The sequence below is a fragment of the Chelonia mydas genome, chromosome 1 (genome assembly GCF_015237465.2).
Source record: "Chelonia mydas isolate rCheMyd1 chromosome 1, rCheMyd1.pri.v2, whole genome shotgun sequence".
Lineage (NCBI taxonomy): Eukaryota > Metazoa > Chordata > Testudines > Cheloniidae > Chelonia > Chelonia mydas.
Window position 1 is genome coordinate 273,624,313 of NC_057849.1, and position 72,089 is coordinate 273,696,401.

Here is a 72,089-nt window from a genome sequence, read left to right on the forward strand (position 1 = left end):
TCACATTGGTGGCTCATAGTCATCCTGTGATCAACCAATACACCTAGGACTTTCTCCTCCACTGTCACTTCAACTGATAAATCCCCAGTTTCTAGCAAAAATCCTTGTTGTTAGCCCTTAAATGCATGATCTTGAACTTTGCACTATGAAATTTAATTCCATTTCTATTACTCTAGTTTTCAAGGTCTTCCAGATCTTCTTGCATGATATTACAGTCCTCCTGCACATTGGTAATACCTCCCAACATTCTGTCATTCGCAAATTTTATTAGCACATTCCCACTTTTTGTGCCAACATCATTAATAAAAATAATAAATGTTAAATAATATTGGTCCCAAGACCGACCCCTGAGGAACTCCACTCATAACCTCCCTCCAGCCTGACAGTTCTCATTTAAGCATAACCCACTGTAGTCTCCTTTTTAACCAGTTCCTTATCCACCTTTCAATTTTCATATTAATCCCCATCTTCTCCAAGTTTTACTAATAATTTTCCATGTGGAACTGTATCAAATGCCTTACTGAAATCTAGGTAGATTAGATCTACTGCATTTCCTTTGTCTAAAAAAAATCAATTTCTCAAAGGAAGAGATAGGTTGGTTTGACATGATCTATCTTCTGTAAAACCACGTTGTATTTTATGCCAATTACCGTTTACCTCTATGTCCTTAAATACTTTCCCTTTCAAAATTTGCTCCAAGACCTTGCATACAATTGGGGTCAAACTAACAGGCCTAGAGTTTCCTGCATCACTTTTTTTCCCTTCTTAAAAATAGGAACTATGTTAGCAATTCTCCAGTCATAGAGTACGACCTCCAAGTTTACACATTCATTAAAAATCTTTGCTCTTGGGCTTGTAATTTCATGTGCCAATTCCTTTAATATTCTCGGATGGAGATTATCTGGGGCCCCTGATTTAGTCCCATTAAGATGTTTTAGTTGACTTCCACCTTGTATGTGGTAATATCCACTTCCATAGCCTGATTTCCATTAGCCACTCTGCCACTACCCCTAAGCTCCTCACTACCCTTATTAAAAACTGAGGCAAAGTATTTGTTTGGGTGTTGGGCCATACCTAGATTATTTTTAATTTCCACCCTGTCCTCAGTGTTTAGCAGTCCCGCTTCTTTCTTTGTTTTCTTTTTATTTATATGGCTATAGAACCTTTTATGATTGGTTTTAATTTCCTTTGCAAGGACCATCTCTGCTTGGCTTTTAGCAGTTCTCACTTTTTCCCTATACTTTCTGAGCTTGAAGAGGTAGCTTTTCCTGCTGATCTATCCCATCTTCCATTCCTTGTAGGTTTCCTGCTTTTGCTTAATAACCTGTTTCATATGCTTGGCCTTCCCTACAATTTTTTCCTCTTGTATGGGATGCAGGCTTCATATAGTTTGTGCAACTTTGACTTGAAGTAATTTCAAGCCTCCTCCACATTCAGATCCTTGAGTTCTTCAGTACAGTCCACTTCCCTTACTAATTCTCTTAATTTTTTAAAGTTTGCCCATTTTGAAATCAAGGACCAAAGTTGCAGACCTATTTTTGTTTATCCTTCCACTTAGTTTAAAGTAGTGCTGTGGATTAATCACAGTTAACTCACACAATTAACTCGAAAAATTAATCATGATTAATCGCACTGTTAAACAATAGAATATCAATTGAAATTTATTAAATATTTTGGATGCTTTTCTACATTTTCAGATATATCAATTTCAATTACAACACAGAATACAAAGTGTACAGTGCTCACTTTATATTATTTTTATTACAAATATTTGCACTGTAAACATCATAAACAAAAGAAATAGTATTTTTCAATTCACCTCAGACAAGTATTGTAGTGCAATCTCTTTATCGTGAAAGTGCAACTTACAAATGTAGGGTTTTTTGTTACATAACTGCACTCAAAAACAAAACAATGTAAAACTTTAGAGCCTACAAGTCCAATCAGTCCTACTTCTTGTTCAGCCAATCACTAAGAGAAACAAGTTTGTTTACATTTACGGGAGTGTAGTGAGATGGAGTCACCTCCCGTGGACCAGGAGGGGGAGGAACCCTCACTGAGCCTGGGTGGGCGGAGACAGACCATGCTCACCCTTCCCGCCAGAAGTCAGTGGGCAGGACAGGAAGTATAAAAAGTGGGTCTGGAAGCTCAATTGGGCTGCAGCCGCTGGAGAAGCCAGTCACCTCCTTCTTGCTTCCAAGCTGGGAGACTGCTGCAGGCCCCGGGGAGCTGAGGACTGCCGGAGTTGTACGCTGATCCGACCACGGAGGAGTTGCCAGAACTACCATAGGCCTTCTACCCGACGATCTTGACAACCCTCTACAGACCCAGGTACACCCCGAGGGGGAGTTAGGAAGTGGCCCAGGGGCAGATGACCCTAGTCTGGCTGCAGCACTGCCTGAGTTTAGGTCAGCGTGTTGCAGTCAGGATCTCCGCTGACCCAGTGGCAAATCCCACTACCACTGTTAGGGCCCTGGGCCAGGGCACAGTGGAGTGAGGGGGCCTGCACTCCCTCCCCCTGGCCACCCTAACCCTGGGGTGGCAGTCTCTCCCTCTCTAGGCTGAGAAGCCAATGCTTGTCTGCCATCCACCGGAGCTAGGATGCCCAAACCCCTTGCTGCTCAACCCTGACCACAGGCCCGAGCGATAGACCTTTGCTGCCCTGCCCTGACTGAGGGCTGGTGCTCCTTAACTGCCTTTGTTGCTCGGCCCAGAACACAGGCCCGAGCTATAGACTCATAGCCCCACCCCGACTGAGGACGTGGGCTACCTGACTGCCTTTGTTCCTCCGCCCCTGACTGCAGGCCTGAGCTACAGACTCCCCTTAGCCCACACTGACTAAGGTTCCATGCTACTTCACTGTATTTGTTTCTCGGCCCGTGACTACAGGCTCGAGCTATAGACTCTTGCCCCGCTGCTAATTCCCCATGACAGGCAATGCCCAGAGACATAGTGAGGTGGACTGGCCTCCCACGGACCCAGAGGGGGAGGAAACCCACCTCTGAACTACTACAGGAAGATAATGCTGCCCATTTCTTAATTACAATGTCACCTGAAAGTGAGAACAGGCGTTCACATGGCACTGTTGTAGCGGGCGTCGCAAGATATTTACATGCCAGATGCGCTAAAGATTCGTATGTCTCTTCATGCTTCGGCCATCGTTCCAGAGGACATGTTTCTATGCTGATGACGCTCGTTAAAAAAAAATGTGTTAATTAAATTTGTGACTGAACTCCTTGGGGGAGAATTGTATGTCTTCTGCTCTCTTTTACCCACATTCTGCCATATATTTCATGTTATAGCAGTCTCGGATGATGACTCAGCACATGTTGTTTGCATGAGGTGTGGAGGATGTGCCTACATAGGTGTGGAGCATGCTTTCAGAAGTCTTAAAAGAGCCACACTCTGATGTGGAAACTGCAGAACTCAAACCACCAAAAAAGAAAATCACCCTTCTGCTGGTGGCATCTGACTCAGATAATGAAAATGAACATGCGTCAGTCCACACTGCTTTGGACTGTTATCGAGCAGAATCCATCATCAGCTTGGATGTCTTCTGGAATGGTGGTTGAAGCATCAGGGTAATATGAATCTTTAGAGGATCTGTCATGTCAATATCTTGTGACGGCGACTACAACAGTGTCATGCAAATGCCTGTTCTCACTTTCAGGTGACATTGTAAACGGGAAGCAGGCAGCATTATCTTATGCAAATGTAAACAAACTTGTTTGTCTGAGTGACTGGCTGAAGAAGAAGTAGGACTGATTGGATTTATAGGCTCTAAAGCAGCGGTGGGCAACCTGTGGCCTGTGGGCTGCATTCAATTGACCATCTACAGGCATGCCCCCCAACATCTTCCAGTGGACATGGTTCACCATTCCCAGCCAATGGCAGCTGTAGGAAGCGGCACTTGCAAGCGAAGGAGATGAAGGGAACTGCGGGAAGGGGGGGAGGGAGAGTGCCTGTAGATGGTCAACGTCAGCAAAATGTCTCGCGGCCCACCATCAGATTACCCTGATGGGCCGCATGCAGCCCGCGGGTTGCCCACCACCACTGTAAAGTTTCACACAGTTTTATTTTTGAATGCAGGGGTTTTGTACATAATTCTACATTTGTAAGTTCAGCTTTCATGTTAAAGAGATTGCACTACAGTATTTGTATTAGGTGAATTAAAAAATACAATTGTTTTTGTTTTTTACAGGGCAAATATTTGTAATAAAAATAAAAATAGCACTGTACACTTTATATTCTATGTTGTTATTGAAATCAGTATATTTGAAAATGTAGAAAACATCCAAAAATATTTAAATAAATGGTATTCTATTATTGTTTAACAGCGTGATTAATCGTGATTAATTTTTTTAGTCGCTTGACAGCCCTAGTTTAAAATGAATTAGTTCATGATCACTCGAACAAGGGTTGTCCCCAACAACCAGATCTTCTATGAGGTCTTCACTACTCACCAATACCAAATCTAAAATGGCATCACCTCTTGTAGGTTTGGCAACTATTTGGTGAAGAAATCTGTCACTATCACACCCAGGAAAATCTGAGCCCTACTATTATTAGTAGCACTTGACCTCCAATCTATATCTGCAAAGTTAGTCTCTCATAATCACACAATTCCCAGCCGTGTTTATCTCATTAAAAATATTAAAGAGGTCTCTATCCATATCAGATTCTGGAGGTCTGAAGCATGCCCCAAGCACTATTCCAGGGGACCCTCTGGTAGTTTTCTTCCCCAAAGTGACTTTGACCCAAACAGACTCTGCTTTATCAATTCCATCATTTCTAATTTATTTACATTCTTCCTCATTATTAATATGCAATGCTAGTCCCCCAGCTTTACAATTATTCCTGTCTTTTCTGAACAGCACATATCCTCCAGTCTTAACTACTATTCCATCATATTTCTGTTATCCCTATAATGTCTGGTTTCACTTCCTTCACCAATAGTTCTAGTTCCTCCATTTTGTCACATAGGCTCCTTTGTTTGGTGTGCACATATCTTAGTGTTTTTGCTTGACTTTGCCCAGATTCTGCACCCAATTAGGTACAGTCATTCTACTGCCAGTATCGCCTAACAACTGTTAGCTTCATTGGTATTGGCAGTATCTTTCCTCTTAATGTCCATTCTCCTACCCATAGCTGTTCCTTTCTCTATTGCTGTATTCTCTCTCTTTTGATTTTCCCCCCAGTCAATATTAAAATCAAGCATGGAGATTACATGAGCTTCTTCCAAGAATTTCCCCCGAGTTCCTAGTTTAAAGCTCTTTTAATCAGTTGTGCCAACCTCTACCCCAGCAGTCTATTTCTCTCCCTACTCAGGTGGAGTCCATCCCATGAGAACTGTCCTCTGTCCATGAATGCCTCCCAGTAGTTGAACATCCCAAATCCCTCCTTATAGCACCACTGCCTGAGCCATCTGTTGATCATTATAATCTTGTCTTGCCTTCATTCTCCTCCTCTAGGGACAGATAGAATCCCACTGAAGATCGCCTGAGCCTCCACTTCTTAAAGTGTCTTCCCCATCCTGGCATCATCTCCCTTGATCCATTCCAGAGCGAATCTAGCAGTATCATTTGTTCCCATGTGAAGGCCAATCAGTGAATTCTTTCTTGCTCCCATTTGAATCCTCTTCAGCCTCAGGTCTACATCCAATAACTTAGCTCTTACCTTTCTGTTTTCTGGTTCAGCTCTGGTGGCAGGCCTGTCTATTCTTTTTTAGTAGGAAGTCACAAATCACACTGATCTGCCTCTTCCTGGTGTTGGTGTGGTTCTGTGGACTTCCTACTGTTCATAATTGTCTTTGTTATTGGGTAAGAAAACTGAAAGATACCCAGATCTTCAACTGATGTAAATCTCAATAGTTTTATGGAAGTCACATAGCCCTATATATACTCAAATCACAAAATCAGAGTTGTAAGCTCAATGTCCCTTTTCAAGTAGCATAATCTTTAAAGGGAGAGTTAAGAAATTATCCTATACATTTTGGAAACACTTCTTACAGTAACTGCCAAAACCTAACATCAGAGGTAAGTGTTTTCTATTCTCATCTATATGAGTGTGTGCATGGATGTATATACAGTTTTAATTGTGAGATGTTAAAATTTTTAAAAATGTACAATACTAGGTGTGCTGCAGAGGACTAATTATGAATAACATACAATTATGCAAATCTATTTATCAAGACATTTATGAAATGTATTAGAGCAGGATAAATAATATGAAAAATGTCTGCCAATATTCACTCAAATTGTAAATTTATTTCAGAGGTGGCTGCACCCCTTTTATGTTCACTTTCCATGAACAGTGAAGTGATCAAATTTACTAGCTCAAACATTTGCAGACAACAAATTCCGGAGTTGTGGATGTATTTGTGATGGCAGTTTTGCATACACAAGTATTTGTGTCAGAATCACTTGTGGGCTCATTCAGTCCAGAAACAAAAGCATGATCCTGTGGCACATATTATGTGACAATGGCATAAAGGCACAAAGACAGTTGTTTTCTTCTAATTTTAAACAAAGAAGGAGAACATTGTTATCCTTAAACTATCCTCTCTCTCTTTCTGTATTTCATCATGAGCTTTTGTCTCGAACCTTCACCAGTCTTTCCTCTCTTTCTTCCAGCTCTAGATTTTGGCATCATTTCAAGAAGGTGTTTAAGCATGTGTGTAACTTTAAGCATTTAAATAGGACTGTTGAAGTAAATGACAACAATTGTATTAAGCCTAACTGAATACAAAATGACTACATTCTATTTAGTTTATATAAGAAATTAATATCGATAGGACAAATTCTGTGGTTCTTAATTATGCAAAACTCAAATTGACTTAGGGAATCAAAGTATTCAGCACAGTGCGTTATATATTGAACATGTCCCTCTGTTGTTTGGTTACTATACATAGGATGTTTCTAATGTTGCTATATATTCTTATTGAATTAAACACAAACAGCTAGCTTACAAGATGAGAGATCTTGGTAAATAAGATGGTATGCAGTTATACAACAATAATAATCATCTTGTTCAGTGTATGTAGCACTTTGACAGCGTGAGCCAATGACCAGTGAAGACAATAGAAAAAATAACATTGACTTCAACAGGTCTTGGATTGAGCCCCAAGTCTCCAATGCTCTTTACCTGCATTAACTAGTTAATTCATGCAATCCTTCTGTGAGGTAAATTATAATGCATTGTATAGTTGGAGTACAGGTCTGAGATACAGACAGACCTTAGACTAAGCCATTTACAGAGCCAGAACTAGAACTTAGGGCTGGAAGCAAGGAAGCCACATGCTCAGATCACTAGACTATGCTAAAACAAATAATTTTAATCTAGTCAATCAGAAATAACATACATATACTGGGGAGATATATTTAAATAATGCTGTTTCACAAAGTTACCTAAGGACATAACATCACAAATAAAGCTATCACTTTATCTTCTATCCCCATTGATGCCAATTCATTTTATAGACTTGCTGAACTTGCTGTCTATCTACTCTAGTTCTGTAACAAATCCCTGATGAAGGGCTGAAACATTGGTCACTGTGAAGGAATACAGTTTAGTTAATTCATGAGGACTATTGGAGTGAAGATATATTATTGTGTTTTGTCTGTTGCAGTGTGAACCAGCTCCAGAATACTAATTTATGGAATAGTTAGGTGCCAGTTTTGCTAAAATAATCACTGGCTTCGGCAGCACTGAATCCAAAAATGGTTGAGAGGTATCCAAAAATGTGGATGTGCAGATGGTACTTTAGTGGTTTTGTTCTAGTTAAAGAAGCAGATTTGGCAGTTGAGGAGTTCATGTTATGGGGGAGCAATTAAACTTTGAAAAGTTTGGTGCATTTGCAGCAGCTAATTTTCATCAGAAGCATTCAAAATAATATGATCACAACCAAATTCTGCTCAGAACTCCCACTGAAGTCAATGGGATTTCTGTGTGAACATCTGATAACAGAATTAGGCCTTAAGAATTTACTCAGCCAGCTACTAGAGAGCATGAATCACTTTTCAACATGTTTATGGGAGTTGTGGCCAGTGGTTTTTCATAGTTCATGGACTCAATAGCCATGCCCTTGCTTCTCTTTCTCACTGCACTGCTAGAAAAAAGTCCAGAGAACAGTGATTAGATACGGTAGAGTTATGTATTAGAGTGGAGTAAGGCAATAGAAAAAATTGTGAGTTTTTAGTCTTGATCAACGAAAGCGTAAGAGGGGATTTAACTATATTATATAAGATTCTGAAATTTACAACAAAAGCCAAACAGACACTCTGATATCCCATTCTGCAACGATTACAGGACAATAAACAAAATAAAATATTTCTAATTAGAGATTACATAGTCAGCCTATAGAACAATCCACAGAAGGTAAAATTTGATAACTAGCTTTTCTGCACTTGAAAATCTACTCCAGAATACTTAATAAGCATTTGTGGACTGGAATAAGAGCACCCTTTTTCTGATTTAGGGTAATCCAGTTTGGAAGTGGAAGCCTCAATATAATTGTAGTAGTTTTCGGGTGCTTACTGCTAGCCAACTATCATTCTTTAAGTGTTCATGAAAGGTGCCAGAAGCAGCCACAGCTCACAGGCTCACAATGGCATCAGCATCTCTACTTCTGAGCAGACAGCAATAGCTCCAGATGCTTTCACATGTTCACTGCTGCCATATGGTGAGATCAGGAAGAGGGAGGAGGAATCCCCCCTCCTAATATGTGAGAGGAGGGAGAGCACTGGGTCAGTATGGCCTGGGAGGGGAATCCCTCCCTCACACACATGGGAAAGGGTGCAGGATCAGGGTACTGAGCAAGTAGGAGGAGGGGAAAACCTCCCAGCCAGCAAGGGAAGAGTGCAGACCCATGTTCCCAGATGCATGGGAGGAAGGGGAGCCCTCCCAGCCTATAAGGGAGGGATGCCAGGCTGGCATGGTTCAGGGCCGTTGGGCTGCTCTCCAGGCAGATGAGGGGGTGGGGGAAACGAGGTGGGGACTCCTCTCCTCAAATGAGTAACAGAGATTGCTTCAACAGCAATTCAAGTATTACAGGGTGCTGCAGGACAAGGAGAATAGGGAGATTTTGGGTTGTAAACAGGAGCCTCCCTGCCATACTAGGTGACTTGGTCAGTATGTCATCAGGTCATGCCAGTGTCCCCTGTGATTTACCACTGGAGCACCAGAGGAGAGGGGGTCAACATCTTGCACCGTCCTGTCCATTCCCAGCCCCACGGCTCTCTGTTAGGTGCAACTCCTCTCCTCAACTCAGTATCAAAGATTGTTTCAACAGTAATTCAGATATTACAGGGTGCTACAGGACAATCAGTGCCAGAGAGGGGAAATGAGCTATATTTAGGAGGAAACTCATGAGATCAGAGACAGACACAGCCACTGCAGGTAGGGGTGAGTTGCATCAGCACCAAGGGGTGATGGCCAGGAGAATTCAGGGGAGAGATGGGTGGGGAGAGCTTAGAGTTGCACCTAATGGGGCGCTGTGGGGCTGGGAAGGGATAGGACGGTGCAAGGGTACTGGTGATGCCTCCCCTGGGGACTAGAGACCACCACACAAACACCTGCAGTCACCTTCTTGCCAGCTCAGGCATAGCAGTGTCTCACTCTCTCCTGCAGGGATGGGCAGGGCCTCCTGAAAATATTCATGGAGCACATACAATTTTTCCCTCTGCACTGTGTATGTGTGTGGAGGGGCAGGAGGTATGGCATCCTGAACCAGGGACTGGACTATTTGACTGGCCCTAACTGTCTCTAAACAATGTTCCCTTGCAGCCTTCTGGTGTTGCCACAGGAACTGCCGATTTATAAATGATCACTCTTCCTGCAGGTTTTCCAAAGCTCTCTGTGCCAGCCTATCTCCAGTCCTCTCTCTAGGAAGCAGCCTCCTTCAGTCCTAGTGATTGCACTACCTGTGGGCTCTGGCAGCAAGTGTGTGGGGGTCTCCCAGTACCTGATACTGCTTCTGAAAAACCACCTCTCATTCCCTGAGAGCCAGGCATGAATTGGGGATCATCAGCTCAAACCAGAGTGTCTTTGGGAATCATGAGTTACATGCAAACAGTTACCAGTTCAGTTTGAGTAAAGAGATGCTAAAGAAAGCAGAGTGCTACATTCACTGAACTTTATCAAGATCATTAATAAGTTAAGTACATATCTCTATAGTCTTATGTAACAAAGTAATATAAGGAAACTTATATTGCGGGTCTGTTAAGCTAGGCTTAGTAGCAAATTAAGTACCACCACAAAATCTACCTGAAATTAATTTGAAAATGTTCGTCAGTGTGCTCAGGGGGAAATCTGCTGTTGGGGCCTGGGCCTGGAGCACCTGGAGTACACAGGCTTCTTAAAGAGGTCAACAGTTTTACACAGCTGTCGCGGGCTAATTTACAGTTATTACAGAAGCTGGGAGCTTTTCTTGCTGGGGAGGCTGGCAGGTATAGTAACTATCAACCAGCACGGGCTCAGGTTTGGAATGCTGGGATAACCAGATCGTGCAGTCCTCAAGCAACGGGGATGTACATACATGGGATAGGATCCCTGTCCAGGGGATATTGTGGGAGACTCAAATCATTGCGGGTTCCGTGGCAGTAAGTCAGGAGTATGAGAATGTGCGAGCGTCAGATCCCATGGGAGTGCACTTTCTGTTTACTTCAGCTCTCGATATCTTAACATATTGTCATTGTTGCACAGTGAAGCTCCGGCAGAAAGTAAGCTGGGACAGGACAAGCAAGACAATGAGAAATCCAAATGATTTTGGGGGCTAGAACCTGGGAAATTTGGGAAGACACTTTTTTATTTCAGTAAAGCAATGCCGATGGGATGTGTAATATTATGCCCAGCATGTGAAAAGTTCAGCACAGTGCTGCCCCGGGCAGTGGCACGGGAGTCTGGTTCACAGTGGGTGGTCCACTCCTTGGATGAGCTCTGTGAAAACTATTTAGGAATGTGTAAGGGATTGACTTGATTATCAGGGCTAAGAGGGATTGAAGGCAAATCAAGGATTTTTTTCCTGGGGGTGATTATTTGGTCTGAAATGTTGCAGACGGGCACATGGTAGGGAGTCATGAAGCCTCCGCAGATTGATAAGGCCAGGAGGTATGTGAATAGGGAGATGGCTAAATTTATATGTATCTGAGGGAGATTGGTTACATCTGGACATATCATATTGAATTATTCAGGGAGGCCTGGGTGCACCTATCTGACTGGGGAGATGATATATTTTTGTTAAATATTAAGGAAAGAATGGATAAATATCTGTGAACCTGGTCGGGAAGGGAAAAAGACAGCCAAGCTAATGATTGGCACCTCCTTGTGGCTGGTGTCCAGTGCAAGTACTCAGTATGGAAGAGATACAGTTATTAGATAAAATGGATTGGAAGGGAACTTAGAGGAAAACATCCCTTAAGTAAGCTGGAGAAGTTGGGGTTCAGGACTCCTAACATCTGGTAAAGCATGGAGCCAATCCCCCTTCCTTTCCAAATTTATTAACCCCATATGAGGGGAGAGCAGTGGGGACCCAGCAATGGAATGATTGGGGCCAGGCAGGAAAAATCAAGGGCTGACGACAGCCCCCAGATAGGTGGAAATAATAATGACCTGCACTGTACAATTTATTGCCAGGTATTTTAAGGTACGTAGAGTTGCAGGCTAATTAAACTACATCAGTTGCCTCCTGTCCTCCTTCCAGCATGGCTGGGCAATGGCTGCTCTGGAGCTCTCTTCATTCACAGATTTGGTACAGCATGAGCAGCTGCTCTAAGCATCCCTGCACTGCCCCAGCAATGCACTTCAGCACTGCACTGAACAGTCGGTCACCTGCACAGAGGGAGTCCCCCTGGCCATTCATTCTGTGACCCCTCTGATAGTATCAGTGAGGGTGGGAGATTAGTGTAAGCTGAGATGGGCTATGTGATGTGAACCTTGTCCATTAGAAATAGGGCTGAGCCTCCCCGCACAGCTGAAAGCTATTTACTTTTAATCACTTTCAACAGGGGCCATATTCAAAGCAATGACCTAGAGGAAAAGGCTGTTCATATCTGGTCCCCATTCTAACATCAACTATATTTCCAAACCCATGAATAAATATCTCATTGTGTTAAGTGCACTAGCTCCCATTTACAAAGCTCATTCACTGACTTTCTGAAAGAAAAAAGAGCATAAAGAAAATAATGGCATGTGAGGGACACATGAAATCCCCCATCACACCATACTAATCACCTGACTCTCTCCCAAGGGAGATGTATAATCACCCTTTCCGGGATGATGATCAGGCCACAACTTTTATGCAACAAAGTCAAAAAATGAACTTCCTGGAAGAAACAAGTGGTTATTTAATCTGAATCCTTCCCACACTGACATTGCTTCAGGTATGAACAAGTCTCTGCCATCCCTGTCTATCCTGGGCTGCTCTTTGCATGGCCTCTATGTTGTTCAGTCCCATAAATTTTCCCTCTCTGACTAGTGTACAATGGAGAGATTCTTCCAGTTGGTTCATTTTTCATGTTTGTCCAGTTGTCCAATGGCACATGCCTTCGTCGCAGATACCATAGCAGACACTCTGGCTTCATTCTTCGCACTTGTCCCAGATATTTCCATCTTTTCTAGATAACTTGGGAGATAAGGGGTTGCTGAACTCTGGCAAATCTCAGCATTTGTTATAAATTCATTTTATTTAATGCCTAATATTTTTCTAAGTCATTTAATGCATGTAGAAAATCCCATAGTAATGTCCCATACATGTTTATTCTACTCCCTGGTGAAAATCAAAGATTTTTAGTATGAAAAACTGTTTTCCTTGGCTGTAAACCTGTCTCTCTAAACTGGACACCAGGACAGTAATCTTTCTGAGATCCCTTGTAGACAGATTTCATTTTACATTTAATTTTCTCTCTCTTTATATTTTCCCTGTGTGCGGTGTGCACATTTCTTCTTGCTGTATATCTGTTATTTAGGGACTCAATGGCAGCCTTGTTGTTTTGAGCTTACATTTTTGTGGGATTACACTCAGTGAAATAAAACAGATCCAAACAAAGTGGAAATATAGGACTGTGTGCAAACAGATCCTTGAGATATTATATCAACAATCTAGAAAGCAGAGCATCCTTCTAAAGATCTATTACTGTAGTTTGGGGCTCACATTGTGGGAATGACTGAATGCTCTAAAAGCATTTAGTCTATTTCAGATGTTTATTTTAAAATGTAAAATGTTCTGAAGGAGTTTATTTTTTCAAATCAAATGTTTAATTTAAGTAAGCATAGGCAAGTATTCTAATAGTAACTTCAAGGAAAGTAAAATCACTGAACTTTAGTTTCAAGTGAAATAGAGGTCAATAGAGTATATCTGGTAACACTTTAAGTTCCCTTAATACAGTAACAACATTATTACACATGGTAATAATCAAGGACGATGATTTATAGTGAATGAAAAGGGTCAAAATCTATTTTCAGGTTTTGAAATTCTGGGACTGAACTTGTACCTGATAGAGTTAGCCTATTTTCTGGGATTCTGTGAGTGTTTTCTATTTGCTTATTATTACATATCCCTGTTAACAAAGAGGAAGGTAGACACAGAGTGGGAGCTGTTTAAGTCTTCAAAAATACCTACATGGATATAGAAGATGTATTCAGATTGTTAAAAATACAGTTCCCCTCCCCTTTTCCTGGCCCCTTCTTGCTGTGGCATATGGAAATCATAAGATTATTACCACGTTTGCAGTTCTAACATAATGTCTGCAGCACTGAGGACATACGGACACGTTGCCTCTGTCCCACCGTTGCCCAGTACTGAATCTATTCTATACCATATGCAGTCAGTCGGTGACAGGAAGGTAAACTTGTGTGGCAGAGACTACACAATAGTGCCGCCACTGGACTGGAGGACTAATGCCATAAATGGCAGTACTGCAAAATAAAAATAATAAAAAAACGTTATTTAAATTATCATTCCTGATACCTCAGGTGCTTCATGACAAACCAGTTGAAACCAAATTATCAAAGTGCAAAAAAGAAGTGTAATCAGTCAACAAACCACTTTGTCTGGATTGTCTATAGAAAGTATAAATCACATTATCTGTCTGCAGCAAGGGAATACAAACCCTACACTGTCTCTATGCTGGGGAAATTTCCCTTTGGGCTGCTTCTCCACTTTTATGGTCCAGAATCCAGGGTTTGGAGTGTGGGAGAGTGCAGGATGTATCCTAGAATCGAATATGGGTGGGAGATAGTGGGTCAATTTGGGAAGAGTGAGAGCTTTTGTGCCACCTCAGTCGTGAGGATTATTATAGTCAGTATAAAAAGGGACATGTACATGAAAATGAGTCTTCCCTAATGCTACTGTTGTGAAACCTGTCATAGACCACATGCTGTCCTTTATGTATTAGCTTTGGCAACACCCTTATGTCTTGTGATGCCAACGCAATAAATAGTCAAATTGAAAATGAATTGGCTAGACTTATATACCCACTATCCCTTTCTTTCCAGATCTTTCTATAGAAAAGACAGCCCATTATTCTCCAAGGCAGGTGACAGTGTCATCTTGCTGTAAGATAACTCCTGGTCCCACTGAGAAGAAAAAGGGGAGTCCTAATTTCCAGGAAAAGATGACAGGACAGGCCATAAGCCGAGCCTGCTATGTGGAACCCCCCCCATCTGGGTTAGCATGAAGACAGAAGGCTAGATTCTGATCTCAGGTACAGTGTTGCACATCTGTCAAGGCTGATTCCCCACTCTGGCACTTCGAGTGCAGAAGGTGGGGGCCCGCAAGGACTTTAGAAATTAATACTGGCCACTCCAGGCTTGTATTAAACTCCCAAGGTTATAGCTTCTCTCTGACCTTGGATGGGTAGATGCTGCCACAACTCAAGTGAAGAATCCCTTTGAGGACCCAGGAAGGCGCACTTTGGAATTCCTTCCTGTGGGGTTCCCTCAAGCCCTTTCACACACACACACACCCGGGGAAGAGCTGAGAAAGAAAAAAAAAGAAATCATCTGTTGCCACCAGCTAATTAAACAACATGTGCACAAACCTCTTATGACACAAAAATCCAGTAAAGTAGATTTTGTTAATAAAAAAAGAGAAGGAAAAAAAAACAGGCAATTTAGGCTTTTGCTAGATTTAAAAAAAAAAAACCAACTACAAGGATTAAACATCAAGAATAGCTTTCTTGAAGTCCAGCTTAAAGGTTAAAAGCAAAACAAAAGCATTTGGGGTTAGCACAGAGGAATCCACGAGCCATAAAGAAATAAAAGAAATAAACCTAATTGCGTCTTCCTAGACATTTCCTGATTTACTTACATCTCTGTGGTTTTTAAATGAGTAGTTTCTAGGTCTGAGACTGAGAATTTTTTCATACCTGTTCCAAGCTCTTACAGCAGTGGTTCCCAAACTTCTTCCGCCGCTTGTGCAGGGAAAGCCCCTGGCGGGCCGGGCTGGTTTGTTTACAGGCCGCGTCCACAGGTTCGGCCGATCGCGGCTCCCAGTAGCCGCAGTTCGCTGCTCCAGGCCAAAGGGAGCTGCTGGAAGCGGCGCGGGCTGAGGGACGTACTGGCCACCGCTTCCAGCAGCTCCCATTGGCCGGGAGCAGCGAACTGCGGCCACTGGGAGCCGCGATTGGCCGAACCTGAGGACGCGGCAGGTAAACTAACCAGCCTGGCCTGCCAGGGGCTTTCCCTGCACAAGCGGCGGAACAAGTTTGGGAACCACTGTCTTACAGCATAGCTTTGTCCTGTCTGCTTCTTCCCAGAGAACAACCACAAAGGGACAAAAAAGGTGTCTTGTTTCAATTTTAAAAAGTTCTAGACTTCCCATTGGCTCTTTTGGCCAGGTGCCCACTCACTTCCTTTTACCTATGCATAGCAGTGAGACTTTTTAACCCTTTACAGGTAGGGCACTTAAAGAACAGCTACTAAAAGGGATTTTATAGCTACTGGCTGGCTGGGTGTCCATAAAAGGGAGCTACCCTCCCCCCTCCCCTTCATTTATCACAATATCCATGATAGAACCACTGAAGTCAGTGGAGTCACTTGAGACTGCAACATTTTAACTGAGATCAGAATCCATCTGACAGTCCATGGCTATGCAAAATGCAGGTAATAGCCCAGGAGAACGTGTGTGAATCCTCCAATAACCATGTCTGAATTTGTGTGTGGTGCCCTGGTCCTGCTTTCCATGGTAGCAACTGTATTTCAGGACAACTTCCAGATCCTTTATAGTGTGTTTGAAGGAACACTAGGGCATGACAATATAGATGAGGATCAACAACCGACATGTCACATTTACAAATTTCTGGAAAAGCTGCAGTTCAAGAATAAGTACTTTCCAATCTACATAGGAAAAGGTGAAATAGTTTTGTGAAATGTGAGCTTGTTTTAGCTGTCATAACTGTGCGTCTCCTTTGATACATGTTAACTGGAACTCAGTCTGCTTCCATCTTTCCACATGCACAGAATAATCCTATATTATTTTACTTAATGTGTGGTTGGTCATTCTTCATTCATGAGATCAAGTTGTTCATAATCTTGATAAAACATGTTAATAAATGTCCTAATTAATAGTGACTAAACATTAAAGGCAACTGGGGAACAACAATTCCGTTTCACGGTAACTTTTGGCATTTGTTTTCATTCTGCTTTAGAACAAAACCAGAGTGGAACTGTGTGTGTGTGCACACATCACATACTATCTGTTGTTAGGGCATTCGCAATGCAGGTTCAAGTCCCTGCTCTAGCTGATTCAGAGCAGACTTTTTCATCCCAGATCACTCCAAATCAGGAAGAGCAGAGAGTTGAAAATCGGTCCAGAGCAGGGCGTTGAAGCACAGTCCACCCAGTACCCTAACCAGCGAGCTATAGAATCTCTTTTACCTTTTCCATCCCTCTCAAAATCTCCCCCACCCCACAAAAATACTTATTTGATGATGTCTGCACCGAGATATTTTGGCGTTGAAAGCACGGCATGGTTTGCTGAAATTTCAGATGTTCCAACCACCTATATATGCAACTTCATTTTGCAGCTACTTAATATGTTAGATACAGTTATTTTTAAAATTAATTTCAAAAACCAAAAACAACGTAGATCTTGTCTGAACTTTAGTTACAATCATGTTAAGTCATCCAGTTACAACACGGGTTGTGTCCTAACCATGCTGTATTACAGTTTGGTTTTGCCTTTGTACATCAAGCCAAATGGTTTTAATATGATTGTTACGAGTACTAACTATTCAAGTAGAGGTTTTAGAGTAGCAGCCGTGTTAGTCTGTATTCGCAAAAAGAAAAGGAGTACTTGTGGCACCTTAGAGACTAACAAATTTATTTGAGCATAAGCCATCCGATGAAGTGAGCTGTAGCTCACAAAAGCTTATGCTCAAATAAATTTGTTAGTCTCTAAGGTGCCACAAGTCCTCCTTTTCTTTATTCAAGTAGAGTGCCTTAACATGGTTATAACACTATTGCATTGTAGCTGAATCCCCTAACATGGATGGCTGCAACTATAGTGTGAACAAGACCTCATTGTAATAAAACATAAAGGTTAAGATTTTCATAAATAAATAGGTAAATAAATCCACATAAGATTTCCAAAAACAAATGTGTGAAAATGAGCTAAATATTAATGTCCTTTCACTTCTTATGCTAGTTGTAGAAATCATAGAAAGAAAAGTGGAAGCCTGTGAAAACCTGTGAAATCAGATTAGACTCTCAGTAACGCTATGGTGTTAATCTGAGGCTAATGCTGACAATAACTTGTCATCACTGCATTATGACAAAAGGAGCTAAGATTCAGTTGCATTGTTCACCCCTTAACCATTTCACTGACACAGTGTAGTTGCAGTAAAGCTGAACCAGTCTCTGGTTGACATCCCAGGCAGGTTAATAGGTCTTCAGGTATTATTTAGCACTAAGTTTTCAAACTATCATAAATTTTAAAAATAGCACTCTGGTGACAGTTTAATGGTCAGATAAGCAAGGAGTTAACTCACGTTTAAAATCTAAACCTTTTGACCTTTATTTGAGGGCTATAACAATGAAATTTCACCACTAATTTCTTTGATGTATCTTTTGAATTTGTACATGCTGCAAAGTTTAAAACAGTTGTGCATATTTACACTAGAGATCTTTCAAAATATTTTCCTTATCTCTCTTTTGAATGGCTCTTAGGAGAGTGGCAAAGTGAGCAAAGAAATTCTACCTCTTCTCTTTTTTTGTAAGTCAGACTTCAAATTCACTTTATACATCTTCTGAAGGGAGGGGAACTCCAACAAGATAATCATCTAGCTTTGTGGATGTTGTCAGGAGGTTGCTGTTGGTTTTATTATTAATTATTATTTTATTTTAAATGTGTGTCAGACTTAACACTATTCATCAGACATCAGCAGCAGAGTCAAAGAATTAAATCATTCCATTCATGAAACAGAAATGTCAGCCCCTGATCATATGGATACCCTTCCCTTAGCCTTGTAAACACTTTAAACTCTTTTCCAATAAAAATGCATTACCCTTTTGCCTTTGTTGTACCATATGAAGGTCAAGGAGAAAACTGCAATGTCAATATAACACTGTCAACATCAAAGGGGAATAATTCAGCTTTTCTATTATAAGCGAAGTCTCTATTTTCATTTACGCTTGCTCTTTGCTTCATTATCCTATAATATTTTGCTTAACAAATCTTCCAGCATTATTTTTAGTGGTTCCCCTAAAAATTTGCTGCCATGTCATAGTATAAGTTGCAGAAAGGTGAAAATTTTGAATAATACTTCGAGGATCTCAGAGCTTTGGTGGAAAAATATGGGGGAAAGAGTTGTGCATGATCCATGATCAATATTCTATATTTTGGCCACTAAAAGAAATTAAAATCTACAAGAAACACTGCGGAAATATATGACCTGATTCACCATTTTGTTACTCCAATTAAAATTAATGGAATTACCCCAGTGTAAAACTGCAGTAGTGGTAAAGCAGGTCAGAGATCTGAAATGTTCAACATATGATAATCTACCAGTATTTTTTAGTAGATGAAAGCTCACCCTAAGCTTACCCCTTCCCTCTATTCCTAAAATATGCTTAAATGGTGATACTAAAATGAAAATATATCAAACCTAAAAGCCCTTCCAGAAACATGTAGAATTATTCAGCTGTCTATTGTTCTCCCACCTATTCTGCAATAGAAGATATTATTGTATCAGGGGTGGGCAAATCAAACAAAAACCAACCTAAAAGTTCATGGCAAATTCTAACAGGATCCAAATTGAAGTTCTGGTGACATTTTTAGAAAGTTCTTATAATTTATAAAGAATATTTTTCAGCTGTTTGTGCATCTGTTCTGAGTACTTTAGTACAGGGGTTCTCAGACTTCATTGCACCGCAACCCCCTTCTGACAACAAAACTTACTACATGGCCCCAGAAGAAGGGACTGAAGCCTGAGCCTGCCCAAACACCCCTGCCCCAGGTGGGGATGGCGGTGTGGCAAACCAAAGACAGAGCCCCACCGACCCAGGCGGGGAAACCAAAGCCAAAGCCTAAGGGCTTCAGCCACAGGCAAGGGGCCTGTAACCTGAGCCAAGCTGCCCAGGGCTGAAGCCCTCAGGCTTTGGCTTCAGCTTCAGCCCCAGGCAGTGGGGCTCAAGCTTTGGCCGCAAGCAATGGGGCTCGGGCTTCAGCTCTGGCATGGGCCCCAGCAAGTCTAAGCCAGCCATTGCGATCCACTTTAAGGTCCCGACTCCCAGTTTGAGAACCGCTGCTTTAGTATATTGCTTTATCAGAGCAGGAAGTATTTCTGCCTCTGTCAGAAGCAAGAAGTACTGGAAATCTCACGAGAGCCTTATTTTGTAAGCTTTCCATTCCAATTCTGCAGACTCGTAGTAAAGACTCAGATAAGTATCCAAAAGGTTGTGTGCTTTAATCATCATCATACAACAAAATAACCACGGGCGAGCAATCTCATTCAGTTCAACAAATGGTAAGGGCACCCTGGAAAAGATAGGATGGGGCCTCACTTCAGACACAATTACCAGGAAGAATTTTGGCTAACTCAGTCATTACCCCTGCCAGGCTGTGTACACTGATACAGCAGCTGCACAGCCCCACAAGGGGAGGAACTGGATCACAGAAGCCAGTGCCTATGATCTGGGGCACCAGCACCATTTGAACGTTATGTATGGTACATATCATTGGCAGGAGCAGAGCTAGCCCCACAGCAGCAGCAAAGAGGAGCAGTGCTGGCTGCCCCACTGTGCACTCAGGTATGGCCCTTGGCCCTCCGTCATGAGGAGGAGGAAGAAGGTCTAAAATTTAGTAAGTGGTGTTGCAACCTGGTGCAAGGGGGTCGCAGTGCTGCTCACTCAAGTTTGGCTCCACCCCTTCATCCTCCACCATGATGGAGGGGCTGCAGCACAAAGACTGAGTGGGCAGTGGGACACCCAGCATTGTTCTCCTTGCCATTGCCCAGGGGCTGGCTCCTGCACCAGGGCTTCCCCCTGGGAGCCTGCCAGGCCTCACCCCACTTCCAGCAGCCCATGTCCAATCTCAAGGAAGGGGAGCTGCAGTGACTGCCCAGACAGAGAAGCCAGCCAGGAGCCCTAGATGGAAGTAGTTACAAGGAGGTTTTGTCTTAGACCCAGTGATGCGTCTTGGTGGGTGGCTCCATTTTGCAGTCTTGCTCATAGGCAGGTGAACTCCCAGGAATTTTTCACACAGCACACATGATGCACAGTGTCTCCAGGGGTTCTGACCCAGAATTTCTTCTCCATTTTGTTGGAGAAGAAACTCTGGGCCAGAATCCCTGGAGGTGCTGTGCATTGTACATGCCACGTGAAAAATTTCTGGGGGCTCCCCTGCTTATGAGGGCCTAATCCAAAACACATCAAAATCAATGGTACTGTTTCCATTGACTTCTGGGGGCTTTGGATCAGGCTTTTCCCCATCTGTGAAATAAGGAAAATGTAGTAATACTTACTACTCACTGGTGAAATGAGAGGATTATTGACTATTGGGAAAGTGTTTTGAGATCTTTGGCGGTCAGGTACTACAGAACTGCAAAATAGCATTGTTTCTGCAAGTTATCTTCCTCTTTGGGTCCCTTTGATTTTAAAGGGAATACTTGTCTGCTTAAAGTTAGGGACATGTTAAGTACTCTTATTAATGGAGGCCATTCTCCACCTTTTTTTGTCTACTTTCTCCTCATGTCCACCTATATTACTCAACTGGAGCCCACAAATGCACATATTTGACAGTACAATACTGATGTTGCATAGATTAAATGTGAGTTGTGTAATGTATCTCTTTCAATTAAATTACAGGGAAACCTCAGAGCCTGAGGGTTAGCAAGTTTTTGCTCTCGAACAAGAGTCTTTTCATGTTGAACAGTGTCTGAAGGAGAAGTGGGTTTCAAAACAATGACCTTTACCATGATGTTTGTTTTTTACTGAATCCCACGTAAACCTGTTGCTAAGACATACTTGTTGAAGGACAGTGATGGATGTCACTGAAATACCAAATACATCAAGTAAAAATGTCAAATAGGTACTGGAAATGCTTTTCTGTATTCTGGCCAATGGACTGGCTGTCAGCACAGCTAAGAAATGGGCAACACATTGGTGAATCGAGGCTTGTCATTAATGTTGGAGCAAAGGGGAAAAAGAGAGATTTGCAAGAAGGCAATGACTGAAATGTGAAGTAACAACTCTGTATGCCCATTCTGTCTTTTTGTTCTTTTATACAAATATCATTTTAAGTAAATATAGCTGCAGACTAGGCATTGCAGAAACAGTAACAATGCAAGAGTGCCTGGAATGTCCTATCAATGTATTTCAGTCAAGATTCCTTGAATCAGAATCTCCTTTCCTGTCTAACACTCAGCAAGTTGTTTCTCATTTTCAGAAGGGAAAACACTGAGGATTGCTCTACCAGTCTAATTAATCCTCACATCATCTCCATCAGTCATGTCTGAAAGCAAAATGGAGACACTCACTCAGATTTCAATGGCAATAAGTGCCATAGAAATGTTTATATATAAGATAGCAAGAATAAAATTGTCAGTGTTTAACTTTGGTTACTTTGAATACTAAAACTAAATTGGCCCCATTCTTTGTTGCCTTAAGATTCCATTATGCCTAATATATCTAACTGTAAACCAGATTAAATTTACTAAGAAATAAGGTAACATAAATTAACACAAATTAACAAGCTTGATGTTTGTATAGGTAGTGGAATAAAAATTCTGTAGGTGTAAAACTGAATATTTTTAACAAAACTAAAAGTTACCATTAATTTTGATTATTGTTCAAATGGATATGTTCGAATTCATTTAAGCCATTTCATTTATCAGACGGATGCTGCTTTTTATTTTATTGATATTTTAGTATTAATTTGCTATTACAGCAATACAGTTTAATTTTCAAAATAAAAACTATTACTATTTAAAATTAAAAAATGAAAACCAAGGCATCTGCAAACAGTAACACCAGTGTTTACTGCTGAATTTCCAGTTCAATATATGTACTACCAGCTGTACCAGATAGTGCATGGTGCAGCTGCAGCAGAGTGGAAGAAAGACAACTTTATACTTTATGGCGATCTACTCTACTCCTCCTGAGACAACAGTCTCAGCGTTGCTCTAAGTTGTGTGTGGCTCTTCATAGCTCCTGGGGGGCTATTCAAACAATTGGAGAGTGGTGCAGAGTGCAGTTCCAACCACACCCATTTCTCCTATGTCAAGAACATAAGAATAGCCATACAGGTCAGACCAATTATCCATCTAGCCTAGTATCCTGTTTCCAATAGTGGCTGGTTTGCTTCAGACTGAATGATCAGAAAAAAAGCTATTATCAAGGGATCCATCCCCTGTTATCCAGTCCCAGCTTCTGGCATTCAGAGGTTTAGGGATACCATGATCATGGGTTGTTTCCCTGATTACCTTGGTTAATAGTTTGATGGACCTATCCTCCATGAACACGTCTAAATCTTTTTTGAACCCAGTTATACTTTTGGCCTTCACAACATTCCCTGACAATGAGTTCCACGGGTTGACTGTGCATTGTGTGAAGTACTTCCTTTGGTTTGTTTTAAACCTGATGCCTGTTAATTTCATTCAGTGACCCCTGGCTATTGTGTTATGTGAAGAGGTAAACAATACTTTCACCACACCACTCATGATCTGATAGATCTCTGTCATAGCTCCCCTTACTTGTCTCTTTGCTAAGATGAACAGGCCCAGTCTTTTTAATCTCTCCTCATATGGAAGTTTTTAATCAGTTTTGTTGCCCTTCTCTGTCGTTTTTTGAATTCTAATTTATCTTTTTTGAGATGAGGCAACCAGAACGGCTTGCAGTATTCAAGGTGGGGGTGTACCATGGATTTACATAGTAGCATTATTACATTTTCTATTTTATTATGTATCCTTTTCTCAATGGTTCCTAACATTCTGTTCAGTTTTTTGACTGCCCCTGCACATTGAGCAGATGTTTTCAGAAAATTATCCATGATGATTCCAAGATCTCTTTCTTGAGTGGTAGCAGCTAATTTAGACCTAATTATTGTAATGTATAGTTGGGATTATGTTTCACAGTGTGCATTACTTTGCATTTATCACTATTGAATTTCATCTGTCATTTAATTGTCCAGTCACCCAGTTTTGTGAGATCCCTTTTTAACTCTTTGCAATCAGCTTTGGACTTAACTATCTTCAGTAATTTTGTATTCCTGTAAACTTTGCTGCCTCACTGTTTACCCCTTTTCCCAGACATTTGGGAATATGTTGAACAGCACTGGTCCTAGTACAGCTCCTTGGAGGACCTCGCTATTTACCCCTCTCCATTGTGAAAACTGACCATTTATTTCTACCCTTTGTTTCCTATCTTTTAACCAATTTCTCATCCATAAGAGGACCTTCCCTCTTACCTCATGATTCCCTCATTGTTTAGGAGCCTTTTGTGAGGGATGCTGTCAAAGACTTTCTGAAAATCCAAGTATACTATAACAACTGGATCACCCTTGTGATCATATGTATGGACACCCTCAAAGAATTTTCATCAATTGGTGAGGCACAATTTCCCTTTACAAATGTTGTGTTGATTCTTCCCCAATGTACTGTGTTCATCTATGTGTCTGGCAATTGTGTTTTTTACTATAGTTTCTAACCAATATGCCTGGCACTGCAGATAGGCTTAATTAGTGTGTAATTGCCAGGTTTGCCTCTGGAGCCTTTTTTAAATAGCAGCATTATATTAGCTACTCTCCATTCATCTGGTACATTGGCTGATTTATGCACTATATTACATACCACAGTTATTCGTTCCATCATTTCATATCGGAGTTCCTTCAGAACTCGGGTGAATACCATCTGGTCCTGGTGACTTAATACTGTATAATTTATCAATTTGTTCTAAAAGCTCTTCTATTGACACCTCAATCTGGGACAGTTCCTCAGATTTGTCACACAGAAAGAATGGGTCAGGTGTGAAAATCTCCTTCTCATCCTCTGCAGTGAAGACCCATGCAAAGAATTAATGTGTTGCAGTGTTTTATGATAGACATAAACCTGCATGACCAAAGTAGAAACAAATGGATTCTTCTCAGTCTTCATCCCATACCCATCCCATCCCCAATTTCTTACACACAGCTCTCCATTCTTTTCTCCTCACACAAACACACTCTTCCTCCAGACCAACCTGCAACATAATCAGCTTATTTTTTTCTAATTAAAAGAGGAGGAAAGAAATTTGGCTTTAGCCACAAGGCAAGTGCAGCCACTTTACAAAGAAAGACTCTTAGAGTTATTTATGCCATCTATGTCAATGCCAAAAATAAGTTCAACATGATGAATATTTGCCCAGTGAATATAAAAGGAATTAATAATGATTTACACTTATAAAAAAGAAAAAATTGCTAGTAGACAACAAATGAACACTAATTATTAATTCCCTTGGCATTTGGTGTAATTACATTAATCATAGCAAGTTCATTTGGTTTTAGTCCGAATGTAATATAGCATGTAATTCCAAAGCACTCCCACCTAATTAGTATTAATGAATGTCCAAAATATTGCCAGTAGGCTGCACAATAACTATTGTTGGGGGGAGAGACTTTTCTTACAAAAGAGCTCTCTCAAGGCAGTGTCTTGTATACATGAGTCAGTAAGGTAATGTTAAAGATAGTGGGAATTCAAACAGAGCTGTTGGGGTTTTAAATGGGTTTTACACCCATCTTTGGACAGGCAATATGTTGGATGGAGTGATAATTCATTTAGTAATGTCCAGTGTATGACATCATCATTCTGCACATAAAGAAGACAGAAGAAATATGTGAATCTCTAGTAAGAATGATGGAGTGGGGAAGAAAATGTTTTGAAACAGGGAGAAAAAAGAACATGGATACACTCAGGCTACAGAAGGGGATAAAGAAGAAATATTATTTTTAGAAAGGTAAGAGGATATATATAAAACTGAAACCAGATTCTTAAGAAAATAAAACATCAGTTTACTACAGGAAACTCATAAGGGACATCAGATGCAGCAATGCCTACAGCAACTCCTTCAAAAACAAATATTCCTGGAGACAGAGGAGTATAAAGGCAAGATGTACCATCTCCCTGTATTAGAAAATATGTATTCTCTACAGAAAAGTCATTTCATTTTCTTTTGTTATGCCACTTCATGGGTAGCAAAGCAATCATGTTTTGAGGTCCAGCTAAAATCATCTCTTTCTTTTCTACCCTCTTACTTGGAAGCTACATTTCTCTGTATTGCCAGTGCATTTGTTTTTTCTTCATACTGTGCTGTATTAGCATGGCTATCCATGCTAGAAAATGAGATGCTCGGCCAACATGTTAACATTACATATACATCTAATCAATGGGAACCAGAGACAAAAAGAGTGAGCATGCTGGAGACCCTCCTTACAGACTTCTAGTGTGTCATCTGTGTTAGGCAATGCAGATTAATGGTAACAAACCCCAAAAGGTTCTGGTTTTCCTTTCAAAGTTCCCGACCCAATCCCAATAATTGAATTAAATATAACAGTGGCTTGGTGGACCTTTAGAATAACTGCGTGCCTTTGAAATAATAATGGGTGGCTCCTAGATGTCATCTTTCTTTGTTTTGTCCTCACCAGTCATTGTGCTGTTCAGATGTTCTGAAGCTGATGAAGTGGAGAAAAGATATCGAGAGTGCTAGTGGCAAGAACTCTCAGGCTGAAATGGACTGAATAGAGGAGTGGAGCCCAACCTTACTACCCAGAAGGGCCACATAAACCTAAGCACAACCTTTTGTGGGTCAAACAGATGTTCCATATTTTAATGAGATTTAAAGTCACCTGTATTGATTTATATTTTAAGTACTACTTGTTTCATAAGTATTTAGATAGCTTGTTTCTGTGTACGGTTTTGTCTATTTACACACTTGTGTAAATGAAAATGATGTAAACATGATGACAAAATGCTAATGAATCAGCTGTTAGTATATTGTGTTGAAGCTGGCTGGGGGCCTTATGACATGCTCTGGTGGCCTATGTATGGTCCATAGGCCATAGATTGGGCACACCTGGAACAGATCACAGAGACTTTTGGAGATCTTATGCCTTGGATTTACAGGAGGCAAGGAAAAGTTTCTTTACCCCTACCAGAAGCCCTGATCAGTGGAATTTCTCCAGAGAGCTTGGTGATCCAGTGACAGAGCCAAGTGTTTCTTAGCACGAGCAGTTCTCAAGTTACTTTGTAAGTAATGTGAATCATATCTGGAATGAGCTATCTGCTTCTGTGGTGATGGAATCTGTTCCTGGGCTGGAAGTATCTCCAGCAGGCATATGGTCCCTTTGGACCATGGCCATCATGCATTCTAGCTTATTCCAGTACTAGTACTGGGACAGAAAGCCAGGGAACTGCAAACCACCCTCTCACTCTATTGCACCTTGGGCACAGCAGAGAACATGGCACTTAAATTTATAGTTATAAATAGCTAAAAAAATTATGAGTTTAATTCTTTTTTTACATAAATAATTGTGAATTAGGAGTTACCCAATGGAGTTACACCACTGATGTATCGAGAAGAGAATCTGATCTCACATGTCACGTAACAGAGCCCAGATCACCAGACAATAAGATCTTAATTAATCCTTTGTTATTATAGTATACAAGGAATTAATTCTGATTTCAAAGTGGTTAGCTCTACCACTCATTTAAGTATCAATGTACATATTGTAACCCAGTTATAATGCTTTCTCCATTACAAGTAACTCCTAACATTAATTTTCATGAATTTCCATCCCTTTAAAGTTTTTGGCTCAAGAACAGTGTCTCAATGGGGGTAGAATGTTATGATGCTTAGCATCTACACTTTATCATTATAGACAGCATTAGAGTTTTTATTTAATGTTGTAGGAAGAAAATGAAGTTGCATACATTGACTGCATAGTTATTCTCCTGTGATCTGTCATCAGCTTATACCATTTTCAGTTGAAATGTATTTTAGGCAACCTATCAGACTTAATTGGTATAGTCTGTAAAATAGCCTTTGATAAATAAATATCTGTAAATTGTAATGCAATAGGAAGTTTCATAGAATATTCAACCAGCCAAATATGTAAAAACAGCATACCTTAAACCCTATTCCCATAATTGACATAATCTTGAACTGTAATACCAAGAAAGTAAATAAGGTAAAGCCATGTGTTTTTCATGCTCCATAAGTAAAGAGGCTTGGGAGAATGTGGTAAGATAATAAGACAAATAAAATAGGACACAACCAGGATGAAACAATATTTTCAAGCGTATTAAAAACAAGGGAGAGTAAAAAGACAAATTATATTCAAAGCAATGGCTAAGTTTAAAACACAATGTTTTCTCAGGGATAGATTGTGTGGTTATGCATAGCCCTCCACTGGGGACAGTGTCAAGCAGGCCATCTACCAGGTTGTGGGTAGGCTGCAGCCTAGATAGATTCCTAGTGAACCATGCTGTTTGTGGATGGACTGTGCCACCTGACTTCCCCTGATATGGAGTAGCTGTGCAGCATCTTCATTGTAGATCATTGACTTGAAGGAACCTTCTGGCACATGATGTGTCACATATTACAACTAAGACTATACAACTATACAATGTAGTAAGAACCATCCTTGCATGCTTACTGCCCAAACTTTGGGTCCAGGTTTGTGGGAGTAAGTGGGACTACTCACCAGCTACTCTTAAGAGCAGATGGGCATAGAATGAGGGAAGGAGTCTTGGCTCCACCTCTTATTTGCTGAACCACAATTGGGGATGGTAATTCACTGCTGGTGTAGGCAAGTAGTGAACTGTTATCTGCTTGGAGCAAATGGGATGGGAATGGCAGATGAACTGTGACTCAGAGGAGCATTTCAGTCCTTATGCCTCCTGATCCTACTTCTGGATTGGTACAGTTGGTTTATTCTCCAACCCTTGCTCAGGTCTCAACCTAAAATACCAATCTAACCCTCATATTTCATCTTTACCACGCTCCATTTTCATACTTGCATTCATAACATGAACTTACTTTCAATATGAATCCTCTGAAACTGAGGACAAGTCTACACTACGAAAGTACTCCGATTTTACAGAAGTCAGTTTTTGGAAACAGATTGTATAAAGTCGAGTGCATGCATCCACACTAAGCACATTAATTCGGAAGTGTGTGTCCACAGTATTTGTGGCAAGCATTGACATTCCAAGCAGTGCACTGTGGATAGTTATCCCACAGTTCCCACAGTCTCTGCTGACCATTGAAATTCTGGGCTGAGCTCCCAATGCCTGATGGGGCCAAACATTTGTCGCGGGTGGTTATGGGTAAATGTCATCAGTCAACCCTCCCTGCCTCCATGAAAGCAACTGCAGACAATCATTTTGCACCCTTTTCCCTGGATTGCCCGAGCAGACGCCATAGCACGGCAAGCATGGAGCCCGTTCAGCTCACTGCAGCAGTTATGACCATTGTAAACACCTCGCACATTATCGTGCAGTTTATGCAGAACCAGCACCTGAAAAATCAGATGAGGAGGCAACGGCAGCATGGTGATGAGGACACGAACACAGATTTCTCTAAAACCGTGGTCCCCGGCAATTTGGAGATCATGGTGTTACTGGGGCAGGCTCATGCCATGGAACACTGATTCTGGGCCCAGGAAACAAGCACAGAGTGGTGGGACTGCATAGTGTTGCAGGTTTGGGATGATTCCCAGTGGCTCCGAAACTTTTGCATGCATAAGGGCACTTTCATGGAATTTTGTGACTTGCTTTCCCCTGCCCTGAAGTGCAAGAATACCAAGATGAGAGCAGCCCTCACAGTTCACAAGTGAGTGGCAATAGCCCTGTGGAAGCTTGCAATGCCAGACAGCTACGGGTCAGTCGGTAATCAATTTGGAGTGGGCAAATCTACTGTGGGAGTTGCTGTGATGCAAGTAGCCAACACAATCATTGAGCTGCTGCTATCAAAGGTAGTGACTCAGGGAAATGTGTAGGTCATACTAGATGGCTTTGCTGCAATGGGATTCCCTATCTGTGGTGGGGCAATAGATGGAACCCATATCCCTATCTTGGAACCGGACCACCAGGGCAGCCAGTACATAAACCACAAGGGGTACTTTTCAATGGTGCTGCAAGCACTGGTGGATCACAAGGGACGTTTCAACAACATAAACATGGGAGGGCCGGGAAAGGTTCATGACGCTCATGTCTTCAGGAACCCTGGTCTGTTTAAACGGCTGCAGGAAGGGATTTACTTCCCAGACCAGAAAATAACTGTTGGGGATGTTGAAATGCCAATAGTTATCCTTGGGGACCCAGCCTACCCCTTAATGCCCTGGCTCATGAAGCCGTACACAGGCACCCTGGACAGTAGTAAGGAGCTGTTCAACTATAGGCTGAGCAAGTGCAGAATGGTGGTAGAGTGTGCATTTGGATGTTTAAAGGGTCGCTGGCGCAGTTTACTGACTCGCTCAGACCTCAGCGAAACCAATATTCCCATTGTTATTGCTGCTTGCTGTGTGCTCCACAATCTCTGTGAGAGTAAGGGGGAGACATTTATGGTGGCGTGGGAGATTGAGGCAAATTGCCTGGCCACTGAATATGTGCAGCCAGACACCAGGGCAGTTAGACGAGCACAGCAGGAAGCGCTGAGCATCAGAGAAGCTTTGAAAACCAGCTTCATGACTGGCCAGGTTACTGTGTGACACTTCTGTTTGTTTCTCCTTGATGAAAACCTGCCCCCTTGGTTGCCTCCAAATTCACTGTAAGCCACCCACTCTCCCCCCTTCAATCACAGCTTGCTTGCAAAGAAAATAAGTCACTATCATTTAATACTATCATGTATTCTTTATTGACTATAAAAATAGGGAGATAACTCACGAGGTAGCCCGGTGGGGTATGGGAGGAGGTTAGTAGGGAAGGAAAAGGCCACTTCAAAACTTGTTGAATGACAGTCTTCTGTTGCTTGGGCTGTCCACTGGGGTGGAGTGGTTGGGTGCCTGGAGCCCTCCCCCCCAGCCCCCGCGTTCTTGTGTGTCTGGGTAAGGAGGCTATGGAACTTGGGGAGGAGGGAGGGTGGTTAAACAGGGGCTGCAGCAGCAGTCTGTGATCCTGCTGCCATTCATGAACCTCCACCAGATGCTGGAGCATGTCCGTTTGATCCCACAGTAGCCCCAGCATTGCATCATGTCTCCTCTGATCTTCCTGCCGCCACCTCTCCTCACGTTCATCGGCCACTTTCCTGTACTCTGCTATTGTGTCCCTCCACACATTCTGCTGAGCTCTGTCAGTGCCGGACGACTGCATGACCTCAGAGAACATTTCATCGCATGTGCGTTTTTTTCACCGCCTTATCTTATAGCCTTTGGGACGGAGGAGGGAGGCTTGAAACATTTGCAGCTGCTGGAGGAAAAAAAGGGAGTGACATATTTAAAAAGATACATTTTACAGAACAACGGCTATACTCTTTCACGGTGAACAACACTATTCACATTACATAACACAAGTGATTTTGGTACAAGGTCGCATTTTGCATCTTATATTGAGTGCCTGCGGCTTTGGTGTTAGAGAGGGGGGGAGGGATACCTCAAGGGTTTGAGCATTGGCCTGCTAAACCCAGGGTTGTGAGTTCAATCCTTGAGGGGGCCATTTAGAGATCTGGGGCAAAAATTGGGGATTGGTCCTGCTTTGAGCAGGGGGGTTGGACTAGATGACCTCCTGAGGTCCCTTCCAACCCTGATATTCTATGATTCTATGATCACACACGCAGTGCAGGGCAACAGAATTCAGCTTGCAGGCGGCCATGGTAAGCCATAGTCTTTCAGCTTCTGCAACCTTCTTAACAGCAGTGCCCTCCTCTCCCATACCAAGCAAAGCACACTGAGTTGGCCATTTAGTGCTGCGGTTTTCCTGTTTAATGTGCAGCAGCAGAAACCAAACTACCCACCCCCCACCATCCAATTCTCTGGGATGATCGCTTTTCCCCTCCCCCCATCCACCTGGCTGGTATCAGGGAAGATCCCTGCTAGCCAAACACGAACAGCTCAGCATTAATGCCCCCACACCTCCCTCCCACAGCGTGGCTAATTGCAGGGAGGATTTATTTTCAGCCACAGGCAAACAGCCCAGTAGGAACGGCCACCTCTGAATGTCCCCTTAATTAAATTCCCCTATTTCAACCAGGTTACCATGAACGATATCACTCTTCTGAGCATAACACAGAGAGATAAAGAATGGATGTTGCTTGAATGCCAGCAAACATCAGGACCATACGCTGCCAGGCTTTGTCATGCAATGATACCAGAATTCTTGCTACTAGCATGGTGTGGTAAAGTGTCCTACCATGGAGGACGGAATAAGGCTGCTCTCCCCAGAAACCTTCTGCAAAGGCTTTTAGAGTACCTCCAGGAGAGCTTCATGGAGATGTCCCTGGAGGATATCCGCTCCATCCCCAGACACATTAACAGACCTTTCCAGTAGCTGTACTAGCCATGAATGCATCCCAAGTCCTCAGGGCTATTTAATCATTTAAAACGCTTGCTTTTATAACATGTATTATATTTAAAAAGGTACACTCACCAGAGGTCCCTTCTCTGGCTTGGTTGGGTTGGGAGGATATTTCAGTCAGGGTGATAAAAAGATCCTGGCTGTTGGGGAGAACGGTGTGCTGTGTGCTCTCCTCAAGCTCGTCCTCCTCCTCCTCATCTTCCCCGTCCGCAAAATCCTCAGGCATGGCAGAGAGTACCCCATCATCAGAGTCCACGGACAGGGGTGGGGGAGTTGTGGCGGCCCTCCCTAGAATTGCATGCAGCTCAGCGTAGAAGTGGCATGTCTGGGGCTCTGTCCTGGAACATCCGTTTGATTCTTTGGTTTTCTGGTATGCTTGTCTGAGCTCCTTAAGTTTCACACGGCACTGTGTTGCATCCCTGCTGTAGCCTCTGTCCCTCATGGCCTCAGAGATTTTTTCAAATGTTTTGGCATTTTGTTTTTTGGAACGTAGTTCTGATAGCACGGATTCCTCTCCCCATACAGATTTCAGAGTAGCAGCCGTGTTAGTCTGTACCCGCAAAAAGAAAAGGAGTACTTGTGGCACCTTAGAGACTAACAAATTTATTTGAGCACAAGCTTTTGTGAGCTACAGCTCACTTCATCAGATGCATGCAGTAGAAAATACAGTGGGGAGATTTTATATACACAGAGAACATGAAACAATGGGTGTTACCATACACACTGTAATGAGAGTGATCAGGTAAGGTGAGCTATTACCAGCAGGAGGGCCGGGGGGTGGGGGAACCTTTTGTAGTGATAATCAAGGTGGGCCATTTCCAGCAGTTGACAAGAAAATGTGAGGAACAGTGGGGGGGCGGGGGGAATAAACATGGGGAAATAGTTTTACTTTGTGTAATGACACAATGGGAGTGGATGTTTATTTTTTTCCCCCCTCTCCTGCTGGTAATAGCTCACCTTACCTGATCACTCTCATTACAGTGTGTATGGTAACACCCATTGTTTCATGTTCTCTGTGTATATAAAATCTCCCCACTGTATTTTCTACTGCATGCATCTGATGAAGTGAGCTGTAGCTCACAAAAGCTTGTGCTCAAATAAATTTGTTAGTCTCTAAGGTGCCACAAGTACTCCTTTTCTTTCTCCCCATACAGCGATCAGATCCAGTACCTCTCGTTCGGTCCATGCTGGAGCTCTTTTTCAATTCTGGGACTGCATGGTCATCTGTGCTGATGAGCTCTCCATGGTCACCTGTGCTGATGAGCTCGCCTGGCCAAACAGGAAATGAGATTCAAAAGTTCCTGGGGCTTTTCCTGTACACCTGGCCAGTGCACCCGAGTTCAGAGTGCTGTCCAGAGTGGTCACAATGGTGCACTGTGGGATAGCTTCCAGAGGCCAATACCTTCGAATTGCGTCCACACTAACCCTAATTCAAAACGGTGATGCCGATTTCAGCGCTAATCCCCTCGTTGGGGAGGAGTACAGAAATCAGTTTTAAGAGCCCTTTATGTTGAAAAAAATGGCTTTGTTGTGTGGACGGGTGCAGGGTTAATTTGATTTAACGCTGCTAACCCCGACATAAACTCATAGTGTACACCAGGCCTAAGACACTTATTTCAGCTTTGCTTGTAGTGAAGCATAATTACTACACCAATACTGTTCACAGTCACGTTATATCATGTAGACTGGGGTAAAATATTCTTTGTCCGTTTATAGAAAAGTTTCCAGATGTACAATGACCCACTATTTTACCCTCCCCTTTTCCAAATAACTGTCATGCTCTTGACTGTTGTCCAGAACCCAGTAGTAATGAGCATTATTTTCATGCTTATGCACCAATTTGTAGAGATAGTGCAGAGCAGGTTTCTTGCCTACTATTTACGCCTTGTGTTATTCTGTCAACACCTAATCTTTAAGCCTCTCTTTCACAAAGGCACAACGATCCTCTGAGTACTATGAAAACATAGCAATTTGATTTCTATTTAGTTTTGCTAGGATATAGCAGTGAAGATTATTTTGGTACAGCATGATAATCATTTTCTAAAGCAATTTCAGATGGTGTCAATGTTTTATTTTGTCAACCACTTTACTTACTGATGTTTATGAAAAACTGATAAGGAAGACCTCTCAAAATGTAAGCTCGTTGAATAGAAAAAAAACTATGGAAGATCACTGCCACTATCGCTGCTTTCTTTCTGATTTTCACTGTTATAAATACTCTTGATGATCTATGTTTAGTGGATAACGATGCCTTTATGATTCATGAAAGATGGAATGAATCTCAGAAATTCATAGACTTAAGTGAATGATCATTGTATATTCTTAATCAGTTCTGTTCATAGTGGATTCTCTCTGAACATGTTTCACAGGAATGACATTTTCCTATTGAGAACTTAATGATAATTGACAAGAGAAACCCCATATATTGTGATTTTATGTTGTTTTTTATTTGAAAAAAGGTTATTGCAGTGAATAATAATTGCTATTAGAGATAAGGAATGCTGAGCCAGTTAGGTTTGCTCAAACCTCAATACAAATTGAAGAGATGTCAAACCTAATTTTGAGCTACCTAACTGGAGAAGATTTGTTATTATTGCATCTTTCACTCACCTCTGTAGTTCCTAGCTTTGCTGAGTAGTTAATTTAGCCTTAGCGCTGTTTTGTAGAAAAGGCAGGAAATTTTGTTTGAATTTTTTTCTCTCTGACTGCATGCTTTATCCACCCGCATTTTGAAGGCAGTTTAGGGTTGCTAATTAATGTCCTCCATAATCTACACAGGTTCCCAGGGGGAATTCTGAAATGAGAAGCATACAAGAGAAATGATTCTGTTCCACAATTTCCTTATTCTTTAAATCCTTCCTACTTTGTGTATTAATGTCTCATTAATCACTCTGCCCCTCCGGGTTCAAGAGCTCAAGTGTAATGCAATGAAATAAAGTAGCATGTTCCATTCACTCAATGTACCACCTTTTATATGAGGTTAATAGGCAATTTTAAAAATGTCATTGAATGTGTTGATCTAACTAGGCTAGCTTTCACTCGCACATTACCTACTTAGGATTCTATCCAGCCCAAATCTACTTCTATGGCTTCTGAACCATGTGCTTCTTGGGCTGTGCAGCTGCACAGACCTATTTGGAATGCTATTCTCCTCCCCATCAAAAATAGCTACCCAATTCTGATTGTGATTTATAGGGCCACCTAAGCCAGCTCCCCTCTAGGCATTAAGTTAAAGTCTCTACTCAGTTTAATTGCTATGGCAATTGTGCTTTTGGTAATGACATTAGATGATGCATCGAGCAATTAAAGCAATCTCATCTCCCAAGCCCTCCTCCTCCATTTGTTTGTCTCATTTGTCAGTTCCAGTTATTGTCATAACATGAATTTGGAACTCTTTGGAGCACAGTGACTATGTTTCTACTGTGTTTATGCAATGCCCAGCACATTAGGGCCCCACTGACTGATGCACCTGTTACAGTAAGGTAAATAACATAATTTTAAAGAAGACAGATGGCCAGCTAGAAAAAAGATTTGGCCATCTTCAAATGGCAGTTGCGGGGGTAAGTACCCTCTTCAAATGGAGAAGATACCACATACATCCCTCAGCATTGGGGGATGTGGCCTTTCACCACCAATGGCTCTGGGCTTGTGATCAGGGACAGGAGACTAGTCCCAGCAATCTTTTTGTACTGATTGATGGTGGGAGAGCACCGAATACTCTAATCAGTGTTTGTTTGTTTGCTTGAATTGCTTTTTAAAAATAAGCATGGGTAGATGCCTAGATTTCCCATTCATCTCTCTGTACTCTGGGTTCCAGTCCTGTGGCAAGCAGATTAGATCTGATTCCAGAACTTCTTGTTGCTTCCCTGTACTACTTCCTCCTTTAGCCTACTTCTAGCTCCCTTTCCCAGTCCCATTCAGGGCTCTACAGAGTTCTTTCTAGCCTCCTGGATTGAGGGACACGTCCCAGAACTTCTTTCCTGTAGAGGTCTGCCTCTCCCCTCTTGTCATGGCTCCCCACAGGAATTTGCTTTGCCCCGGTAGCTTCCCAGTGAAGTCTCTTGACCCTTCTCCAGTGCTGCTTTCACAGGAGAAGATCCCAAGACCTACTCTCCTCATGGGCTTCATTCCCTCTCCTGCCCTGAAGTCCTTCCTTATTGGTCAGTCTCACTCCCCACAGCTAGGATTCATTCTAAATTGGGCCTTACCCACGCTCCAGGTGCAGCCAGGTGCACTGTGACTTCGGTTAACCCTTTCATCGCCAGTGTGGGAGTACATACCCCATTATAGGTTCATTCACTCTATAATAAAGATCTGGTAATTCTCTCTGTCTTACCATAAAGCTCAGTTTCCAGAAACAGATGCATTTTCCTTTTGTTCCTGTGCAGTAGTGAGACAGACATACTACACTGCCCAAACATTGTAACTTTCCTAAGCTAGTGTGCCCAAAAAAGATTGTTTAGATATTTCTTCTGGATAAACACTTTATATAGCATGTTACAATTTTGTTGCTGTAGAATACATACTCTTATTATTAATACAATAGGCGTTCTTATTAACAACCCTGAGAATCTGGGACCTAGAGGAATGATGCTTTTGAAGGACATTTCAATGTAAATTGTAATAACTGGTACATCATTTCAGACAAAAGGGTGTTGCAAAGATGTCTGGGATGGAATTTTGAAAAGCACATAAGTAAGTTAAGAACAGATGTCCATTTGATTGGAATTTTTTCTCCGAAATCAGAGTACTTACGTCATTTTGAAAATTCCATCCCCACTATCTTTGTCTGTTTCATTTTCCAAAAATCAAAGCGGTTCTTCGAGTACTGTCTCTATGGGTGCTCCATTTCAACTTCAGGTGCACAGGTATCCCACAAACCTACTATTGCAGATTTTAGAAAGCTACTGATTAATGGGGCTCTTTTGGATCCCACAAGACATCCATGGCAATCCATGTTTAATATATCAAACATCAAGAGGGAGTGAAGTTATATTTCTTCTGTGCTGAAGCAGTGATTCTTTGGAACTGGTGTATATACAACCATATCCATGTCTCAGCAGTACGCAGTCTGGGTATTCAAAACAGCACTGCAGATGCCCTCGGCAGATGTTTCTCTCAGGATTATACATGGGAGATGGATCCCCTTATTCTCCACCACATGTTTCAGTGTTGGAGTGTTCCACAGTTAGACCTCTTCACCACTGCCAAGAACAAGTGTCCCCCCTTCTGTTTGAGAGGGGGACTGGATCTCCACTCCCTGGGAGATGCCCTTCTCCTTCATTGGACATTGGGTCTGTTATATGTGTTTCCACCAAAACCTTTAATATCAAAGGTGTTGATCAATATAAGGAAAGCCAAGGCCATAGTTATACTGGTGGTTCTGACGTGGCCGGGATGAACATGATTTACTTATCGCACCCAGCTGGCAGCTTGTTGACCAATCATACTCATCTTCTGTCTCAGGATGCCAGCTAAATCCTTCACTCCAACCTCAGAGTTCTTCACCTGAAAGCATGACTTATTGATAGTGCACAGGGTTAGAAACAACCTGTTCCAGTGAAGGGAAAATGGTATTGTTATGCAGTAGGAAGGAGTCTACCCATAATATTTACCTACAAAATGGATAAGATTCAATCACTGGTACTAAAACACCTTTCACCTGCTTTTTCCCAGCTGTCAGATATTTTAGATTACATCCTAGAACTGAAAAAAAAGAGTTCTCTTTGAACTCTAATAGAATATATTTGGCAACTATTATGATCTTTGATTCCCCAGTGGAGGGTTTTTTCAGTTTACACATGCCTGATGATGGTGAGATTTCTCAAGGGCTTGGAGAATCTTTTCCCTGAAGTCAAACATCATACCTTGATTTGAAACCTTAACTTATACCTAATGAGACATCCCTTTGATCAAATGGCAACCTGTTCTACTGAACTTATCAATGAAAACAACCTTCCTGGTAGCTTTTACATCTGCTTCAAGAGATGGAGAGGGTTTTGATGGCACATATCCCTTTCACAGTATTTTTCAAGGAAAAGGTTTTGCTATGACTGCACCCCAAATTCTTACCAGAGATGTCATCCAAGTTCTATGCTAACCAAACCATTCATCTTCCAGTTTTCTTCCCTAAACCACACTTGACTAAGGAAGATGCAGTATGGCATATACTTGATGTCAAGAAGGCCTTAGCCTTTTACCTGGACAGTACTAAACAATTTAGGAAATCTTACACACTGTTTGTGTCTATTGCGGACAGATCTAAGGATCCTTAATTTCCAAGTAAAGACTCTCTATGTGGATATCTGGATGCATCATATCTTTTTATCAATCTGATGATATTCAATCACCTCCTAGGGTACTAGCCCATTCTAAAAGATCCCTTTCTACTTCAGTGGCCTTTCTTAAGAATGCCCCATTGATGAGATATGTAGAGTTTCAACTTGGACCTCCACACACACTTTTTCAAAACATTATGCATGAATCCATTAATCATCTTTGGATGCTATGTTTTTTCTCTACAATACTATCTTCAATTTTGTATTTGATTCTGAAGCTCCCCACTCTTCTGTAGGGTACTGCTCAGTAGTCACCAAAGTGGATCACCTGTAGGAACACAACTTGAAGAAGAAGAGATTACCCAACCTGTGCAGTAACTGTAGTTCTTCAAGATATGTGTCCCTATAGGTGCTCACTATGGAGCTTTGGAGGTACTGAAAGAACTCAGGGCAGGTCTATATAGCCTCAGTACGGGGCTTGAGGATGTGTAAAGCACATGCACGGGCTGAACAGTCACTGCTACTTAAAATCTCTGATCAAAGGTACATGGGGAACATTTATATCTGAAGTGGAAGTATAGCACCCAGAGGGGGGACACATCTCGAAGATCTACAATTACAGCAGAGGGTGAATAACTTCTCCTTTTCCTGCTCTTCACTTTTTTTTATAAAACAAAACAAATGCATACACATTATAAATTCAGAAAGACACCCTGAAAGAGGATTTTTGTTTGGTTGGTTGTTTTTGTTTTTATTTCTATTTGTTCATTTGTTGGTAAAAGAAACCAGGAAAATGGCTACGGATATTTGTATTAATGATATCACCAGTAAAACCTAGCTGGTTTTATATATACTTTGGAACATTAGGGTGATCCTAAATTCTGGCCATATGCTAGTTCACTATTTAAAATTTATAACAAGGGAAACTTAGATGCTGAATTGAGCACATCAGATGCGTACCCTCTCCCACATAAAAGTTTTGCTGAAAATACTGGCAACCCACTGCATCTTTATCTTTCTTGTCAAAGGAATATGAGACCTGTGTCACCCAACCAGTCCATTCTTATTGACCTAAATTTCATTACAGAAAATTGACTCCATCTCTACGATATACCTGAAAGAATAATGTTTAGTGTATTGGCAGAAAATAAATGAAACCTTTTGCAGTTCATATGATAATACTTTCATGATATCATTGAAGTTACCTCATAAACTTTAATGATAAACAGAAGGCTTTACCATTTTTCTACTGGGAATGCTTTACAGAAAAGAAGTATAATTTCCCTTGTGGTTTGCTGCACCATATGTGGTGTATTTTTTATTAATATTTTTAGCAAACTATAAGATTAGACTGGCTATCTTCTATTTGCAAGCTGCCAAAAACTATGATATCACCACCTTGGTTTTCAGAATTCTATATAGTGCTAATATAATGAATCCAAATATGGGATAATTTTTTTTAATGGTTGAGCTAGTTATCTGTTCTCTCCATTAAGGCCAGATTATGGCCTGTCTAATCCTCCCATGCAAGGAAGAAAGGGGATCCAAGTGTAATCCATATGTTTACACTGCAGCATTTGATTAATGCCAAAGAAAGGGAGGAAAACAGTGGGAAGGAGACATGGATTTTCACTGAATCCTCTGTGTCTCTTCACACATGCAGGGAGCAGGGCAGGATAATTTAGTTAGAAAGGCCCAGAGATATCTAAGGATAGGGGAGTGAGGAGTGTAGTGCCTACCAGGCATGCTCAGTAGCTGTACAGAAAGTTTCTATTCAGTGCACGACATCTTGCAGGTTCCACACATTCACCATCTGAGAGCTCAGTCAATCAGGTCGCGGTCAGGGATATATATATGGATATTGGACATAGCCCTGTAGACTCAGGCCTGAAGACAAGAAACATGTTTGCTTTTCAATACCTGTACCACAAGCTACAGATTCCCTGTCTTTCTAGAAACAGAGCAGACAGTCAACTGTTAGCTCAGGGTCTGGCATTTGCTGCTGGCTGTGAGGATCTTTGGAATTATTTTGCTGAAGAGATTCTGAAGTGTTTGGAAATGAACTGAGAGGTTGCCATCCTCCTCAGATGCTGGTGAATCCAGGTGATACACACAACATTCTGAGGCCGCTCTATAAAGACTTGAGAAATTATGTGTGAGTTCCAAAGTATATCTGTCTATTGAAACCTTACACTGAAGTATATGTGAGAGCAATAGAATGGGGAAGTCTGTATGAGGAACACCAAGAAATTTACTGACTTATTGTTTTGTTTAATAGGTTATTTAAAAGTATTCCACATACCATTTTCAAATGTTGATGGATAAATTACATGTTTGTTCATGAAGAACTTGTATGGTACTCTCCCTGAGGTCGGCTGACTGACACCATACTTTGCATACTATAGCTCTGAAGTTTAACTCTTTAATATTTTTTTGAAGAGTCCTGAAGAAAGAACTCTCGTCTGCTTTTCAACAGAGAAGTAAGCTGAGCTGCAGAAAAGGGTGAGTATAATAGAGCTAATATTAAAGCTGGTCAGGAATTTTCCAACTGAATGATTTTTTGGACACTGCTGTTTATGTAAAAAAAAATCAAAATTTTCCACATAAAAGTTTCAGATTTTCTTCCCCTCCCCAAATTTCTGTTGGGAAAATGGAACTGAAATATCTGTTTAGGCTTGAGCTGAATCAAAATATTTTGGTTTGTTGAACTAACCCAAAGCATTTTGTTTTGAGACAGTTCAACATTAAACTGTAGTTCCCTACTGTGGTGCTTCGACTTACAGAAGTTTCAGTTTGGAGGCCTGATGATCCCATTCTCTCCTAAAGGCCAAAATCCCTGACCAGAGTACATTGCTCATTGCCCATGCTGCAATGAAGTCCCACTCCTGACTGAGCAACAGGGTGCATTATGAAAGTCACATGGTCAAAGGTGTATCAGATGTAGTCCACCTAGGAACCAGGTCCACTGGGGAAGATGGGGGCATCAGACCTAAACTACAACTCCCATGAAGGAATGTGGCACAACTGAGAGACACACTTTAATTTTCAATTGATTGAAGTTATATGTTTGTTAAATGTTTCCAATTCAAATTATTTTGCAGTATATTGTTCCATGAGAAATTTAAATATTTCAATTTTTCCTCCTGACTAGAGACAAAAATGAATGTTGAAAGATCGGAATTTCCCACCGGATAAAAGTTCCACTTTTTGATAGCGCTACATAATTTTACTCAGCACCCCTCTGACATGTAACACAAATCTACGTGCACTGCAGGTAGCAGCCTGAGAAGGGTAAACAAGCTCCAAAGGCCCATTACTCCTCTCTTCTGTGCAAGTGCGGAAGAAATAGGTTGAGCCCTGACTCTAATCCTCCCCATCACTCTGGGAAGCAAAGCTGCACTAATGCACCTGGCCACATAGCTGCACTACGTATAAAGCTGTTGTAGGGTATATCCCACCTGAAACAGGTGAGGCAGGGAGACAGGTTGCAACTGAATCACAATCTGCGTCTGGGATAGTGCAATGACCACCTGACCCATACACAGAGTTTGTGGCAAAGCCACAATCTAATCCTTCCAAGCTTTAAAAGAAACAGTCAAATAGATTAGGTCCAAAATCTAGAAGTGTTCTTCCCCTGCATACCTCTCCCCACCCCCCATTTTTCATTGGTCTGGAGATGAGTACACAGAATCTAATAATCATAGATTTATCTTCTGGATTTTTTTAAAATTAGAATTAAATTAAAATTAAAGCAGATTTCCTTTGAAAAATAAGCTATTCTGCACTGTACTCTATTATCTACAATCATTGCAAAGACTGCTGTGTCCCAGCAGTGCACCAACTAAGTAGTAGTTTGACTGTGATGAGGGTGTGATTTCTGACAATAGATGACGGTTGCACCACCAAAATGATGAGTGATTATTCTTTTTGAATGCAGGTAAGTATTAATTCATCTGATTGCATTGCACCATAATGTTATATATAGAGAGAGAGTAAATTTTGACAGTAGTTGGTTTAAAATACAACACTCTAAATTCAGGATTAGAAAGAAAATTATGAAATAGTTCTCAGACATGCACTGTATAGTAAATTCTTCTTATGTCCCTCTTCACTATTCAGTGAGAGTCAGGGTGCCTTATTCCATGGAAAGTTCCATTGAAGTTAATGGGTGTGTTTCAGGAGAGATGGACCTAATTTTTTTTTAAACGCAACATGTTGTTAGATGGAATCATACATGATATCTGATAAAATATATGACTAACGTAGGGCCAAATGTTCTGCCCAAGTCCACTGAAATCAATGCTATAACACTAGCAAAAGATTTCGGCCTTCTGTCTAATGATTCCTAACACTGGAATTGCCTTGTTCCCCAAAAATATGCAGAAGGAACAAATCCTGCCCTGAGTTACAACCAGACTAATCCTGCCCTCAGTTACAACCAGACTACAACAAATCCTGCCCTCAGTTACAACCCACGGAGAGATGCATGTTGCACATGCAGTGACCATGATCAGACAAAGCCACACTCATGCTCTTTTACCATTCAATATTCCCCTTCTCCTACTGGCACTGCAGATTGAGGAGGGAACCTCATTGAGGTCTAAGAGCTCTGCAAATCCAATAAACCTAAAAATCTACCTGGTCTGCATATCCAGAGTTGTGAAGATCAGTTAAATTAACACTTAATCTCCAATTAGATTTCTCTAGATAAAAAATGTAGTCTACGGCCATTTTTACACTACAGGTGCTACAGCACTGTAGTGTAGACACTACCTACACTAAAAGGAGTTTTTCTGTCACTGTAGAAACTCCATCTCCGCAAGCGATGGTAGCTAGGCCAAGGGAAACATTCTTCCATTAACATAGCTGAATCTACACTGGGGGTTAGGTCAGCATAGCTATAGCACTCAGGGTCAGTGACATTTTTCATATACCCTGAGCACTATGGTTATGTTGACCTAATTTAAGAGTAAACCACACCTAAGACTTTAGTTTAGGAAAGCACTTACTAGGGATGTAAATACCATTTTAAAAGTTAACCATTTAAATGACTTGTGGATGCTTAAAGACTAACAAATTTATTAGAGCATAAGCTTTCATGGGCTACAGGCCACTTCATTGGATGCATAGAATGGAACATATAGTAAGAAGATAGATAGATATATACAGAGAACGTGGAAGTTGCCATACAAACTGTAAGAGGCTAATTAATTACTCTGTAAGTAACTCTGAGTAACTGTACACAAAGCATCAATTGACCAATATCATGTTTATGAAAACAGTCTAGTTACCCAACTGAAAATCAGAGCAAACAGCTGACGATAATATATTTATAAGAAAGCTAAGGAACAAACAAAACTGGATGAAACTCTAAAAAAAGACAGCTAAAAAGGAACAAATAAGTGGAATTCCATATGTAAAACAATTAAAAATAAAACAATTACTTACTAAATAATGTGAAGTCAATAGAACTACTCAGTGTCTAAAGTTAAGCACGTGCATAAATCTCCTTTGCAGGATTGAGGCTTAAAAGAGACACAAAGAGAAAAGGCCATAACATTTATCATCAGATACTGTCCAAATAATCCGGCTCCAAGTGAAAAAAATAAAAGCATCTTCATCATCCTGAGCTTTGAAAATGCTTGTTTTTGCAGAGATTTGGAAAATTGGGCAGATGGCATTGTCTGCTCCTGATAAAGAAAGAATGAAGAGCTGGGTGACATTAACGTATTGGTGGCATTACAGCCAATATCATCTCATCATTTCCACTCATGCTTTGAAATAAATGTTATTTAGGAGGGAGGATAAGTTTTAGCCTTGTTTGATTCCACAGTTAAAATTGTCAGAAGAAGGGTCTGTCTGCTATGACGCTTTGAGATGTACTAGATAGGAATTATTGCTGATACCTTAAAGCACTTCCATTTATCCCAGCCCGGTGTGGGTGGATCCTCACAGGCCCCTGCAGTGTTTTCACCCACACTGCGCTATCTTTCTTCTTCCAGTCCCTGTGACCCTGTATTCACACCCTACACACTATTGTAATAATCTTTGTACAAAATATGCCTTGTGAGGTATCATTTGAAAATTAATGACTTGCTGGTCAATAACATCATGGTAAAATGTATAGAGCAACATTATATGTAAAGTTATTAATTCTCTCTGTAGAATGTCACTAGCACATGTTCAAGACCAGGATTGCCTTGCCTAGGTAAAGCTGTTAAGCAGGTCTGTCTGAAACAAAGAATTGTGTGTTTACCTAACCTCAAGGGGAGGAGATTGCAGGAAACAGAGCAATCTGCATTTTAGCAAACACCAGTTGGGGTGGGGGAACAGCATGGTATGTCCTTCACCACGTTCCTTCACCATGTCCTTCACCATGTCACCTTCCTCACACCTTGCATAAACTATACTTTAAGGAGTAACCTTCAGAAGACTTCATTTCAAAGGTTCACTGGACTATAAAAGGAAGGGGAAGAAAATCCCAAGCTCTCTCTTTCACGTAAGACAAAGGAACCAGCACTTTTAGGCTTCTGGAGGAGATCCTGACAAGGGGATTCAGTCACTATCTTGCAGGAAGATTGTGGGTGAGAAAAGCCATCTTGAACAAAGCCTGAACCTTACTAGATTACATTTTAGAATTTTAGATACATGTTTTTACTTTTATTTGCTTGTAACCATTTCTAAGTTTATTTCTTACACCTGAACTCACTTAAAATCCTATATTCTGTTGTTAATAAACTTGTTTTACTATTAAGCTAAACCACCAGGGCTGTGTTTGAATTAAAATGAATGTTAATTCCAGTTCGTGTAGCAAGCTGGTGGGCTTTGTCTCTTTAAAGGAACAAACAGATCTTATTATTCCTCTGAATGTTGCAGGTGGAGGGATGTACATCACAGAGCACATGGGTTTGAGAAAGTGCGTGACCAGGGATGTGTTGAGGTCACCTGCTAACATTAACCAACTATGGTAAGACCAGAGTGTGTCCATGATACCTGCTAGCAGGCTGTTGGATTCAAAGTGGCTGAATCAGAGCAGTACAGCATAAAAAACACGGAGTGCGTGCTGGCTGTATGTATGTCCCAGGTAGGGCGTCACAAGTAGCAGAGGTATTTGGGGGCACTCAGGGTTATTATCCAAGTGGTGACACAAACTCTCACTGGTCTGAATTGCACCCAAGAATGTGGCAGGCTCCGAGACGACTGTTGAAGGGGATCTCCTCCCATCCTCTCTAAAACTTCCAGCTTGGACTCTAAATAAGAGTATCAACTCCCTTCAATACCCACCATACTATCCTGTCCAGGTTATTTCCTTCTAGAAATACCCTTCTTCAGGGCCTTCTAACTCCACGTTTTTGTTTGTTTGTTTTACGAGATAGCTTCGGCCAGGCCTTTCCTCTGGTTGGCGTAGAGATTCCCTGCAGCCGTTTCCCCTGACCCTGGTACCCTACTAGATTCCTTGGACGTCTTTCTCCACCTCTGTTTCTTACTGAGCATGCTCTCTCATTGGAAAAAGATGCCTGGCCACCTGACACAACCACCATTCCCAAATCCATCATCTTTGAGGCAGATAACTAGGCACATGTGGGGCTAAACCCAACTTTCTCCACTTAAAGGACCAGCCCACCCTGTGACAGGCATCTTTGCATGAAATCATTGTTCATCAGTTATTACAGCAACCCATTTTTGCTTATATTATTAGATATTAAATTATCTCTCTCATAAAATAAAGTAGTACTGAACTATTTTCTGTCTTGCACTTTCCCTTTGAGCTCTAATAGGATGATTAAAACTGTCTACCTCTCCTGAATATTTATATATGTTAATGATCTATCAAAAGCGGGGGGGGAGGATCAGATGGATATCTGCTGCCCAAATTCTTATACTGTCTGCCAAGTAGTGTATAACTGTCAACAGGGAAGGAGAAAGTAAATCAGAAACCATATTCATCCAACAGAAAAAAGGGAGAAATAAATCCACAACAGCTGTTAATTAGACATGGGCCAGAATCAAAATACCCATGTGCAGGAACAATAGAAGTTTGTGAGCATGAAAAATCCATTAATTCCAATGAATTAGTTTCTTCCTGTGAATTTCTGGAGAGTGCTCCAGAATATAAGCTGTCTGTTTTAAAAATGAAGTTTCCCTCCATTGGGATGCAGTGATAACCTTGACAATGTAAAATGAAGCACTTATGTCTTTTTGAGTCTACAGCCAAACACACTGGAACAGTAGCACTGAGAGAAGTGTGAAATTCTCTCATTCATCCCTATAGAGTGTTAAATGTGAAGACTAATTAAACATGCCAACCTCGTTAACCATTTCACTACTGATTTATTGTATTCAAAATATGCAGCTAATGTGCTTATCCAATTTGGCTGAATGTAACTGTCATGGTCTGTGGGGAGGGAACAGTGGGCATGTTGAGGTCACAAAAAGGGATCGATGTTTTGGACCAAAGACTTTTAAAGAACATTGAATTTGTGGTATTCATTATTCAGGTCTACAGACCTGTTCTTTGTTATGCATACTTGATTCTTAAATACAACTGTTCTTTAATCAGACAGTGAAATACAGATAGTTTTAAAAAAATGATCTCACAATAATTTCAGATCCCATACCTGCTTTCGAGTCCCCTCACCAAAATGTGTGGTTTTGCAATCATATTTTCCATTTTTCTCAGTTGTTCTTTTGTGAATAATCCAGACAAATGGGAAAACTAATCCTGCAAACCCTTAAACATGTAATTTCATATGCATGAGGAGTCCCATTGACTTCTGTGCATTTTCTTAAGTTTATGTGGGATCAGGCTCTATGTAGGCGAAACAGAGTGAAACTGATGATACACAAAATATTCTCAAATGCACAAAACAGAAAATAAATTTAACGGGTAAATGTTTCTTAATTTCTTTCACTGATAATCATCTTAGGTGCCACTTGTAAAAATACTTCCAGAGAGCAGAGTAAGTGTTAAGTTGACAGTGCCCCTCTAATGTTTATATCTTTCATTCTATTTAGCACATTTAAAAGGGATTGATAAAAAGGAAGGTTTTGGAGATGCTACTGATTTATACAGTATGTATTATTAAAGGCATGTCAAGATTGGGAGAAAACCCTGAGGTTGTTCCCAAACAATTCGTTGGGGCAGAGACCATCATTTTGTTCTGTGTTTCTATGGCATCTAGCACCATGAGATGCAGGATAAGAGCTCCTAGGTATTACTGTAATGCAAATAATAAATAAAATAGTAATAACGATGATGAGACAATAAGGCAAGGCAATGCTAAACCCTGAGTCATCAATATGTTCATCACGTGAGCAGGAGACAATGTGATTACGAAGGACTTTAGCAGGTCTGTATCTATAATACAGTCATTCCAAGCTTCCCTTGAACACCTGTTACACACTGTATATTTTGAAATAGAAGCTTCAGGGCTAGTGGTATTGATACCTCTAAGTCCATGGAGGAGATGAATTAATAAGGGGCTGGAAGGTGGTACAACAATCACTGAGGCTGCCATGTGTTCGCTATGAGCCAGATTTTGCCACTTCCCTACACAGGAGCTTTGAGGGTAGGAAGTGGGGTGGAAAAGGTATCCTCTCTTCTATCCATGGCCTCCATAGGCTGGGCAGAACTGCAAACTCTGTGCCTGAGTATGGCACCTCAAAGAGGCCAAGGAAGAGTGGAGAGCAGGGGGACTTACGGTTCTCTTCTCCCTGTGTGCAGGCCAGTGGGATTGTCTGGCAATGTAGGAGAGTCTGCTACAGCCAATGCACTGGGGAGCTCTGGAAGTCATTCTGCCTGTCTGAGACACAATGCCATTCAGCTCCACTCTGCCCTCACAGGTCTGTGCCAACAAGGGAAAATCTAGCTCAGGGATTCTCAACCTTGCATGGGGCCCAGCTCAGCTGTGTGATAAAGGCCAACCTGCATGGTGGGGTCTGGGTTCCTGGCTGCCTGGCCCGGTAGGGTCTGGGATGCCCCGCCTCCCAGCGTGGCAGTGTCAGGACTGCCGAACCAGGCCAGGCCAGCCCATGCAGCAGAGGGTCTGGGGTTGAAACTGCCAGCCAGCCCCATGGGGGTTGCAGCCCTGGAGTCCAGGGCTGCTGGCCTGCCCCACAATGGGGGGGTCCAGGGTTCCCGGCCAGCCCTGTGGGATGGGGGTTCAGGGCTGCCGCCCATCCCTGCAAACTCCAGGGTCCGGAGCTACTGCCTGGCCCCGCACGGTGGGGTCCGTGGCTCCCTGCCAGTCCTGCAAGGTCAGGGATGCTGGATCCGTGGCTGCTGCTCAGCCCCGCAAGCTCCGTGGTGGCCACCCAGCCCTGCCTGACGGGGGTTGGGGTCCAGGGCGGGCGGGCAGCCGGTCACCCCACGTGGCCAAGATCTGGGGTGCAGGGGGAGGGTCCTGGCTGCCACTGCCCTGCCACCCAGCCCCTGCAGCCCAGGTTCCACATATGTGGCCCACAATGATAAATAAGTTGAGAACCACAGATCTAGCTCTAAACTGCTTTACCTCCATTTCCCCAGCTATAAAACAGGGATAGTAATCTTGACCTACCTGAGAGGACTGTTGTGGGTGTTACTTAATTGTGAAGATGGCAAGCACTATGTAAGTGCTATGTATGTCTATTAATAAGCTGACTTTTCAATGAGTAGCAGGTGCATTGGTTAGCCAAATAGCCCTGTCAACCATCAATCTGAGAATACTCTCTCAGGTTTGAAAGTATTCAGAGGTTGTTATTAGAGTCCAATCCCCATCTCTGTTTCTGTAAATTTCATTTAGCATCCAGGATTATTCAACAGCCGCAAGATAATGAGGACATATGACCTGTGGATAAGAGAGAATACAACAAAAAAGAAAAGTCTGAAGAGTTGAATTGATCTGAAAGTGATGAAACTTCTAGCCTTCAAAACGTACCTCATGAAAAATAATTATATACAGGAGATGGCTTATTGTTACATAGATGTAATAAATGTAACCACTGGCAATGTACACCACTCACTGTAAGAGATCATTACTTTAATGAACCAGTCCTTGAATATTTTCTGCATCAATTACGGTTAGGTCCTCCTCTTAATAAGTGTTGCTTGCAGCAAAAAGCACAAAATAAGAGACCTAATCAAGTACAGAACAGCACATTTTAATAAAGCCAGCCACAATAATCTTTTTTCTTCTTTTCCCCTTTAATGTTCACAATAACTTCTTAACTGGAAAAGCATTCAATCACACAGAGCAACAGGTTAACTGCATCTTCAGAGTATCATTCCATTTGCTGCACATATAGAGTTAAATATTCCATCAATGGTGGTCTTTACTGATTTGGGTGGGACACAACTCTTGCTGCTTCTGCTCTCATTGTTACTGTTCCCTGAGACCATTACCATTCTCTTCATTGGAGAGTGGGTGCAGTGCTAAGAATTTATGCAGATTCATAAATCTTTTTCCCCAAGGTGCTCTGTTGTTAAGTCTCCTTTGTGAAGAGGAAATGGAAGAAAAAAGTCTGACGATCATCATCACTCTCTTTCTGAAATACAGACCGTTTTATTGTTCCACTCCGAAAGGAGCAGCATTCACAATTAGTTAGAACCAAGTGCTATAGCAAAGCTGCGTGACTTGCTTTGGCCACATTGTTATCAGCAAAACAGTAAATCAGCCAGGAATAGTCTGTGGTTCAAGTTGACTGTTTCACAACCCTGCTATTATAATAACATAACTAAAAACCTTCAGGCATCTTTCAAAGTTATACATTGCTGTTATTCCCTGAGTCCAGGAAAGTTTTGTTTACAAACAAAAAGTCGGAATCTCATCAGCAAAAGCATTATTGATTAGAAACAACAAATTTAATATACTGTAAGCCAGATGTCATTGGGCTGTTAATAGAGTTTCTTTAGCTCTGGTAAAACCAAGGGGTAAGGTAGGAATCACATACTATAAGGATTCAATTAAAGATATCCATTTGTTCAATCTCGCAAGTGGAGCAAAGCATGGTGTTTTAAATGTCTGTGGAGTACACAGTGTCTCAGTAGAAAACACCCAAGCAACCAAACATAAACAGAAGCTCAGGCTGTTTACAATTGAGATTCTAGTCAGGGCAAGTGCCATACAGGCTATTTTTATCAGGTAAATTACATTAACTCTGCTCCAGCTTTCAGATCCTTAAAAGTTCTCCATTTTAGACTCCTTCCCAGCTGTTTTCAGATGACCTGTTAACAGTCTGGGATCTGCTGTTTGCAACTTCCAACCCAATTTAAGCACAGCAGTATTGTCAACTCAGTCTTCAAAAATCATGAGATTGTCTTAAAAAATCACAAGATTTGTAGACTCAGTACATCTTGGGTTCTTTTTAGTCTTCTGGTTTTTGAGCCTTTACTGGTTAAATTTTCAAGCTTTTCTCCACAATGGGTAGGTCACCTGTCTAGTACTTTGGACAAAGGGGTTCAATTCACTGCTCCACCACAGACTCCCTGTGTGACCCTGGACAAGTCCCTTAGCTTCTCTGTGCCTCAGTTCCCCATTTGTACGATGGGGTTAATAGCACTTTCCCTACCTCACAGAGGTGTTGGGAGGATAAATACATTAAAGATCATGAGGCACTCAGATACCACATTAATGTGGACCACATACATACCTAAAATATATAGAACTATATATGCTAAAAACTTACTCTTTTTTTTTCAAATGAAACCTGAAATTCTCATATATTCAGATGACTCCAGGAGCTGGGGCCCTAAGAAAAATACCAAATATTGAAAGATCAAAGATAAAATCAGGATAACTGGCAACACTGTAGCACTCTTGCTGCAGAAATGTGGTATGATTTTATAGCAGTGACTCCAGAATAAGCAGATCAGGAAATACTCAGCACATTCCATTCTCGCTCTCTCCCCTGTAAAAAATAAAATAATATTTTATTATATTAAATTTCCAGCAATTGATCATAGAAAACACCAGTCTAGGAAGTTTTCTTTTGTACTTATAATATTACAGTGTCACCATGGTTATGGAAATACTCCTTTAAATGGATAGTTTTTAATATATGAATAATGCGTAGGGAAAAAGCGGGAGCCCCAAGCCAATGCAGCAATGGAATGCAAAAAGGGAGAGAGAGTGATGCCAAGGAAACATGCATATAACATGCAAGATTCAATTAAGAACAGCTGGCTTGCATCCGGACTGGTTTCATGAAGGTGGTGTGATTGATATATTCAGTAGTTTTTACGACACTCACTGAAACCATAACTTCAGATGAGGATGTATTTGACACACAGATCTGAAAAGGAAAGCCTGGTTTCATATATATATTTATATATCACACATGCACACACACATACACACAACTGCTGTATTATGAAAAAGCACTGCTTTTAAACGTAGGTCCCATCTCCACTGTTGTCCTCAGCTGTATCTGTAAACACGTGAGATTACGATGATTGTCTCCACATGTGACACAGTTTCAAATCAATCTGTAAATTAGCTCTAACCCTACTCTGGATTTAGGGTAGCATAACTGTTGTACCATCAATTCTTTCACGTATTGTTTCTTCACATTAGAGATTGGAACTTGCAACTGTCAGCATAACCAAGCTATCTGAACCTCCCAACATCCAGTGTCTTCTGTGGTAGGTGACTCCATAAGAGGGAGTCCTCTGTACGTAGCTCTTTCCAATGATCACTAGTGCCACTGCTTCGGCCACCCATAGTGCATCACATCCTGTATGAACAAGAGGCACTAGCAAGTTTAGATTCGGCAATTCTTGCTGTTGTTCAATAGCTCTCCAGACAGTTGGAGGAAAGGTCAAGAGTGCAACTGAGAGCAGAAAACCAGAGTATAGCAGCACAGCAAGATCCCTAGTCAGCATGGGCAGCTCCTGGTGAAAAGCACTTTGAAGGTTGGAAAGGACATGATCTGCACATCCACCCATTTCATCCTTTCCGGATATGGTAATACTTTTTCCTCCTTCTGTTTATGGCCATGCTGAGTGCACGAGCCTCTGGGCTGAGGTCAGAGAGCTCTTGTCCTGGTTCCTCAAAAGAGATTGAACACAAGATGGGGTTTACATACTGTTTTGGTGGACTCCTGAAGGAAGCTGGTCAAAATCAGCTAGTTGTCCAGGTAACAGATTGCATCAATACCTTCCTTGCTGAGGGAAGCTGAGATATTGCAACTATTATGGAAACTTTATAGTTTATAGGTTTTACAGAAGGAGTAAATTCACTAAATCAATGCAACATCACACCTTTAGTTAAACTGGTGCAACTTCTGTGAGTTGACAAGCCCTTAAAGGAGGAAGAGTTGGAGGTATGACTGACAGGGTCAAGAACAGGGGACAAAGGTATCACGAGCGCTCAGGTTTCCTTATCTCTGCATTTTGCTTAGGAATTTCATCATCTTTTTTCCACTGGCAGCAACCCTTCTGTGCTGTTCATATTTCAAGCATTCACTCCATAAATGTATGATTGTGGCTGACAGGGCACCACAGGTCTCACTGTTGGAAAATGCATGCAATGTCCAAAGCAGCCTTTAATTGACAGAAGAATTTTAGGATGTGTAAAAACTCCCATAAAGCAATGAGATTCAGGAGGGACAAGACTAGAAAATTACCAAAATCCCCTGCTCTGACCATCTGAGATACCATGAGAATTCTAATAAATGAAGACTTATACAAAGATATATCATATAAAAATAGAAAACAATGGAGATTTTTAATGAAAATGTGAAAACTTTTGTTCTGTTTTCATAGGTTTATTTTTTGTCTATTTTCCAAACTCTTTAGAATTTGTTAATTTTATCTGATTTATCTGTTTAATTTTCTGAAAAATTAAACTTTTTTTTAAAAAATTGTTTTTATTTTTAAAAATGTGTCTAAACTGATTAATCAAAAAAAAGGACAATAAAACAACTAACCAGGCAATTAAAAAACCCAAAATCACACACACACAAAGAAAAAGAATATTGTACGTTACTAATTTGCCACAGAAGTTGTCCTAAGCAATTAGCAAAATATCAATTAGCTAAAAATAAATACATCAATTCATCTTACTCTTTCTATACTCTAGGAAACATACATCATGTACCGTCTTAAACATGCACTGAGAGTGAAGGACACACTTCTATACCTCCCTTCATCTAAGTATCTCTAAGAATGTGTCATACTTTAATTAATCCTTAAAACACTGTTGTTAAATAGTTAAAGAAGTATATATAATAACAATAGCTTCAATGAGCAATGACATGCCGCTACAACTGCATGGGACAGAACACACAATTGTTTAACAGTGTACAGGATCATTACACATTGGTTTAGGACAAGAAGAGATGAAGAACACTGTATTCAACACTGTATTCAATTCAAACTGCAAGGATAAGAAATAGGCAGTGTGTAACACCTGTTGTGAAATTTATACAGAAGATCAGAGGTAATCCCTTTAAGCTCTTACAGAAATGACCCCAAATAGTCAGTAATCAGAACATTGATTTTACGTTACAAAAAGATGAGAAGGAACATACAACAGCTTATTACAGTTAGCTTTCTGCACAGTATCACAATTTTCAAAGCCAGTGAAACAAATCTGTTGACTTCTGAATGTTAATAGGCTTAAGTATTATCGTAGAACTCTTTCTTTCTTTCTCCCCCTCCTACCTTTTGCCTTTATAGTAAATTTGGACTGATTACAGGGGAAATATAGATAAAGCAGATATATTTGAATTTTGAAATGCCTGGTTTATTATATTAACATCATGTGATATGGTAACTGCTATTTAATAGTTTTATATTTAACTCTACTGACCTCAACAGATTTAACACCATGCTTGAATTTGCCCTTTACCTCTGTTCTTCCCCTTTACTCTTCAAGTTCATCCCTCACATTATTTTCACATATATATTGGGTTAAATAACTATCCAAGAGTACATTATCTACTGTGAAAGATATATACTGCCTTCTTGATGTGTTCACTGAATTCTCATTAGCATTAATGGAAGTTAATGCACATCAAAGGGATACGATACCCCAGAGAACAGTGCCTGAATGAGGGGAGGAAGTGGGTGGATAAAACATGTCTCTGTGTCTCCGTGTTGTCAGCTGGAAAAGGAAAACATTGCAAAGAAGAGGGAAGGTATGTAGGAAGGGATGCACACAATCACTTTTATTTGTTTACATACCATCTTTCCACACCCACCCCAATATTCACACAATTCGAGCACTGAAAGTACAGCTTGTGTATATTTTTTAAGTTTTAATTTGTTGTCATAATTGTAACTGATATTAAAAATAGTGGCCAACGTTTTCAAAAGTGATTAGTGATTTTGAGTGCTGAATCTGAGACTTTAAAGGAACAAGATTTTCAGAGAATGGGGGATTGGAACTTTCTGAAAATTAGACCTTTTTAAGGTGTCTCAGGTTGGTCACCAAGAACTGAGGCACCCAAAATCATTAGTCTTCTTTGAAAATCTTGGCCAGGAATACTTCTGTAATCAGCTAGTATTTCTCCATGACCGAGTTGCATAGTTTAATTTAATCATTCTCTTGGTTTAGAAGACCATAGGTTTTAATGCTAGACAACAAAACAACACAATGATGGTGAGGGACCACATTTTAATCTGACCTTCTTAACTGTGCCAATAAAATTTACAAGCACATCTGATGTGTACATGCAAATCAGCACTTAATTTTCAATGACACATCCTTTCAATGCAAATACAGATTTTGCCAGTACAATATTGATGTGTTTATGACATTTTCACAAGGAGACCTTAATCAGAGTTAAACCAACAAAATAATTTGAAAATGAGTGATATGTCTGTTCAGAATAAGAGAAGCTATGTAAAATGGACAAATGCCAATGAAATATTCTGTGAATATCCTTTCAGATTGTAATGGTATCCTTTTGCGTGCGTGCCTTCTGCAGACATATTGATGGAAACAATTATCATTAGCATCTCTGAGAGTGCTCATGGCAAGCCAATTCTGAATTTTAAAATTTGATACCAGAAATCTGACTCCCAGCTGCTGCTCTTATAATGGAAAGGTGTTGTACGCTGTGACATGTGTCCAATCAAAACCAATCAGCACAAGAAAGACAATCCAGTGCTTAAGGTGCTAGCCTGGGATTCAGAAGACCTGCATTCAGTTCCTGACTCCAGCAAGGACTTCCTGTTTGACCTTGGACAAGTCACTTACACTAAGATTTTCAAAAGTGACACATGATTTGGGGTGCCTAGCTTTTTCAGGTGCCCAACTTGAAACACCCAAAAGGGGATTGTCATAACCATACAGCTAAGGGTAGACTAGAATTCCTAGAATTCCTCCTTACCTGTAAGGGGTTAAGAAGCTCAAATAACCTGGTTGGCACCTGACCAAAAGGACCACTGGGGAAAGAAGATACTTTCAAATCTTGGGGTGGGGGGGGGTTTGTTGGTGTGTTTTTTTGGGAAGCAGAGAAGCATCAAGTCAGAAAACTCCTTCTCCTGTAAACCATCGTAAAAGTCTCTCATATTACAAATTGTAAGTAAAAGCCAGGCAAGGCGTGTTAGATTATCTTTTGTTCTGCTTGTGAATTTTTCCTTTGCTGGAGGGAGGTTTAGTCCTATTTTTTTTAACTTTGAAACTAAGCCTAGAGGAAGTTCTACTGTGTTTTTGAATCTTTTGTTACCCTGTAAAGTTATTTTCCATCCTGATTTTACAGAGGTGATTTTTACTTTTTTTTTTTTAATAAAATCTTTCTTTTAAGAACCTGACTGATTTCTCTATTGTCCTAAGACCCAGGGGGTTGGGTCTGTGATCACTTTCTAACCAATTGGTTAGGATATTATTCTCAAGCCTCCCCAGGAAAGGGGGAGTAAGGGCTTGGGGGGATATTTTGGGGGAATAGGAACTCCAAGTGGTCCTTTCCCTGATTCTTTGTTAAATCACTTGGTGGTAGTGTACCATCCAAGAGCAAAGAATTTGTGCCTTGGGGAAGTTTTAACCTAAGCTGGTAGAAATAAGCTTAGGGGTTCTTTCATGCGGGTCCCCACATCTGGATATCCCTATTGTCTGGTGGTCTCCAACCGCTGGAACAGCTGCTGAGTGGCCAAGGATCAGGAGTTGTAAAGCACCGCTCTTCTCCCCCACATCCACAGGTCAGGATCTGGATTATTACTTGTGAAAGAAACCCACCATACTTAAGAAAGAAAGAAAACCTTTTATATCCATATTATATTTATTATGTTCACCTATCAGGCCAATAACTATGTTAATTGCATTATAGTTCTTTCTTTGAGATACTAATTGCTTCTTTCAGACTGGTGCACGGTTGACCTTTTGCCAGGATTTTGCATAGCAGGTGTACAGGCTGCAAAATATTGTTGCAGGAAAAAGTGGCCAAGTCCCATGACATTCCTGCTAAATCATATCTGAGATGTGAAGCAGGTTCCCTGAGGAAAGTTTTAATAGCTCCTGTCAAGCCAGAGCAAAATGTGATTCTACTCTTCAGAGTGACTAAAAATGACAAAATGGGGGTTCAGTGTTTATTGTGGCTAACTGATTCAGTCTTAAATGTGCTCAGTTTACAAATAAAAAGACAATTTTCCTACCTGCCAGTCGTGCTAACTGGGCTATGGAAATCAAGCTGGTTTCACTTCTTACCATCTGCAGGCCAAATGATGCTATCAATTATACTTCATTTTCTTCAGACCATGCCCTCAAGTTACACTGTGCTAATCCATTGGCAGGTGACTATGGGTCAGACTGAAGCAAATGGCAGCAGTCCCATTGACTTCAGTGGGTGCAAGATTGAGCCCTATATGCATACCTATAGACTAGTGCCTTGCCTGCACACAAAAGTTGCATGGATTTAACTAAATGTTTTTTACATTGAACTTGGTTAAACTTATGCACCCTTTGCATGAACACATTTAAATTGGTTGCTAAACCAGTATAAAACAGTTGCAGGGATGTGCACTGATTTACCTAAATTTTGTGTTTAGTCTACCCTATGACTCAAACACTATGGCCAGACTTTTCACAGCTGGATGGGCACCAAAACAGGAAGATATGCACCTATTCTGGCATGCAAGGGCAATTCTATCCATCTCCTTATCTGGCCTTCATCACCACAGTAGCTGAGTGACTCACAATAATATATTTATCTTCACAACCCCTTTGCGAGGTAGGGAAGTACTGGTCTCACTATTTTACAGATAGGGAACTGAGGGAAAGAGAGACTCTATATTTGTCCATGGTCACACAGGAATTCTGTGATGGAGCAGGGAGCTTAACCCAGGGCTTCTGAGTCTCAGGCCAGTAGTCTAACTACTTGACTTGACTTCCTTTCCTATATATGCATCCATGGGATTTTCAGAAAGGAACCTAGGCCACATGTAAAGAAGCTGTGAGTCTTGTAGAAAGGGTGCAACTCTTCCATTCACTGCAGGAGTGGCCATGGATTTATTGATGCCTTATTTTAAATAGCCTCTGTTCCTGTTAAATAGCCTCCTGTTCTTTCTCCAAACTTGTGGTGGTCGAGGCAAATGTTCCCATGAGCCAACCCTCCCCATGCCTACCCACCCCCGCTGCTGCCCGAAAAGTACTTGCAGTCCCTGTCAGTGGGTGCCATTGTCTTCCTCTCGCAGATGACACTTTCCCTCTCATATTAGTGATAACATCATGACATCACTCTTTTGCACAATTCTAAAGTGAACGTTGATTGTAGACTGGGATTTACAAAAGAGCCTAAGGGAGTTAGGTGCACAAATCCCATTGCAAGTGGAGTTGACTTCTTCTTTGAAAATCCTAGCTGTAAAGAGCAAATTTCTTGTATAAAGGGGAGCACTAGCAACAGTCAGGGGACTGATTGACTGATTATCCTGCAGGATCAGAGGGACATATAGTGAGTTGGTGTGAAACCTAGCTATCAAACTGCATCTTAGTGTATATTCCTCCACCCATGGGGCAATAAATTCTTTCCACACTGCACATACATAGAGGAATCAACTAGTTTCTCACCATTATGCAGCCATAACTGATCCTGGAGGGGAAAAATGTGTATTCTCTACAGCTCTCCTATAAGCTTTGTGGTAAAGTATTTGGGGTAAGATATCTGGAGAATTTCTAATTAAATATTGGTCTATAACTGCAATTCAAAATTAAGAACAGCTACCTATCTTCAATTTCCTTCATTTGTGACAAATCAGGTATAAAATACATGAAGGTATTGTTACTTCCTTGGTGTTCACCTCAGGAGATATTGAAACTTGACTGAGAAACAGGAGGCACAAGGTAAATCCTTAACCCCTTTGAATATCCCCATTAGACACGCATACACACACACAGTTGCCCCATGAGCATCTGGCTGTAAAGTGCACAGTGTCTGGACATAAGGCTGTAATTAGATTGTCAGGAAACATCAGCACTCTGAAAATTCCTAACGTCTGCTACATATGGAAATCTATGCACTCATCGGCAAGCTTAAGCACAGAGCGCTATTTTCAAAAAAATCTGCCCATATGTTTATAACGGGTCATGGTAATCACAGATCCCAAAATCCCACTCTTCACTGTCTCTAGGACTCTTGTTGCTGCTGAGGCATAATCTGCAGCACAGGGGACATAGCACATACTAAACAAATGCTGCTTATTTTTTTAAATCTATCCATCGATTGATCTATCTACCATGAAAATGTTTCTATATAGCTTAGTTTTTTGAAAAACCACAGGTAAATTTTGGACCTAACTTGAAATTGTCCCTGTAACATTAAAGTAGGTTAGAAAGAGGTGGTCATAATTGTGTGTGTTTGCAATGGGTGTACATCATTCTGGGAGTAAGAGGGTGCTTAAATACATTCATCCTTTCCCCCTTTCTGTGGCTATATATATATTTTGAGTCCCCTGTAAATCAGAGACAAGCCATTTCATAGGCTACACAAGCATAACAACAAAAACACTTGCACTGGAGAATCAAACATATTCTACAGAAATGTAGAGCTGAGTCATCTAATATAGAATGATTAATGCATTATGAATTAAATAGACTATAATACTCCATCTCTTTCTAGTGGGAGTATGGAAGTAACGGGCTAATGCTGGCACATCTGTAAAACTGGTTCACACAGAGAAAGCCCCGCTGATGGATAATACAAACGTGTTTACAATTTTCTGCTTCCTAATGTGACACAATTTTTCTTCTAGCTGTACACAAATAAAAATAAAGAATGTCTTGATATTTCTTTTTTCAGTTCACACAGTTAGCCATAATTCAAATTGCATTCTCTGGTCTAATGAGGAGGTTTTGACTGACAAAGGCTTTATACTGGAGATTGGTAGTATCTGGCCTCCCAAAACTGTTGTCTTTCTCAAAGACAGATGGTAAATCTGTCAGCAGTAGCATTCTGCACAACAACAGTCCAGATGCTTTTAAGCTTTCTGTGTGAAGCTGCTCCACCCCTGAAGAGTACCAATGGGCTACATGCCAGAGAAGGGTCCCCAAGGCAATTAGCTGCCTCTGAATTCAACTCCAGCTGGTCTGGGAAGTCAAATGAATTCAGCTTGTTCGGTCATACACCATTTAATGTGAAGAGTCTGCTTCTTCTGTATAATAAAGGCAGCCTTCTATATTTCAGCCCAGCTGTATTCTAATAAGAAACCTGTGTGACTTTTATTGTTCATATCAGAAACTTTTAGATCAGTGTCTTTTATTTGTCATTAAAGAAAACGTAATAGTCCTAATAATTATTATTCTATAATTGTCCTGTATGCATATTTGCCATGCACAGAACCTAATAACCACAGTATTTATGGCTCCCTGGATGCAAACTGAAGTACAAAGGCTACCATGAATGCATTACCCCTTGCACTTAAGTGCTACAAAATGTCACTGGACCCTTGTTTAAGATGATTCAGGGGTTCTCACACCAAAATTTTTGGTGGCCTCTTGCTGGTGGCCACTCTGACAATTTTTCCTAAAAATACTTAATTAACTTTAGGAAAAACAAATAAATATGCACACATATGTGTCCAAATCATTGTAATTTATTTATGCAGGGTTTTTTTTGCAGACTCAATAATAAAAATAATGTACATTTGTCTCTATTCTTTACTGGACCTAAACAGAATAGAAACACAAATAAGGTGCTTTGCATATTTTGCTTTTTTGGTTTATTTTTATTTATTTAGACTTTCTAGCTAGTAAGTCTGCTACTTTGAAAAGTGATATTTGTTAATATCACTTTTCAGAGCAGATTTACTCAGCCCAAGCAAGCTGAGTGACAAATTAAGCCCTGAATGGGGAGGTGGGTAGGGAGGTGGGTGGTCCAGGGGCGATGGGGGGGCTGGAGGCAGCAGTGGGGGTCAGGGCGATGGGGAGCGGTGGTCCTGCTGAACAGCTGGGGACTGGAGGAGGCAACAAGGGCTGAGGTGACATGCAGGGGGTGAGACCGGGACCAGATCCCCAGGGCCAGAGCCCAAAGCCCTGCAGCTGGGGGCCAGAGCCTGCCACTCACCACCCCAGGGCTGAAGTCTGAGCAGCACCACCCCTGGGAAGGTGGGGAACTCACAGTGGTTGCCTTGTGGCTCCAAAAGGAGGCATGGACCAGCACCTGCTGGTGGCCCTGGGGGAGGGGCTGCTGCTTTGCCCCTTCCCCCAATCACACCCAGAAAGCCATGGCCACAAGAAAAGCCCCCGGTGGCCGCATTTGAGAAATGCTGGATTAGAATACACTATAAAAGTGATACAGAAAATGGAAAGTGATGTCAGCCATTAGAAACAATTAAGAGATTAAGAGTTAATTCTTGGACGAGTAAAGGGTCAAATCCGGCTCTCTGTCAAGCAGAACTACAGGCATATCTGAGAGCAGAATCCTGCCAAAGGCTTCCAGGTTACATAACTCTACATAAGAGAGTTCATAGTTCTTAGCTCTATGCTGTACCTATTTTTATTTAAGAACTACAGCAGGAAACATTGAAAATAATTGGACTGAACAATGTTTTGGAATACGAAAATCACTTATGGAGATTTATAGATCTTAACATGCCTACAACACTGTTAATACCAGACAAACATTATTCAAAGACACCAAACAGTAGGATCCTGAAAATGTATAACTGATTGGACACCAATGAAATAGATTCTTTGGATTAGCTAATGATAGTCATTACTGAAGCACCATGTTCATACTTTGAGGAACTGTATATAAATATGGTAAATCATAATTTCACAAGAGGGGACATCTGACACTTTAACATTTCATTTTAAGATGATGAGCTGCTTTTATCCTTACCTTTTGGAGACTTTTAAATTTCCCTTCCCCTACCTACAGTTCTGCTGCCTCCAAAACAATAAATGTAAACGTGTAACTATGAAGACAAAGCATAATTCAAGACAAAATAAGGCCCATGGTGTGATGTAAAAACTGTCTCATTAGAAATCATTTTTGCAAAAAAAAGAGTGTATAGTATAAAGGAATAAAAGAACTATGCTGGCTGAGACAATAAAAATGAGGGATGCTTAGGGCAATGGTCCAGTTGAATTCACTGCATTCTTAGTGAGGGAATCTATATGCTTGAAAAACTATTGTCAGAGTTAAAATAGAGGCAGGAACAGGCAAATGTAAACATATAAAATCATTCAAAATAACCCAGAAGAATATTGTGTGTAGGCACCATGACACAAAACTAACTACTTCCATGCGCCAATGGGTGAAAATTGGGTTACTGTGCAGAGGCAAAAAGGAACCTGAACTTGCTCCCATCAATGGGAGTTGTGCTACGAACACATTGGCATTGGAGTCAGGCCCAAGGAGCCAGGTATCAAGAGCTGCTGCGCCCCTACAAGTATCATAAATAACCGTAATCAATGGAAGTGCTCAGTACCTCCCAGCTGCAAGCCCCAACCCATTACCTATGAGCTCTACATAGCATTGATTCTGTTTCCTTTAAATATTGTAACATCAGGTGTATAAAAAAATGAGAGGAGGCCACATTGTCTAAAACCCCAAAAACCTTTAATGTAGACCCCATCCCCCTCTCCTAAGCTGGTGAATGGTGGCACCCAGCCAGCAAAACACCTCTTTGGCCTTGCCCACACACAACAGCTACTAGCTCAGTCTAGTTAAAGTGGTAGATCCCCCATAATATGGAGGCTGTTATACTAGCATACAAGTGCTTATGGTGATTTAGCTTGTTCCTGTATAGGAAGAGGAGTAAGCTAGATTGGTATAAGGCACCGTTATACCAGTATAACTGCACCCACACTCGGGCTTGCACCAGTATAACTATTTTGGTAAAAAGTCACTCCCCTAACCAACCTAGTTATACCAGTACAAAAACTGCATATACACCTGGCGTTAGCTTCAATTCCTTTCCCCCCAGCCTCTCTCACAAACCACAAACCACAAATGTCTGTAACCCAGCTAATGGCCAAGAGGAAGTCCATTACTGCTTTAAGGATCTAATCTTGCTCCTGTTGAAGTCAGTATTAAAATACTAATTGACATCAACAGTACCCACCAATGACACTAGAAATAAATGGAGAAACTGATGCACACAGGCACATTATGTAACAATATATCAGCACCATACAGAAGAACCAGCTAAAATCAAGAAGGAAGAAGACACTGGAGCAGATCCTCAGCTGGCGTAAAAATTGGTGTAGCTCTTGAAGCTAATGGGGCTACAGTGATTTAAAACCAGTTGAAGCTAAAGGTTTTACACAACAGCATTAAATGAAGTCCTAACAAAAGAGTTGGCTTATCAAGGGAAAAAAAAAGATATTCTAGCTTCTTAAAGAGAGTATTGGAGTTCTTGAGATGAACTGTATGAGATGAAAGCAATGATAATGGAGAATGAAAAAATAATTAGTAATTCTGAAATCAGTGAGCCAGAAGATGTTAAAAAGAGTTCAGCTAGGAAATATAGGATATAAGAAATGCAAATAGAGAGTATTCAAGAGAATGCATTTTGGCAAGAAATAACTGGACAATAAAAATACCCCAAATCTTATGTGCTAATGTGACAGACCAGTGTAGTTAAAACTCTCAGGGTGAGGAAAGAAGGAAATGTTGAATGACCTTGAAATACCAGCAGTATCATAGTAATTCTGGAATAGACTTGTTCACATGAACTAGGAAAGTGTGTTGACTCACAGTGGTCCCTCTCTCTGGCCACCAGTTCATATCTGAATAAGTAAAATTGTGAATGTAAAAACCTCCAAAAATGTGTCTTTTAATATTTTTATAAATACTATATGCTGAAAAAAGTCAAAGTAGATCATTCATATTGCCACCCTTAGAAAAATTAAAATCTACTCCTGTTTCAAAATTCTCAGACAAAAAAAATATTTCAGCTGATTTTTCTAGGGAGCTCTAGTGACATCAGTGAAAGTTGTGGGAACATTCGGCACCTCTCAGGATCTATTCTAGCCAGTAAGCATTGTATGGACTGATTTGAAAAATTTTAAATCATGTCTGATCTGTATGATGATTAGGAGTGATTGCCATGAGAATGGCAGAGCCATAAAAATTAGAAATGGAAAAGACTTATTTAGATCATCTCTTCCTTCTCCCTGCCAAGGAAGGAATTGTTTCCTGTGGTGTTTTGTAAAATTTTACATTTAAAGGATCCAGAAGAGGGTTTTGACCACTTCCTGTGGGAGATTATTCAATACACTTTGAAGGGATCCTGCAGAAACTCAGGATAGTAGCAAGGAATGTCATATAACCTCATCAGAATAGCACAGATCAGTTAATTTTTAATGATTTATTTACACAATCAAAGCATGTGAATAGGGAGATGTTTTTCCCATTAAGATAGAAAAGCATTCTGTCACTTTAAAGGGATGATCATAATGGCTCAGCCCGTATTGTTGGGATGGTTTCCAGTCTACTTTGCTAGTTTCAATTAAAGGTGTTAATATAGTGGTTAAAGGTTATGGATTGCTCATGAGTAATATTCCCTGCCTGTCTTACACACTGGCAATCAGGAAATTGCTCTGTCATTACAATTAGAGGTGTTGCTATATCAATTAAGAATCACGAATGCTGCAGTAGAATGCAAAGTATGGCAGAGACCTGTGGTTAAATGCCTAAGTTATGCAGACAAAAACACTGACACTAAGGCCTGGTCTATGCTACCTTGCGTTGACCTAACTGTGGAAGTGTCTTAACTTAAATTTGGCTCCTGCCGATATAAGTGCCTGTCTACACCGATTTAGTAACACTACCTCCCTAATTGGTGTAGAGTCATGGTTGAAGTAATTAGGCTGACACAGTGACAATGTAGACAAGTGGTGGGCAACCTGCAGACCAAGGGCCAGATGCAGCCCATCAAGGTAATCTGATTGCGGGCTGCGAGACATTTTGCTGATGTTGACTGTCCGCAGGCACGGCCCCCCACAGCTCCAAGTGGCTGCAGTTTGCCATATTTGGTTGCCTCAGAAATCCACAGTCCTTTTGTGATGTCAAATTGGGAACAGTTCTGGAACTATCTGAGTTGCACAGGGAGAGAGGAACAGGAGGTGCTGGGGGCTACCTGACTCTTCTTGTGTTTCTAAAACTTAAGGGATACTTTGAAAAATTGTTCTCCATAGATGTAGGCATGAAATTTTCATCCCTGTTACATGATCAGAGTTGATCAAGAGTGGAAGGATGGACAGAAGTCAATGGACAGATGCACAGGCAAGGCACAGGGCGAGAAAGAGCTTTTTCATCTGTATCTGAGGCCAGGGTAAGGTAAAATGAATGGACATTGCTCATCAAATAGTAAGCACACCATCTCTAGAGGGAGCAGAACTAAAGTTTATGACTAGAAGAAATTCAGGCAAAAGGAGAGGGGTTAAATATAAAGAAATAAGTTGTGTGAAGAACAGGATTTCCTCTCAGGGCCAGGGAAGGGGAGCTGCTAAATTCTTCCTGATAATGTAATTTGCTTGTCTGGTTATCTTCTGTTATAATGCAGACAAGCAGAATGAAGGTGGTGAAACTGTCACAAGACAATGGATTTAAATGACTTTCCTCTGTTTCTTCCCACCATCACCATTGCAGATAGGAGGGAGAGGCCCCAAGGCAAAACCCCAGACCGACATGCCCTGAACTTTGTTAACATTGAATTGGTACAAACATCCCAGCCCAGCTCTGTTGGAGAGAAGGACAGAGTCTCTCCTCTGACAAAGGCAACGGTTTGCCCCAGACATTTTAATCTGCCTGTTAATTCTGCTGCCTGCCTTTTTGTTTTGAAAGTTTGGCAATAGTTAACAGGCCATGTAAAGCTGTAAATCTCTAGATCTTGCCCAGGTGCAGTGGTTGTAAGGTTCAGCATGTGTGGTTTATGGTTGAAGAATTCCATAGAACAGCCTGTAGCTCCCTGCTTCAGACACAGGCAGGTTTCTTGTGCATATTTTTAATGTCATCTTCCAAACTGTGTGAAGGGGTTTGATTTGTTTGAATGGCGACCTTGCTGAATGGTATTTTCATTGTTTCCTTTAAGTATTTAGCCCTGGAGTGGGCCTTGCTAGCTGGTTACTATCTAGTGGTCATTCAGGAACTCCCCACTTTGTGTTAATGGTCTGACATGCAGAGATGCTGGGAACAAACTGGACTGCATGTGCTGGCCCCAGGGTGGCAAGGTGCCAGTCATATGACTGGGGCCAATAATCACTTTAATTATTGAGGTTGCTCAGTACTGGAGTACAGCAAACCCCTAAGGTGCCAATAGCATGCCAGGTGTGTTACAACCCAGAGGCAAGCACAGTAGGTGCTTCAGCAGCAAGGCCTTGTAGGCAATCGCCCTGGTAGGTCGAGAAACCACTCAGACCCATGGCTAAGGGACAGGATATTTTACTAGGGCTGGCAGGAAAGGGAAGGGTTGCAAATACCACCCTAGGTTCAGAGGGTTAAGCGGTTACAGCTCAAGTGAGCAATCACTGTAAATGTCTGGGTCCCTTGGGCAGTCCAATCAAGGTTCAGAGCTAGTGCCTTGGGAACCCTCTCCAGCCCAATCTCTTTTTCAGCAGAGGGGCACTTGCAGGATTCCAGGGCAAGCTCAGTTAGTGTCTCTGACTGGAGCCTCTGTGCACCGGCTCCCTACTGCTCCCCCATAAGTCGCACGCAGACCTGCACCCAGCTGTAATGTCCAGCTGTCACAGCCTATTACACATGTGGCTCTGTACAGTTCCTGGTGGTTGCTATACAGCTCCCGGCTAGCCACATTGTTCCTGCTTCCCCAAAGGTGCCTAGTCCCTTCCTGGTTCAGGACCCTTCCCCCTACCTGGCCAGAAGTGCAATGGGGAGATTGCTGATGAGATGTGATCCCTGTTGAGCAGATCCATTACATCACTGACTACAGGGGTTACTGCCAAATGATATACACAAGCAACACATTGATTGTGTGTTACCATCCTGCATGGAGGTGAATTAAGGTAATTATGATATTCTCTGCACTGAGCACTGACCTAAACTGCTGATTCCTGGGGACAGGAGGATGAGGAGGTGACTGACTCAGAGCTGAAGGGAGGATCAAGGCTGAAAATTGTGGAGCCATCTTTCCCTTTGGTTTTCCTGAGAGCTGGGAGGTCAGTGTGAGGCTGACAAGTAAGGAGTATGCTCGCTCTGAGACCTGTGAACTGCTCCATTCATCTTACTGCGTGTTTCCTTCCCCCCTCCCTAGTGCTTCAGAGCCTGTGATATGCATCAAAGATTCCCATTCTCAGCCCCTCAGCCCCATGTCAGCAGAGCGTTCTTGGTGAATGTTCCCAGGCCTGGCTTCTCACCAGAAGGACAGGGCTACCCCAGATACTGACTCACATGGGGCAGGAACATTGGCTCCGACCCTCCTTGTTACTAGTGGCTAATAATCACTCACAGCCCCAATCCTTTCCACTGGCCCTGCCACCCACTTCCATGTCACCCTCTCCTAGTATCCCATCCCATCACCCTAACCTGTCACCCAACCCCTGTTCCCTGACCATCCCCATTTATTCCTCTCCCCTCACTGCAGCCCCAAATCCCTCCCCTTTTGCCCCCTGCTCCTCCACTCCTCATTCCCTACCTCCTCTCCACAAGTATTCACATTTGTAATTTGTTTTCTTTTCAAAAACAAATTGAGTGCCTTCTGAATTTTCAGAACAAATCCTCAAAGTACAAAAAAAATCATTAATAGAGGCAAATTGCAGGAACATGGCCTCTTTTTTATGTACAGGTTTCTGCCTAGAGTTGGGCTTTCAACTTACAATATCAATGTAGTATTCAAGTACAATGGCAAGAACATTGTCAGGGTTCCCTCCCCACTCTGAACTAGGGGGTACAGATGTGGGGACCGGCATGAAAGACTCCCTAAGCTTATTTCTACCAGCTTAGGTTAAAAACTTCCTCAAGGCACAAATCCTTCCCTGTCCTTGGATGAGTATTGGTGCCATCACCAAGTGAGTTAGACAAAGATTCAGGAAAAGGACCACTTGGAGTTCCTGTTTCCCCAAAATATTCCCCCAAGCCCCTTCACCCCCTTTCCTGGGGAGGCTTGAAAATAATCTGCCAACCAAATAGGTTAACCAGGGACGCACAGACCAGACCCTTGGGTTTTGGGGACACTAAAAACCCCAATCAGATTCTTAAAAACAGAAAAGAAAAAAGTAAAAGAAGCATCTCTGTAAAATCAGGATGGAAGGTAACTTTACAGGGTAATCAGATTCAAAACACAGAGGATTCCCCTCTAGGCAAAACTTTAAAGTTACAAAAAACAGGGATAAACCTCCTTCTAGCACAGGGAAAATTCACAAGCTAAAACAAAAGATAACCTAACACACCTTGCCTGGCTTTACTTACTATTTTTGTAATATTAGGGACTCGCTCAGGATTGTTTGGAGGAGATAGATTTCTGCCTCGCCCTCTCAGTCCCGAGAGAAAAACCACAAAACAAAGAGCACAAACAAAGCCGCTCCTCCCCCCCAGATTTGAAAGTATCTTCTTTCCCCATTGGTCCTTTTGGTCAGCTGCCAACCAGGTTATTTGAGCTTCCTAACCTCTTACAGGTAAGAAGGAATTCTAGGCTACCCTTAGCTGTATGGTTATGACAAACATCTTCCCTGGAGCTACACAGATTCTATGATGCACAGCTGACTGGCAATCCTCTTGGTCACTCAGGCTGCCCTTGTGTAGCATACTCTGGCACATGAGCAAAAGGCATGGACCTATGTTGAGTGCTAAACTCTTTGGCAAACACTCTTTTTAATTCTCTCCCTCCCCACAAAGGGTAGTGGGTGCCATGCACACACTGGGGGTATCTCTCGAGCAAGTGAGACCCTTGTGTCAGGATCAGAGCTTTGGTTTGATCCCTGGATCTGTGCAAAATATATATATATATATATATAATAGAATCTGTGAACCTTAAGAAAAACTGTCAGAAGGGTAGCCATGTTAGTCTGGATCTGTAAAAGCGGCAAAGAGTCCTGTGGCAATACTAACAGACATGTTGGAGCATATGCATCCGACGAGGTGGGTATTCACCCACAAAAGCTTATGCTCCAATACGTCTGTTAGTCTACAAGGTGCCACAGAACTCTGGCGCTTTTTAGGAAAAACTGTTATTTCAGGGGCCTGTGTCTCAGAAACTCCTTGCTCATATGACTCCAAATTTGGACCAATAATCCTAGACCATGATCCAATGTTGCACCCCAAGTTTCATGACAATCTGAGTAACTGTGTGGATTTTAGAGCACATGGAATTGTCCAGCTTTAAATAGAAAGCGCGTCTAAATCTTAACTAAAGTTTGAATATACTTCCTTTAAATCACTATTATTTGGCCAGGTCCTAAGCTAGTGTCAATCAGCATAGAGCCATTGACTTCATTAGAGCTAGGCCAATTTATACCAGCTGAGGATCTGGGGCATTTTTATTATTACTGGAAGACTTTATGGGGTATACAGCAATGTGGTATTTGGAAGGGAAGCATGGTACATGATTTTAAATGTGAGTGTCATAAATATAAAGGGAAGGGTAAACTCCTTTAAAATCCCTCCTGGCCAGAGGAAAAAAATCCTCTCACCTGTAAAGGGTTAAGAAGCTAAAGGTAACCTCGCTGGCATCTGACCAAAATGACCAATGAGGAGACAAGATACTTTCAAAAGCTGGGAAGAGGGAGAGAAACAAAGCGTCTGTCTGTATGCTGCTTTTGCTGGGGATAGAACAGGAATGGAGTCTTAGAACTGTTAGTAAGGAATCTAGCTAGGTATGTGTTAGATTATGATTTCTTTAAATGGCTGAGAAAGGAACTGTGCTGAATAGAATGACTATTCCTGTCTGTGTGTCTTTTTTGTAACTTAAGGTTTTGCCTAGAGGGATTCTCTATGTTTAGAATCTAATTACCCTGTAAGGTATCTACCATCCTGATTTTACAGAGGTGATTTCTTTACTTCTATTTACTTCTACTTCTATTAAAAGTCTTCTTGTAAGAAAACTGAATGCCTTTTTCATTGTTCTCAGATCCAAGGGTTTGGGTCTGTGGTCACCTATGCAGATTGGTGAGGATTTTTACCAAACCTTTCCCAGGAAGTGGGGTGCAAGGGTTGGGAGGATTTGGGGGGGAAAGACATGTCCAAACTATGTTTCCCAGTAAACCCAGTTAGAGTTTGGTGGTGGCAGTGGATATTCCAAGGGCAAAGGATAAAATTAATTTGTACCTTGGGGAAGTTTTAACCTAAGCTGGCAAGAGTAAGCTTAGGAGGTTTTCATGCGGGTCCCCACATCTGTACCCTAGAGTTCAGAGTGGGGGAGGAACCTTGACAGTGAGCATTTACCATAACTCAGATTTGGGGGTTCATTGTTATTCGCTTTTGGCTGGTATGTGAAAAGGAGGAGGATGCAAGAACCGCAAACACAGAATGACCACATACTTTTCTAGGGTCTGCACTTGAGAATATCTCCCTATCCAGCATCAACCGCATGAGCTGGCCAGTCACACAGAGGAGAGCAAGTTCCTCTTAGACTCAGCCCTCCAGTGGAGGTGGTGTGGAGTTGCAGCACTCCGGGGAAAAACCAAGCAGTTTTCTGTTTCAGGGGTGCAAACACCTCCCACAGCTGCCAGTGTGCATAGGGAGGGGCCTGGTACTACATCTTTATTGATCCCAGCTGCATGCTTGTCCTACTTCACAGGCTGGTGCAGAGGGGGATGGGTCCATGGCCCTGGCTTCTTTCCCTCCATTTTCTCCCTTTGGGGCACCAACCATGCACAAGGGGCAGGGATCCCAGACCACAGACACTGTGATTGCCTGGCCTTTATGTGAGCCACACCAGGTGTGTGTGAGAGGAAAGGGCAAGGCTGCTTAAGCCCGGTGACTTAGGTGAATGCCAGGAGAATCTAGCTTCTGTTAACAGTACAATAAAAATGTGAAATAATTGGGGTATTTTCTTGTGTAAGGTCTCTGGACTTGATTTGTCACAGATGATGCTATTCCACTATATGGAAGTGAAGACCAAGAACTTCACAAGGAAAATGATTGCTACCACAATTGCTAATACATTCGGTGAGATTCCTAGGTCCCCTGCCCAAGGGGAACCTCCCTGAGCTATAATCCCGTTCCAGGCTCCCTGCTTTGCAGGCTACACTATTCTTCAGCCTACTGTCCCCAGTATGGAAGGGCTATATCTCTTCCCTGCCCCCCGCCCACCCACCACCACCTGGTTTGGGATCTCTGCACAATGGGAGCAATCTGTGCTCTCCCAACTGCACTTGCTTCTGGGACTCATGCAGACCTCACAAGGGAGAACTCTTCATTGCCCATGGGTCTGGGACAATCTTACCCTACACTAGCTGACTGAAACATTGTTTAATTATTCTCTGATAGTCCCTAGGAGCCCCTGTAGTATACCAGGGCCCCACTGTACTAGGTGCTGTACAAACACAGAACAAAAAAATAGGCCCTGCCCCTGGACCTGTGTTATATGCAGTCTCTCCATTTTGAAAGGAAAGGGAGATCATCCCTTAAATCTTTCCAAGGGGAGCGGTGTCTGATATGCTGAAATAATAATCCTAAAGTGTTCAAAACGCAAGGTATTAAGAAAAGCAAACAACAGCTTGCCTTTCTATTACATCTTTCCAGTAGCATACCAGCTATAGACAACTGCATTCATCACAACACTAAGAGGGATACACAATTTCAGGAACAGCGTAACGCAGCGTTATGGTATAGTACACTAGAAACAACTCATGTGGTCTGATTTAATATTGCCCTTTCTGGTGTTAACTGTCAAGGTGTGGTATTTCAAGAATAAATTCCATTGTAGCCAATAATAACCTGGCATTCAGCCTTTGTAAACGGGGGTCTTTATGTCACATGCAGGAAGAAAAGGCATTCAGTGTAGAAAATAATGTGTGTGGTGAATAGCTATTACTACAAGAATGTAAGCTGTAATTTTAAATATAGCTGTAGGGTTGAGTGAACAAACCGTTGTTATGGAAGAATTGTTATAGCAAACTTTTGGTTCAGCAAACCAAATCAGCTTTTCTCATTGCTGACATAAAAATGCAGATTCTTTTTTTAAAAAATGAACTATATATGGGGTTGTATCACCTGAATTGACAGATATATTGGATAGGATCATGCCTAGAGACTAAGACCTACGTTCACTTTGGATTTCAGGATACCATTTTAAATCCAAATATAGCTGTTGACACTCATGAGCCAATGCTAAGCAGAATATTCAGTTATAATAGTTAATGCAAAGGAAGAGGTTTGGAAGGGATAAAAATCTCATGCTTTAGGATATAAACAAATCTCAAATTTTTAGATATTAGGATGCGTCCTTCACAGGGGACAGAGTACACCAGAGTTGCCACCTGTGGGATTCTTGCACCTGCCTATAAATGTTGACCCC